Source organism: Heloderma suspectum, chromosome 4 (genome assembly GCF_057233095.1).
Source record: "Heloderma suspectum isolate Gila_16-S chromosome 4, 16-S_ref, whole genome shotgun sequence".
Taxonomy (NCBI): Eukaryota; Metazoa; Chordata; class Lepidosauria; order Squamata; family Helodermatidae; genus Heloderma; species Heloderma suspectum.
In genome coordinates, this window is record NC_139461.1 from 52,065,159 (window position 1) to 52,137,247 (window position 72,089).

The 72,089-nt window shown below is 44.2% G+C and overlaps 1 long non-coding RNA gene across 2 annotated transcripts; it reads left to right on the plus strand.

Moving 5' to 3' along the window:
* The first annotated feature begins 9,595 nt into the window (after positions 1-9,595).
* LOC146346838 (uncharacterized) lies at positions 9,596-54,028 on the plus strand. 2 transcript variants are annotated; one of them, XR_014790086.1, is made up of 5 exons: positions 9,596-9,797; positions 10,134-10,215; positions 35,453-35,658; positions 40,866-40,995; positions 46,596-54,028. It is a non-coding gene; the product is annotated as an uncharacterized LOC146346838 (long non-coding RNA). The 2 variants fall into 2 exon arrangements; XR_014790087.1 differs by having other exon boundaries at positions 35,453-36,603; positions 46,596-54,026.
* The last annotated feature ends 18,061 nt before the right edge of the window (positions 54,029-72,089 follow it).

Sequence of the window (72,089 nt, forward strand, 5' to 3'; positions counted from 1 at the left end):
TTAGCCTCTTGTTGGGCTATTAGAGCATAGAGGGCAGCAGTTTTATTAGCTGAGACATAAAACAGATTGGTTAAACAGCGCATAAGACAAGGAACGCAGAGACATAACAGAACTTTTATGAACAATACTGGTAGAATTAGGATGAACAATGCTTTCAAGCTAGCTAAGATCTGGAAGCCAAGGGGTTAACTAATTGAGCTAATTGTTTTGTTTTATTGTTTTGTAAGCTACTATATTGTGCAGCTTGTTGATTTGTTTATTTACAGCATTGCCATTATCAGTTAAGTTAAAACAACAGAGCTTTTGGTGTGTCTCACAACTTAAATGATGAAGAAGGAAGAGGTAATCTATACCAGCTCTATTTTCTAGAACTGCACCTCTTAGATCACGCAGCTTTTTATTTAACAATGACAATGCTTGTGAGGTGGCATTTATGCTTTTGGCTAAGCTGCAAGCTAACCGGTTGATTTCCAGACCATCAGCCACGGCTAAACCTGGAACCTTAACCAGTGACATTGCTAAGGCCAATTTTTCTGAGTCAAAATATAACTGCACATGACTATTACAATTTTTAGTTAGTTGGAGTGCTCGAGGCTGCCGTTGACGGATTTTCTCGGGCTACAGGGGAAGAATTGGCACCAGTTCAATTGGCGGCTGAGGCAACATGGGTGGTTATCAGACAAGTTGGCAGGAATGAATGACCAAGTGCGGGAATTACATGTCTAAAACTATCCATGAGGCAAAAGTATGTGGGCATCATTAAAAGATATGTTTTGAATTTTATTACAGTGGAAGGGGGCCAGGGATAGCTTTGTATTTTCTGGAAAAATTTTTGAGAATTAAGCATTTGTGCACACGTAGCATTTGTTTCAGCAATGATGGGGGTGCATAGAGTGAACTCTGTAGGGGGTAGGATCTTTGCAACCACGCCCCAATTAGCATTTTGGGAATAAGTTAAACTTACACCATAAACTTTTAACATGGTATCTTTTTGAATTTTCCCAGGATGTCTACAGACAGGTATTAAGCAAGAGCTAATAAGCCTGTCTGCAGGTATACCTTTTGGCAAACAAAAAATGTTTTACTCTAGTGATGTTAGCCAGGTGAAGCCAGTAATTATCAGCAAATCACTGGGACAAACTTCTTTTTCCAAGGGCAGACCCCCCTTTTTGCACCTTATTAAGGAAACACAATGCAACACTACTAACACTACAACACGCATGTTTGATCTTCTTTGGGATCTGACCGTACGCTGGGCAGCTATTCACCTGGCAAGCTGCAGTAGGGTCTAGTCCCCTTCTTCAATTCTCCAGTTGCAGGTCTGACCGTACGCAGGGGGAACAATTTCCTGGTATGTCCCCAGTAAGGTCTAGCCTGAGTCTTCTTACTGCTTTTTCAGAATGATTTTTAAAGGATTTTCAGGATTTCTGTTTACAGTCTACTCTCCCCCTCTCGCTCTCTCGACTCGTGTCCAATGTATCTAGGGTTTAACTCTAGCTGCTTTCATAGCTGCGGGGGTGGAAAGTATGACAGTTCTGAGTTCTTTCCATCTGGGAGTCAAAGGGTTATTTTTCCCTCTTTAACTCATACTTTAACTCTTAATTGGAAAGGATGAACTTCTGTGATGGGAATGGCTTATTTTCTAAGACAAAGCTACGCTGGGCTTGAAGAACTTTGTTTAGTGTTTGGACTTCTTGTTTAAGGCTAAGGTTTGCTTGCTTTTGATGCTGCTCCAGTGTCAATTATGAAGTCAATGTCACGGCCCCTCACAGTCAATGTCACGGCCCCTCTCAAGCTGTCTCCCTCTTCGCCCATTCTGGCCCCTTTGGTTTTCTCCTTTGTGTATTTGATTTATTTTATTTGGGCATTCATGCCACTAATGTCCATCTTGTCCACACTGGGCACACTGGTTCTTTTTTAAGAATCTTCTGCCTCTGCCGGGTCTTCTTTTTTTCTTTTTTCGTTTATGTCTTCTTGGGCCTCTGGGTCGAGGGGGGTGTACTGGCGATAGGCATTTGAAAGACGCTCCAAGTACGCTCTGGGGCCTCGGTGGCACCTTGCAGCACTTTAGACACTTTGGTCATATTAATTGACTTCTTCATACCTGCTTTCATGGCTTTTAACAGCAGGGTTTGATACTGGGTGAGGCGCTCTAGCCCCACGTGTTTTGGGATTCCAGCAGGGGGGGTTACTTACAAGGAGACTTTATTGGGTAACTTACAGCACACAGGCGTACTTAATGGTTGGATCAGACAGCTTCTCTGAACCACGAGCTATTGCGCTAAATGGGTTTTATACCATACATGTTACCCATAACACTAGCAAGCATTTTCAGCATAGGCTAGAAGTGTTTGGTTCTCAGGCACAGCTTCCTGTAAACAACTTCGCTTCCCAAAGTGCTTGATAACACTTTTTATTTATTAGCATGGGAAGACAAATTTTTTCTCTTTCTTTTGCTTTCTTTTTCTTTGCTGATCTGCCTGTATTGCAGATCATGTTTCAAACTTTTTATATAAAACTTTCTGCTCCATGCACCAGCCTTGTCTCTTTATTTGTCTTTTTCAAGTTAAACTTACTTAAACTTTTCTGCCTTACACTAGTCCCACTGACACACATTTGGGATAGGCTCTTCTTCTCCTTCTAGTTACATTTTCTTCATTTTAAAGAACTATTACATTATTGTGGCTACTTTACCCCAGGTAATAAGCTCCAGGCACAATCAGCTGCTTTTAATTTACCATGGGGGCAACTATGGCCACGCTTCTTTTTTTACAATTTTTTTTTTCTTTGCCTCTTGCCTTTTCTTTCTTCTTTTTTCTATCTGTCTTCTACTTTCTCTATTCCTTCTTTTCTACTTGCTTTTGTCTTTTCTCTTCGTCATCCATTGGGAACCACACTTAGTATCATTTGGAGTTGCAACTAACACTAATCTGCAAATATCACATATACTTTATGATATCTAAGAAATCATAAAATATATACAACAAACTTTTTCTGCAATTTAACACAATGAATGGAAAACACTTCTTGCATGGTAAGGCATGATGGAGCAGATCCAGCAATTATACTGCTCTTCTGGCTGAAAGCTCAGGGCTCATCAAAATCAAGGGACGGGCATACCCACACACGCAGAGTTCTAGGTCACCATTTTTGCATTGGCAACTCTATGCTGCATGAGTTCTGGCAGAAGGAAATCTAAAAGTTATAGATCAAACTCAGCCTGCTGTACACTGAGCTGACTACAAACACAGACACATGGTCCACAGCGATGAGAGTTCAAGTTTATCAAAAGCTTCACAGCACTGTCCATGGCAAGTTTGTGACAATTTAAAATTTTAGTTCATGTGCAGAGTGTCTCTAAAAAGCCCAGATGATGATGGAGGCAAACAGAGAAGGCTCTGGGCAATGAAGATGCGATGTTTCCAGCAAAGGCTCTCTACTTTTGCATCAGTTTAAAAAGGGGAAGTGTGGCCCTACACCCCTTCTGACAGACAAGGGCCTTTAACTTTTTAGCAAGGCTTCTGTTTAAACAGAGCGGCACAGCTCAGCTCTCTAGCCATGACACTTTAACTTGGGCAACTCCTCTGTAAATTTTATTTTACTTCTGTCAGGTTCTCTCACAGACATTTTAAAAATTTACTCTTTTTTTTTTCTCTTCTAACCTGGTACACGAAAGCACTGAAACACTGAGTGCCGAAACTCAGGACGCTGGGGGGTGATGGGCATCGCCTTATACTTGCATTTTTCAGGCAGCCATTAATCTTCGGGGAGGCGCTGGGGTGATTTGCAGGACTTCAAAGGCAAGCTTCTCAGTTTGTTTGTATTTGTAAATCCCAAGCTCAAAACAGGACACGATGAGGTACAGGGCCACCAAATTCTTGCTTTGGCACGGGCAACAAATAACTCGGGTTAGCTTTCTTCACTGGGGTCTCAAACAGGAAAACAGTCTTAATTTAAAGTTGTAACATCACTGACAGTGTCAGCCAGCCAGCTACACAGATCTCATTGTTTTTTAAGACAGTTGCTCCAATATCTTCTTTTCTTCTCAATCAGGTTGGGTCTCCCAGCTTACACAGTTTATTGCAGCTTTCAGGAGCATGGCAGTAGCGTGATTTTGGCTTGGCCAGGAACATGCTGTCTGGTTTCTCGGTCTCTTTAGCACACACACTTAGGCAGTGTAACACTGGACACTCAAATCAGTGAGATTTCTTCATTGCAGGGAATCCCACGGCAAAAGCTTAATGGTTACGCTCTTCAGAAATCATATAGCTGATGGTCAGTAGCTACAGGCTCTATTCAATTTTAACACAGTTCAAAGCTAAACACGGTTACCTTGACAGAGATCTTCAACATGGTCTTTCCGCTTCATTCTGCTTTGGGACAGTCTTATGGCACACTTTTCACTCGAAGAGGGGTCTAGCCTGTGCTCTGGGGGCTGATTCTTCACCTTTATTTTCTATTTTGCCTTCATCTTCTGAGTCTTCATTTTCAGTTTCCATTTCTTAGGGATTTTATCTCAATTAGGCGAGGTGATGATGTTGCACAACTCAGAACGTTGTGGGCAATTTTCCTGCCCCCCCCTCTCAGCACACTAGGCTAACAGCTACTTCTTCGGCCTTACACTCTCACGCTCCCACGCTTTGTTAAAAGCCAGACTGTCCTGCAACATTTTTCTAATTAACAGCCTCAGATCTTGTTTTTTTTTTTTTTCTCTCAGCTCGACCTTGAGCTTTTTGCTGTTTTCTCTCTCTATTCTGAATCTTTTTTAAAAAAAACCTTTTTCCTTCTTTGTTTGACATACATCTCAAGGGGGTGCAAGGTTTGCTTCCCCCACCACCCATAGCCTCCCTCCTAAATTGAAGACAGACACAATTAGGGAATGGGAATTGGTCAGTGAGTAAGGGGTCTCACTGGCCGACACAAGAGGATTTTTCACACCACGCACTTTGCTATTGGCCTGGGCACCCGGACGGTCAACGGTATGCGTCAGAAACCTCAGTAGCCACTCACACAATCATCAATCTCTCCACTACATCCATATGTCCCTGCCACCCACTTTTCCCACTTTTTACCAGAGCGGAAAACGGCTTCCCCAGCTTCCTCAGCTTCCTACTGAGTACTGGCGTGCTAGGTACTGGCGCCCACTCGGGGGTGTGATCAGGCCCCCCTTCTACCCGCAAGGAGTAGGTTCTTTTGTATACGTATACCACCAACACTGACCTTCTTCATAAGGCGGGGCCCTCTTTTTTTCTGCCCAGTGGCCTTTCTCCCTAAAGGCGGGGCCCTCTTTTTCCCATATACTTGCCTTTCTCCTGAAGGCTTCTAATGTGGGTTTCAACTCAATTGCAGCTGCGATACAGGCAGGGCTCAAGTTCCTTCCTCCGCTTCCCAAGGTTCTCTTGCTGCTCGCTGCCGTTTGGGCGATCCCGGTGCAGGCTTTCTCCCATTCACTCGACAAAAAGGTCGGTGGCGCCAAGAAAGGGAGGCATGCGCCGAGCTCGTCCTCCTGGTGCGGCGATCAAGAGCAGGCAACTGCCACCTGTCTGGCTCAGAGCCTGCCACATCCGAGTCACGGCACCATTTATGTTGCAGAACCCAGAGTCAGAGAGACCACGGAGTGAAGGAAAAAGAGATTCTTTATTTAACGCGCGGGCTTAAGGCTGGAATCGTTTCCAAAGAGCCAGAAGCCCCGATTTACATTAGCACATTGGTTTTACAGACATTGTGACACATATGAAACGGCTCCTCCTCCCCCTCCCGCATGGGGTTGCAATCCTTAACATTTCTTCTCTTAGCACTATTGTTTATAATACAAGAACTGGGTTATAGGGTAGCCATGATAAGGAGAGAACAGAAGAGAACAGCAGAGAACAAGATATACAACTGTATGACCTTTGACAAGATAAGGAATTCCTGTGTCTCGTCAGCTTACAACAATATATTCAAGGGAGAAAGAGCTCAGCAAGAACATGAAGCATGAGACTGCATGAGGCTACTTAGTCTGACCCCTGATATGGCTGCTACAGATCCATAGGAAAAGTCAGCTGGGGACCACAGCCAATAATGGGTAGAGCTGTATCCAATGGTGGGTGGGGCCAAATCTAAAATGGGCAGAGCTAAAGGTATATGGGTGGGGTTTTCAGCACTGTGGGATTGTATAGCTCTTTCTCTCTCTGTACCACCCCATCCCTTCTCTACCTCTTGCACACCTACACAAACACACAATGCAGAAGAGAAAGTGCTTCCCAGACTGGCAGTCCAGACAGCAAAAGTGGGCTCACAGCATCCAAAGAGCCAGATGACGTTGTCGGTTGCATGAAATTGGGTGAAGGGCTTGCAACGTTACGCAGGGCCCACCCTACTATTAGGCAGACAGAAGTGGTCGCCTTAGCTGGCAGATGCTGGGAGACAGCAGCAAGGTGTTGGAGGACAGAGCTGAGTGGCAAGAGGCCTGCCCTGTGCTCCCTAAGCTAACCTGTTGCCTTCAGGGGCTGTGGAGGGTGCTGTTCCATTGTCAGAGTTGAAGAAACAGTCCGATCAGCTTGTGTACATGGAACGGGAAATGGTGCCATCTTGTTCTTTGTCTCAGGCAGCAAAGTGTCTTGGGCCAACCCTGGTGTTATGTCTAGTTCTTATACAGGAGGTCAGAAAATCCTAGAAACCACTCACCAAGGACCAGGACTTGGGTTAGGTGGACCTTTGAACCTCATCTTCAGGAGTTAGGCTTGCCTGAGTTTTGTCTAGAGATGGGGCCTGGCACTTTAAGAAGCTCTGAGATGCTGAGGCAGAAGAGGTGGCTGGGCTAGTTGAAGGCAGAACAGAAAACATTACGTCATCCCCCCATCAGCCTCCATATTACCCAAAGCGAGCCCAGTTATTTTGGCAGACATTTGGGGCAGAAAATCTCACAAGTGCCCCCACTCCCCCTATGAGTAAAGACACAGCAATAAGGGTGCAATCCTATGCACGTTTAGACAGAAGCACAGCTGGCTGGGGAATGCTGGGAGTTGTAGGACTTTCTTCTGTCTAAACATGCATAGGACTGTGCTCTAAGAGTATATTAAATCGTTAACAATTTGCTGATCTTTTGTACTACCAAAAATCAGCCTTGCCAGGCAATGCTGCAGCAGGGATAAAATTTGGTGTTCCTGCACTTAGAGCGTTGTACAACTAGGTGAAGAGGGATGTAGCTATAGGCACCATGTCAATTTCAACTGTAATTAAACCCATAGTTGGGCGTTGCAAGGTTATTATTTAGCAGGGACGCAAATGGTGTCCGCTACGCTGGACGCCATTTGCGTCCACAGTACATCAGTCCAGCCAGCGATACGGCAATGGCGGCTGTATCGCTGGGGCTTCGGAGCCAGCCATCATTGCCATATTGGCTGGCGAGGATTCCAGGGGGAGGGGTGGATCGCCTCCCCCCCCATGGTCCCCCCCTTGCCAGAATGGCAGGTAAGTAATTCGTACATCCCTACTTCTAAGCCCAAAACATACACAGATGAGAGGCTTCAGTCTACAGCTTTTAATCCATTACTTCACAGGGTCATACAGATGCAAATTCTCAGTGACTCTGAGTCTACAAATGAATGCCTTCAGGGGATTCAAAAGGAAGTTACGAGAGTTGCCTGCCCTTTGAAGAGGGAGGCAGTCTGACTAGCCTAACTTAAATGGGGAGGTCCCTCTCTTCTTGTGAGACCTCTAAGCGCAGCTTTTCACGCAAGGCCAATCAGGTAGACTAAGCTCCACCCTGGCCTTCTCTCTCTTTGCTCTCCGCCTGCGTCTGGTGTCTATTAGGTCATAATCCCCAGACTACTCCTCCTCCTGTTCACTGCCTCTCATGGGGGTGGGGTGTGTGAAGAGGGATGCTCCTCCTCAGCCCGTTGGACGTTTGTAACCTGGAAGCCGGCCTACTCATATCTGGACTAGCCTGGGAAAACACCTCCCCCATGTCTGGCGGTTCTCCTTCAGAATCTGAACTGCTATCCCACTCCCTGCGCTCAGAAACAGCCCTGACACTAGGTGAAGAAGGATGTAGCTTATAGCAGCATCTTAGGCTGCCCCTCACCCCTGCAATTGTGCACCGTTGGCCAAATATTGCATGGCTCCTTAAATGAGCTTGAATGAAAAATGTATGGAAGCAACAGATATGAAGGTTATTCAAGTGCAAATTATATGAAGTCTAGGGCTTATAGCAAGGGTATTGAACCTCTTCCAGCCCAAGGGCCAAATCCAATTCCGATGAAGCTCTGGGAGGCTACATTCTAGTGGTGGGCAGGTCCAAAGGCAAAGGGACTAGGATCCAAGTTACTAAAACCACCAGCATATTTTAGCTTAAAACTCTGACCTGACTAAGCATCAGGAGAGGCATTCCAGCCTTTTAAAATGGGGAAAAATGTGCCAAAGACAGGAAACTACCAAATGATTGGTGGTCAGGGGAAATGGTATGTGGCCAGGTTAAGGGTGTGTGGCCAGCTGGGAAATCCCAGAGGATTGGATTGGAATCCCAAGTGGGCAGGATTTGGCCCATAGGGTTGTGGTTCAACACCTCTGGTTTGTAGGATGACTCATGACAGAAATAGTCCAGTTCATGGCACAACATAAGCCTGTTAGGTGTTCACCTGAATTCATGGGGGCTTTAAATGGGCAAAGGGTTGGGGCTGTGCACGCTGGCCCCTCTGTCTTCAGGTGTGCTGCCCCTCTGCCTCCCCCTCTGGCCTCAGTTCAGACCTTGCCATGTTGAATGAGCAAGATCTGAAACAGGAGTAGAACTCTCACCTTGATCTGCCTGGCCAGAGCGAGAGGCAGGTAACAACCAGGCTGCAATGGTGAAAAGGAGGAGCAAGTCCAGGGGGCTCTTGTCAATGGGCCCTTGCTGGACTGTGGGCCCTTGGCAGGTGCTCAGGTGTGCCTGCTCTTGATGCTAGCCCTACCTCCTCTACCCCATGAAATGCAGGCACAGCCTCAGCTATAGCACAGTCTTGAAACAGAGAAGTAAAAGGTCACCTGCCCCTCACCACAGGTGACTCCAGTAACAGGCCAATCACATGGATGACATCACCTAACTCCTGTTGCTGTTTTGGAATGAAGATAACTTTTTTTCTGGTAGCAGTATGGACAAAGTAAGGGCACTGACTACAAAGGGAGAGACTGAGCATGCTTCATTTTGCAGCACTGAGTGTGCGCCATTATAATTGAGCACACTCAGTAGCTTATGTTGAAGAAATCTGATGGGGCTCAGGAAGATGATGTTGCACTTGGCTCCATACAGCAGTTGGTAATGTAACATGTTCATTAGCCAGGATTATGCTCAGTTCCCTGGCAAGCCTAAAGAAGGGCTTCTCCTGGTCCAAGGGGAGAGACGGAGCAGGAGTCTAGAGGTCTGGAAGCACTGAAGGGAAGAGTGTGCGGTGAATTCACAGTGCCTGAATACACAGAATGGGTTTCTGTTGCTAGGGCTGCCAGTTTTCCTTGAGTACTAATTTTACTTGAAATCTATACCTTGCACCTCTGAAGCAGCCTTTTTTTTTTTTTTTTTTTTACAGTAAGTCTGGGAGCAGAGATAATTACAGTGTGTACACTTTCCAGTAGCTTGATTGTCAGTTCTACTTGCAGACAGTTTGCTCAGAAATATTTGCAGTGAAATATATGGTTTGACTACCAGGTTCGATGCTGCTTTCAACAGCATAGGCAAGCTTGTCACATCAGATTGCTTTTTTCTATTGCAATTAGACTCCTGATATGTATACAGAGAAGACACAAGCATATCTTACCAGTGACTGGGATACTGAGCTCAGGTATGAATTATTTCTTTGTGACTGAAGACAAGCATATTCTTGTGACATTATGTGAAAAGCTAAGGGGAAAAAGTCCCTTAGAATGGAACCGTTTTTTGTAACGCTGAATAAATTGTTGTTTTGTGTAACCAAATTGGTTCTTCTTGTCTTTTTTGTTGCACTGCTTCCATGTGAAACCATAGGCCTGATACAGAGGTTGAAATCCTGTTTCAGGAGAGGGACAAACTATATGTGAAGTTAGTCATGTATTTAATAAACAAGATGGAATGTGCTCCCAATCAAGATTGGGGCTCTGTGCCAGTTTTCAGCTGAAAGTTGCTCCCTCTGTTTTTTCAGAACCACTCACATGTACACCGTTTATTGACTGGGTCGTGTCACATACAGTGAAAGAAAATACATTGAAGACGCGGCACAGATGGTATGTTATGCCAGTAAAGCAGAACTATTTTAATTGTAATGTGCACCTAGGTGTTGGAGGTGTGGAGACGCCTGCATATGTGATGGGATTGCCCATTGGTGGAAAGGTGCTGGGTCCAGGTCTTTGCTTTCTCCAGTGAGGTCACACAAGATACAACACTATGTGCAAAACTGGGACTACTATATCTTTATATGGACTCTAATACATAAATAAGACATAAAGAATTCCAGACATTTTTCTGGACAGCAGCCAGGTTGGTCATAGCTGCCAAATGAAAATCAGCAAATGAACTTTCTCTTATCATTTGGAAACAGAAAATTTGGAACCTTGCACTAATGGAGAAACTCATTAAGCTTCTTCAGGTACAAAGAGGCCAAGTAGAAATTGACACTTTTTATGGAATATGGTATCCATTTATTGAATTTGCTGATACTGAGAAAATGCACCACAACCTCCTGAGACACACAGAACTCTATGGCATGATCTATTAGGATAAGTGATAATTTTATCAGATAATTTTGCTTGTACTAAATAGAGTTCCTGAGTGATCAGAAAGACTGTAAAGAAATTGACTCATATGTGGTGTACATAAATGTGTCACTATTAATTGTTAGTTTGAAAATTCAATTAAAAAGAAAAAAAGATAGAAGGAAAGAAAAAAAGGGCCCTGAAATAATCAAAAACAAGAAGAAGTTACTGGCCATGCAGGTCAATGCTGCCAACTTTTGAAGGTAGAGATGAACTGTTTTGTATTATTTGCTTCAGCTGTTGAGTGGATTCTTGAGTAGATAGCACCCATCAAGCCTGGTGCCCCCAGAAACTCCTGGGGTGGCCTAAATCCAGAACCTATCTTCTCAAGTGAAACGCTGAGGACATAGAGCAGCCTCTCCAACCAAGTGCCCTCCAGTTGCTTGAGGGGCTGTGGCTCAGTAGCAGAGCACATTCCTTGCATGCAAAAGGTCCCAGGTTCAATCCCCAGCATCTTCAGATAGGGATGGAAAAACTCCTGCCTGAAGCCCTGGAGAGCTGCTGCCATTCAGCGTCGACAATAGTGGGCTAGATGGACCAATGGTCTGAGTCAGTATAAGGTAGCTTCTTATGTTCCTATATTTTGGATTTCAACTCCTATCAGCCACAGCCAGCATAGCTAAAGATAAAGAATTCTGGAAGTTGTAATCTAAAACATCTGGAGGGCACCAGGTTGGTGAAGGTTGCCCTAGAAGCGCAGACGATCTGAGCTGGGAGTGAGTCCCCTGAGAACTACATCCCCAGTAGGCCTACTGCCACAGAGATAATTGTGTGATCGAAGTGAACTATATGAACTATAACCCTTATATACTGATGTGGATTTCACCATGTGAAATTTGTTTAATAGTTATCACATTGCCTAGGTAATGTATGAATTGGGCCTTGGAGCCCAGTTCAGTTAGGTAGTGGAAACACTTTCCCTGTCAATAAGATTAGCATCTGGAGAGTGCTTTGATAACTAGCTTATGAACTTTCTTTCTTTCTTTCTTGGCATGATTCTAAAAACTGTAATTTATGAGCTTATGAACACACATGCACAGTCACAGTTTATGGATAATTAATAATGAAGTTGTTTTACAAGGAGGTAGCAATGTTCATTATGAATGTTACAGTACAGAGGTGTTCTGACCTTGAACAGATAAGACGAACTAGAAGAAACTCTGAATGAAAGAGAGAGAGAAAAGTACATTTATAAAACAAAGGCTGTGAAGCTGTTGAATAATTTTATAATAAGAGTAATGGGGACTCATTTCATGTTGCATTTAAAGTGAGGGTGAATGTAGCACTCAATGATACACTGTAGTTGCAGGGGAAAATAATTTGCTGGTTGATAGATGAAATAGATAATGTAACAGGCTTGTTGAAAAAGCCTAGGAAGTATTCTGAGCATAGGAACATGCAGTTAAGGACAAAGGTATCTTTATTTTGTTCAAATTAGTGTATTTATATTGAAGTCAGCAGCACTATGGTGATATATTTGTTGTTGTTCAGTCGTTAAGTTGTGTCCGACTCTTTGTGACCCCATGGACCATAGCACGCCAGGCCTTCCTGTCCTCCGCTCTCTCCCAGAGTGTGCTCAAGTTCATATTCAGTGCATCGGTGATGCTATCTAGCCATCTCATCCTTTGCCATCCCCTTCTCCTTTTGCCTTCAATCTTTCCCAGCATCAGGGTCTTTTCCAGGGAGTTTTCTCTTCGCATTAGGTGGCCAAAATATTTGCGCTTCAGCTTCAGTATCTGTCCTTCCAATGAGCAGTCAGGGTTGATTTCCTTTAGGATTAACTGATTTGACCTCCTTGCAGTCCAGGGGACTCGTAAGAGTCTTCTCCCGCACCACAGTTCGAATGCATCAATTCTTCGGCGCTCGGCCTTCCTTACAGTCCAGCTCTCACAGCCATACGTTACTACTGGGAAAACCATAGCTTTGATTATACGAACCTTTGTTGGCAAGGTGATGTCTCTGCTTCTTACTATGCTGTCTAGGTTTGCCATAGCTTTCCTCCCAAGGAGCAAGCGTCTTTTAATTTCATGTCTACAGTCACCGTCTGCAGTGATCTTGGAGCCCCAAAAAATAAAATCTGTCACTGCTTCCATTTCTCCCCCTTCTATATGCCAGGAAGTGATGGGGCCAGATGCCATGATCTTAGTTTTTTTAATGTTGAGTTTATGGTGACATATATCAGCCATAAATGCAAATAATGTTAGTCCTATTATGATTTTACATTTGTATGCACAGAGTGCCGGGGTGGGGTGGGGTGGGGTGGGGGGATAGAAATAGATTTGTACTGTCTCATTTTATACTATTGTTACTTCACATATCTGTCTAATCATGCACATGCATCCAAATTAACATGAGCACAGCAAGACTTGGGGTATGCAGCTGAGAGGAATTTCTCAGGACATCTCTCCAGGGTTGGGGGGATTTCAGGATGGCCCATCATGGTTGGATCTTGGGAGATGAAAAGGCACACTGGGCAGAGCACCTGAGAGCATGTGGACTAGGGGAGGGTGAGCTTTCCCTCCAAAATAGACCAGGAAGCCTCCAGAGAGCATGATTTTTCTTTAAAACAAGGTGCATGCTCCTTGTGCACCTTAAAGAGAAATTGCTGCATTTTGCTGCTGTGCTGCCACATTTTGGTGGCAAATTTGGGTGCGTGGCGGTGGCAGTGGGGTCACAAAAAAGGCCACGTCGGTGGGGCACATGTGGTCTGTGGACTGCATGCTGCCCACCCCTGTGGGAGACACTTTCCTGTTGATATCTATCAACTATCTACCAGCTAAGCATTAGCCACTGTGTGGAGTAGACTGGAGTGTAGGAAGTGCAGCAGAATAGAATCAACTGAGTTGAATAGATTCAGCCAGGACTGTTGTTAATTGTCCATGAGTTCTACATAATTTTTATATGGGTCCATTTATATTTGTCTTCTTGGGTGAGAGAGGGGTGTGGAGTGTGGGTTTGCTTCCTGGGTGAGAGACAGGAAGAAGCAGAGGTTCTTGTGTTTATTGTCATAAGACAGAGTAGGAAATATATCGCCCCTGCCAGCCCCATCAGTGGTGGTGGGGAAAAAATTGGAGTTTTTCTTTAAAAGAAAAAAGAAAAAGTGGCTTTAGCATTATAGAATGCTAAAAGGGCCTAATTTAGCTGGCTCTGAAGCTAAATGTGACCCTTTTAGCATTCCAAAGCCACTATGGAGTGCTAAAAGGGTCAGAACAAATTAAATTTGACCTTTTTAGTCCACCAAAGCAGGTTGCCACAGAAATCCCCCACCCTCATCACCCATAATGTAATGGCTGCTATATTATGTTCTATCATTACATTATTACAGTCTATATTGGTTTGTAATCTGCATTTTACTATTTTACTACTTGGATTTAGGGGTGTGTGTGTGTGGGGCGGTCTGTTTCCCCATTACTGGCTGGTTTATCAAGATGGAGTCATGTTACATCAGTTCTGAAGGAACTATACTTGTTGAATTCAAGATGCTGTGGATCCTTAATATCTCAAGGAGTGTCTTATCCTATACCAACCTGCCCATGCATTATGACAATCAGAAGAGGCCCTTCACTGTGTTCTATCTATAGGAGAAGCATATTATGAATGTACAAAAGAGAAGACCTTCTCTGTGTTGGCACCCTGAGTCTGGAATGCTCTCCTAAGGGAAGCACACCTAGCACTGACAGTGTATTCCTTTTGGTACTGGGTTAAAACCTTTGCGTTTGCCTAGGTGTTTCAAATATTTTGTGTTTTGGGGTTTTCCTCTCAATTTTATGGTATTGTTTTTAAAGTTCTATGCAATTTTAACACTGTATTGAAGATCTGAATTTGGATTGGAATCCATTTCTTGGTAAAGGCATGGTTTATTGAATTTTAAAATAAATAAAGAAATAAAGAAATGAAAGCAAAGAGGCAAGTCAAAGTTCAGAATAATCGAACACACGGTTTATTACAGAAACATAAGTAATAAGTACATGTGCGGCATTTGAATGTGACCAGCAGCTATTTGGTTAATTCTGCAGTGAGGTTTGGGGATGGAGGACCGAGGGAGGCATGGAGTGCTATGCATTGGGAGGTTGTGGGAAGAGAGACTGATACTGGAGAGAAACACAAGAGGCCTAACTGGGTTGGAGACAGAGACCAAATTTTAAATAATCTGGCCTGCTGGGACACAGTTTCTAACATTAGGAAGGGGAGAGGGAGAGAGAGTGAGAGAGAGAGAGAGAGAGAGAGAGAGAGAGAGCAAGAGATTGAGAGTGAGAGCGAGAGCAGAATCTGAAAAAAAGAGAGACAATGTACTTATTCCAAAGTGAAGAGGGCAGAAGGCGCGCGCGCGGGGTGTGTGTGTGTCTTCCACAGGGATCTCCTGTAATCTGGAAGTTAATCTTGTGGACTGGAGTACTGGGTTTGCATGGATTGTTCCTTACAAGGTAATGATGGGTGAAATCACCCCAGCTCTTAGATGATGAGTTGCAATCAGTTTTCTACAAGCATTCAGAAAAGGTGGACAGAAATGCTTATGTGCCCCCATAGGTTTCCTTGAGCCTTGAATGGCACAGAAATTCTTAGGGTACAATCCTATGCAAGTTTAGACAGAAAAAAGTCCTACAACTCCCAGCATTCCTGGGATGGCTGGCTGGGGAATGTTGGGAGTTGTAGGGCTTTTTTCTGTCTTATTTATTTATTTATTTATTTATTAAATTTATTAATCGCCCATCTGACTGGTCACCCAGCCACTCTGGGCGATGTACAACCCACCACAAAACAATTTAAAACAATAAAACTTTACCATAATTTTTTTTTTTTAAATACCCTAACCCACCCCAAATGCCTGCCTGAACAACCACGTTTTGAATGCACGACGGAAGCTCATTAAAGAGGGGGCATGACGGAGTTCCCTAGGGAGGGAGTTCCACAGAGTGGGGGCCATCAAAGAAAAGACCCTCTCCCTCGTCCCCACCAGTCTAGCTGTCCTGGCTGATGGGACAGAGAGAAGGCCATCTGAGGCTGATCTTGTTAAGCGGCCTGTCTGGTGCTGCTGGAGGCGCTCCTTAAGATAGGCTGGGCCGGAACCATATAGGGTTTTAAAGGTCAAAACCAACACCTTGAATTTGGCCCGGAAAACAACTGGCAACCAGTGCAACTCCTTCAGCACTGGAGTGATGTGATCTCGCCGGCGGCTGCCTTTAATCAGGCGAGCCGCTGCATTCTGTACCAGCTGCAGCTTCCGAACCGTCTTCAAGGGTAACCCCACGTAGAGCGCATTACAGTAGTCTAAATGAGAGGAGACCAGGGCATGTACTACCGATGGGGGCAGATGGTCGGGAAGGAAGGGGCGCAGCCGCCGTATCAGATGGAGTTGATACAGTGCTGTCCGGCTCACAGCTGACACCTGAGCCTTCATGGACAGCTGGGAGTCCAAAATGACCCCCAGGCTGTGGACCTGGTCTTTCAAGGGTAGCCGTACCCCATTCAGCACCAGGTCAACATCCCCCAGCCTCCTCTTGTCTCCCACCAAAAGTACCTCGGTCTTGTCAGGGTTCAGCTTCAGCTTATTCCTCCCCATCCAGCCACTCACCGTCTCCAGACATTTGGACAGGGATTCTACGGCCAACCTTGGTGAAGATTTGAATGAGAGGTAGAGCTGCGTGTCATCCGCGTATTGATGACACTGCACCCCAAACCTCCTGATGATAGCCCCCAGTGGCTTCACATAGATGTTAAATAGCATCGGGGAGAGGATGGAACCCTGTGGCACTCCACAAGTAAGTGGCCACGGGTCCGAAACCTCCTCTCCCAGTGCTACCCTCTGGTACCTGCCGGAGAGGAAGGACCGCAATACAGTGTCTCCAATGCCCAACCCCTCCAGGCGGTCCAGGAGGATACCGTGGTCAACGGTATCAAAAGCCGCTGAGAGGTCGAGGAGAACAAGGAAGGAGCATTCACCCCTATCCAGAGCCCTCCTCATATCATCCACCAAGGCGACCAAGGCCGTTTCTGTCCCATGCCCAGGCCTGAAGCCCGACTGAAATGGGTCTAGATAATCAGTTTCTTCCAAGTGTGCCTTCAACTGCACCGCCACCACCCGCTCAATCACCTTGCCCAAAAATGGCAGATTTGAGACTGGGCGAAAGTTGTTCAAAACTTGAGGATCCAAGGAGGGCTTCTTTAAGAGCGGTCTTATCACTGCCTCCTTGAGGGCTGATGGCATCACTCCCTCCTCAAGGGAGGCGTTCACCACCGCCTTGATCCCCTCACCCAGTCTCTCTCTGCAGCTCATAATGAGCCAAGATGGGCAAGGATCAAGTAAGCAGGTGGTCGGCCTTACAGATGAAAGCACCTTGTCCACTTCATCAGGAGGAAGAAGCTGGAACCGATCCCACAAAACCGGTTTGCCACAGGCCGCCTCTTGCTCACTAACTGTATCCACAGTGTGCAGAGTAACACACCTAATCTGATCAATTCTATCTGCAAAGTGCCTTGCCAAAGCCTCACAGGAGGCCTTAGAATGCTCCAGTCGTTCCGGAGCCACAGGACCGACCAGGCTCCGGACCACTTGGAACAGCCTCCTGGGGCAGCACTCTGCAGACGCGATGGAGGCAGCATAATATTCCTTTTTTGCTGCCTTCACCGCCACGTGATAGGTTGAAGATATAGCTCTAGCCCGTGTCTGATCGTCTTTGGAGCGAGAGTTCCGCCACCGGCGCTCTAGCCATCTCACCTCCTGTTTCAGAGCTCGTAACCGCGGATTGAACCATGGTGCAGTCCGAGCCCTGTTCAGGGGGAGAGGGCGTTTCGGAGCCACCCGATCTAATGCCCCAGTGATTGCGGCACTCCAGCCACCCACCAGGGTCTCGACCGAGTGGCCGTTGGCATGCCCCAGAGAATCCCCAAGCTCGTTCAGGAATCCATTTGGATCCATAAGACGCCTGGGGCGGACCATTTTAATGGGTCCTCCACCCCTGCGGAGGGGTTGTGGAACCGAGAAGTCCAACACCACCAGATAGTGATCTGACCATGACAAGGGGGTGGTGGATATACCCCCGACTTCCAGATCACTCCCCACTTCTCCAGAAACAAACACAAGGTCTAGTGCATGACCGGCTACATGGGTGGGCCCAGTTAGAATATGGTGCAGCTCCCAGGAGGCCATGGTCTCCATGAAGTCCCGAGGTGCTCCTGTGAGGATGGCCTCCGAATGTACGTTGAAGTCCCCCAACACCAGTAAGTTAGGGGACTGTACACGCATATCAGAGACCACCTCAAGCACCTCGGCCAGGGAGTCAGTCGTGCAGCGGGGTGGACGGTACACGAGCAGAATCCCCAGACTGCCCTTCGGGCCCAACCTCCAGTACATGCACTCAGCAACCTTGGTCTCCCGGAGAGGGGGTCTGGTGAAGACCAAGGACTCTCGGTAGATAACAGCCACTCCCCCTCCCCGATCCCCAGCCCTCGGCTGCTGTGCATACGAAAATCCAGCTGGACACATGGCTGCAAGGGTTGGAGCAGCAGCCTCGGCCAGCCAGGTCTCCGTAATACATGCCAGGTCTGCACCCTCATCCAGGATCATGTCATGGATGAGGGAGGTTTTCTGGGTAACAGACCTGGCATTGCAGAGCAGCAAACGAAGGCCAGAAGATGGGGTCACGCCACCCCCAGCCATCCTTTGGCTCTGGACAGGACCGGAGCAGGGGACAGATACTACACATCTCTCCCTTGTTCCCCTTACCTGGCATGGCCTGCCCCTAGCGCTCCGCCAGCTCCTGCCGCCCAGCCTCGGTATGTTCTGGCCCCCAACACTCCCCCCACTGCCTCCATCAGGTGGACACATGCCCCCTCGCTCCCGCCTATCAGGCAGGCTACCCACCCCTAAAAACACAACAAAATCCCCCCCAACAAAATAAAACAAACAAACAAAACAATTAAAATCCCCTTAAAAATGCCAGGCAGGAGTCCACAGGGAAGGCCTGGTGGTGGCGGCGGCGGCGGCAGCAGGCCCAGCAGCAGCAAGCACGCCTCTTCCCCAGTGGTGGTGGTGGTGGCTTCTCCTGCAGGCCCTGGCTGTCCCAGGCCACCTCAGCCAGCCAGCTTATGTAGCTCCTCCAGGGAGGGGCAGGTGGAGCAGCACAGCTGGCTCGTACCTGGGGGCCTGGTCCTGCAGGGACTGGCGGTCTGCCAGGCAGAAGTCCACAGGGAAGGCCTGGTGGTGGTGGCAGCGGCGGCAGCAGCAGGCCCAGCGGCGGCAGCAGCAGGCCCAGCGGCGGCAAGCACGCCTCTTCCCCGGTGGTGGTGGTGGTGGGTTCTCCTGCAGGCCCTTGAAGGTCTAAACATGCATAGGATTGCACTTTTAACCTGGTAGCAAAAAGATTATAAAGAAGGCTGCCAGCCATACCTCTTCAGAGAAGACATTCAAATAGTAGGGTGCCACCACTAAAAAAGCCCTCTGCTTTGGAAAGAGAGAAAGAGAGAGGTACTTGGAGTAGGGTCTCAGTAGAAGTTCCTACAATTAGGCTGGTATGGGGAGAGGCACTCCTTTGGGTGTTTGGGTCCCAAGCCATTTAGAGCTTTAAAGGTAAATAATACCAGCACCTTGAACTGGGCATGGAAAAAATAGGCAGCAAGTGCAATTTTTTAAGTATTGGAATGATGTGAACAGACCTAGTTGTACAGGTTAAAATTCTGGCACCCAAATCCTGCACTGATTAAAGCTTCTGAGTCATCATCAAGGGCAGGTCCATATATAACACATTACAGTAATCCAACCAGGAGTAACTGGAACATGGATCACCGTGGCCAGATTATCCTTATCCAGTAATGGCTGCTGCTGCTGAACTAGCCAAAGGTGGTAAAAAGTACATCGTACCACGGAGGCCACCTGGGCTTCCAGTGACAAGGCTGGATATAGGAGTGCCCCCCAATTCGGAACATGTTCCGGCAGCAATGCAACCCTGTCCAAAACAGGCTGGACGTCATTTCCCTGGACCAGGGAACCATCAGCCCACTATGCCTCCATCCTGTCAGGCTTCAGCTTCAGTTTATTGGCCCTTACCCGCCCCATTACCAGATCCAGGCAATGGTTCAGCATCTGTACAGCCTCACCTGACTCAGATGACGAAGAGAAACAGGACTGATGGTCATCAGCATATTGATGGTTTATCTGCTGCTTTCTTGCCCTGGCTGCCCACGCCCCAACTTGGTCCACCTTTCCAGACAAAATGAGCATTTTGGAGTTCCTATGGTTCCTTTGGATAGACATTGGTCTATCTAGCCCAGCATTGTCGATGCTGACTGGCAGCAGCTCCCCAGGCTTCAGGCAGGATTTTTTCCCTAGCCCTACCTGGAGATGCCAGGGATTGAACCTGGGACTTTCTAAATGCAAAGCATGTGCTCTGCCAGGGCCACTCCCTGAGCCAGGGCCACTCCCTTAAAGCTCTCCCTAGCAGAAATGGGGTCATGGTGCTAGGAAGATGTTCAAAATGGCAGGGAGGCTGAGCCACTTGGTGATACTATGGGCACAATCCACCCGCAGATATGGGATGTTAAGGATACAGTCCTATACACAGTAACCTGGGAGTAAGTCTCATTGAACTCAGTGGTGCTTACTTCTGAGTAGGATTGCACTGTAACTCTCTGTCAGGATTGATTCTGAGCATATGGAGATAGCAGTTCAGATTCAGAAGGGGAACAACAAGAACTGGGGGAGGCAACTTCCCCAGCTAGTTCAGATATGGTTAGGTGTGCTTCTCAGGATGCTAGCACACAGATGGCTGGGCCTGAAGGGCCCCCCCCCCACTCCGTGAGAATCCAGGAGGAGGCAGAGGAGGCGGCAGCAGAGGAGAGCATGGAATGTGGATGCTAGACTGCGGCCCAGAGCAAAGCGGGAAAAGTTAGAGGTGGAGCTCAGATGGTTGACCCGGTTGGCGATGTGTGAGGGTTGATGTAGGGGAGCATCACTGGATGGGAGGGGTTTCCCTCCCTAAGTTATTCTAGCCAGCAAGTCCCTGTTCAAACTGCTAGCAACATCGTAGTCCCCATTTGGATTCCCTGCTATTATTCCTTTGTAGCCTGAGAGTCTTTGGGGATTTACATCTGTAATGAACCTGTTGATAGTGAATTAAAGACATGAGACTGAAGTCTCTCTTCTTGTGTGTGCACATGAGGAAGGTGAGGGCCAAGGGAACATGACACTCTCCCCTTGAAATGAATAAGGCTTCAAAGTGCTTGTCTTCAGATGGATTGTGCCCACTGTGTGAAATTCTCACTAGATGTGCTGTGGTGTCCCTCAACCCAAAAGAGCCAGCAAGGACATCCTGGGCACGCAAAGGAGCAATGTGGCCTTTATAGGCAGTTAATACTTGTTTTGTTCTTTTGGTATTAGAACTGTTTTTCCAGCTATCTTTTATTTCCTTAAGTTTCTTGTTGAGGTAACTGTGACAAATCCAAAGCACCTTTTCTGCATTACCTATTCCAAAAATAAAGGCCAGTAGCTCTGTATTTAATGTTAGCTCCATTAAAGACATTTCGGTAGTGGAGTAGTTTTCTTTTGGTAGTTTTCTCTCCCCCCCCGAGTTTGTTTTTGTTTTTTCACCTCACAACTGTGTTGGCGGCCTGGCCCCCCATTTTGCAACTCCACAATACCCCATGCTAACCATGGTGTGGGGAGGGAATGCAGCCACCAAAAAAATAATGTGAAGTAAATTTGGAGAAAATTCTACAAAATGGCCTTTTATTTCTAGGGGAGAAAGAAAAGAAAAATCTAGTATTTTCTGAGAAAAATACCTTCTGAGACATTTTGGCTCAGCTCTAGTTGCCATTCTTCAGCACCTTTCCCAGGGTCTTCCAAATCTTAAATTCCTGATGGGCAATTGTGGATACATCTTGTCTCTAATGTGGATGCTCATAATAATGTTACTTTCCTGAAAGCTCTGTAGTAGGTGTGTGTGGGGGTGGGGGCAGCGTTATGTCCAGCTCCAGGGAAGAGGTGGAGCTAGTGCTGTGCCAAAATATGACCTCCAATTTCCTTAAAGTTTTCTTACCCCATGAAAGAGGCTTCCATTGTTCTTCCTCATTCTCAGGGCATTCTATAATTTATTTTGAATTTCTTTTGGTGGTGCTTTTGACCTTACCTAATCATTGTGAGGTGGCCAAGGGCACCACACGTCTTTTTCTTTCTAGTACACATCTCTACATTGCTCTGCGGTCTCCCAGGCTGCTTGCACTTTCTGATCCAAAAAAGCCCCATGGGAGGAATTACCTCATGATGTCTTCCCCACAGGCTGCTGGAAAAATACAATTTTTCTGGTATTTTGGCTTCGGCTCCACCCGCCACTGGAATGTGGCCCCTGAAAGCTGCTCCATAACTGAATTCAGCCCTTAGGCTGAAAGAGCTTCTGCACCCTTGTGTTAGAAGGCTTAGAAGGATTATGTCCTGAATGAGGGGTTTTAAAATCAAGACCTTTGTCTTGCAAAATGTAGTAAGATATCTGCAGCATTCTCAAGCTCTCAGGCCCGTTCTCTTACATATCTGCCACACTGTGCCTTAGGTATCCCAACCCACCTCTTATGCCAGGCTTTACCCAACCTGGTGCCCTCCAGATGTTTTGACTGCAACTCTTATCATTCCTTACCATTGACTATGCTGGCTGGGGCTGATGGGAGTTGGAGACCAAAACATCTGGAGGACACCAGTTTGGGAAAGGCTGTGTTATGCCAAGAAGATATAATCCTTGTCTTATCTATCAAATATAGATGATAAATCAACACAGAGCTCATATCACTTCTGTACAGTGCTTAGCAAGTCATTGGAGCTAAACATAGTAGTAGTAAAAAAAAAAAATGGTGGGAGTGCTGGTGACAGTAATAGTATAGTGCCTAGCATGTTGCTGGAGCAAAACGTGATGGTGGAATCACTGTCATCATAGCACTAATATAGTGCTACGTAAATGTCTGTGTTGTCAGGGATGAATGAATCTGTCAATTTTGGTTTCTCTCAGTTTCTCATTTTTCCAATCTTAAATTCAGTTCATCTCAAATGAGAATTTCTCCAGTCTTAAGTTTGGTTTGTCCCTAACGTTGAGAATTTTTAAAAAGTTTGCATGAAAACACATAAGAATTTTTGTTCACTTTCACCTAAAACATGCGTTTTAATGCATTTTGCTGAATATACAGATTTTTGCAAGCAATGTCCCTAATATTTATTTATTTATTTATTTATTTATTTATTTATTTCATTTCTATACCGCCCAATAGCTGAAGCTCTCTGGGCGGTTCACAAAAACTAAAACCAAACAACACACAATAAAACAATTTAAAATATGTAGAACATTAAAACCACAATATAACAATACAACCACAATAAAACCTAGCAGCAGTACAGGAGTTTAAAATACAGATTTAAAACAGCAAAGATAAAAATTTAGAAAGCTAAAATGCCTGGGAAAATAAAAAGGTCTTCACCTGGCGCCGAAAGGAGTACAATGTAGGCGCCAGGCGAACCTCACTAGGGAGCTCATTCCAGAGCCGGGGTGCCACAACAGAAAAAGCCCTCCTCCTAGTAGCCACCCGCCTCACTTCCTTTGGCAGGGGCTCACGGAGAAGGGCCGCTGATGATGATCTTAAGGTCCGGGCAGGCACATATGGGAGGAGGCGATCCTTCAGGTAACCTGGCCCCAAGCCGTTAAGGGCTTTGAATGTTAACACCAGCACTTTGAATCGGGCCCGGAAATGGACTGGCAGCCAGTGCAGCTGGAAAAGTACTGGCGTAATATGAGCTCGCAGGCCAGTCCCTGTTAACAATCTTGCTGCCCTGTTTTGGACCAGCTGAAGTTTCCGGACCGTTTTCAAAGGCAGCCCCACGTATAACGCATTGCAGTAATCCAGACGAGAAGTTACCAGAGCATGGATAACTGTAGCTAGGCTATGTCTGTCGAGATAAGGGCGTAGTTGGTATACCAGCCTAAGCTGATAAAAAGTGCTCCGTGCCACTGAGTTCACCTGTGCCTCAAGTGACAGTTCTGGATCCAAGAGCACCCCCAAACTACGAACCTGATCCTTTAGGGGGAGTGCAACCCCCTCCAGAACAGGTTGAATATCACCTAGCCGGGCAGACGAACCACCCACTAACAGTACCTCCGTCTTGTCTGGATTGAGTTTCAGTTTATTAGCCCTCATCCAGTCCATTACCGTGCCCAGGCACTGGTTCAGAACAGCCACTGCCTCACCTGGTTTTGATGAGAAAGAGAGGTAGAGCTGGGTGTCATCCGCATATTGATGGCACCTCAGCCCACACCTCCGGATAACCTCCCCCAGCGGTTTCATGTAGATGTTAAACAGCATGGGGGATAGAATAGAGCCCTGTGGAACCCCATGGCACAATTGCCATGGCACAGAGCAATAATCCCCCAGCACCACCTTCTGGAATCGGCCATCCAAGTAGGAGCGGAACCACTGTAGTGCAGTGCCTCCAGCTCCCAACCCAGACAACCTATCCAGAAGGATACCATGGTCGATGGTATTGAAAGCCGCTGAGAGGTCCAGGAGAATCAACAGGGTCGCACTCCCCCTGTCCCTCTCCCGGCAGAGGTCATCCCACAGGGCGACCAAGGCAGTTTCCGTTCCAAAACCAGGCCTGAAGCCCGATTGAAATGGATCTAGATAATCCGTTTCATTCAACAGTGCCTGGAGCTGTCCTACAACCACCCGCTCAAGCACCTTGCCCAGGAAGGGGATGTTGGCCACTGGCCTATAATTGTTAACATCCTCTGGGTCCAGGTTAGGCTTTTTCAGGAGTGGTCTAATTACTGCCTCTTTTAAAGCAGCAGGCACCACTCCCTCTCTCAAGGAGGAATTTACAACCTCCTGGACCCAGCCGGACAACCCCTCCTTGTTTGATTTAATAAGCCATGAAGGGCAAGGGTCAAGCACACAAGTGGTCGATCGGACTTGGCCAAGCACCTTGTCCGCATCCTCAGGCCTCAGTAATAATATAATGCATTTTTGAACGCTGTTTTCCTTAATGTTTTATTGCTTAAAAAAAAATTCTTTTTTGAGAACTTCATTGCAAAATTCAGAAAAGTGTAAGTTTCAAAGGATAACAGAGTTTCTGTTTGCATTGTGATTTGAAAGTGGGAAATTAGGTACTTTTGCATTAAAATGTGAACTGAATGAATTTCTCCCCCATCCCTAGATGTCAGTAATTGCCTGGATTAGGATGAACAAATTTAAGCTTAATCCAGACAAGACAGGTACTCCTTCTTATTCGAAAGTCAGATAATGGAATAGTTATTCAAACTGTGCTGGATGTAATTGCACTTGCCTTGAAGACTCAGCTTCCCAGATCGGGTGCGCTCCCGGACTCCTCCCAAAACATAGATGCCCAGGCTTTGGCAGTGACCAGAAGCATGTTTGAATAGCTGAGGCTAGTGCACCACTGCACTCATACCTGGGAATGTCTGATCTGTCCTTGGTGACACATACCTTTGTTACATCTTATTTGGACTACTGTGATAGGCTCAACATGTTGTTGTTGAAAAGTGTTTGCGAACTTCAGCTAGTATGAAAATTTCATTTTTGCTTGCAAAGCATGTAAGCATGCCCCATACAAAGCCCTGAACATGACTGTGAGCATGCGTCTGCCGAAAATGTCCACAAATCATCGAACACATGCTCGCTTTCGTCTCATTACCAATTCCAAGTTTGATTTGCGCAAATTTCCTAATTTGTGCAAATTTCCTTAGTAGACTAAATCAGTCCTGCTTGAGTCTATGGAGGAAATGTATGCAAATTTCAGGAGATTTGTGTAAATCTCCCATTCAGTCACTGTTCAGTTTGTGCAAATCTACTGTTCATGTAAAGTGAGCAGTGATTGCAAACGTGAACAGGATCTGAGCATGAGATGAGCGGTGTCCTAGCGAATTCTAAGGATCTCAAACATCACTCATTCTTCCATCCCTAGCCTAAAGTGCTGCAGCCAAACTGTTGACTGGGGCCAGTTACAGGGAGCATGTGACTCCCTTGATACAACAGCTTCACTGGCTACCAGTTTGTTTCTGGGCACTATTCAAAGTGCTGGTTATGACCTATAAAGTCCTATACAATTTGGGAGTAGGCTATCTGAAAGACTACCTCATCCCTTAAGAGCTTGCCTGGCTTTTAAGATCTTCCAGGCAGGCTTCTCTCTTGGTCCCACCACAATTGGAGGCACAGGTGGTGCAGATCTCCTTGGGGGCTGTTCCCAGGCTCTGGAATTCCCTGCCGAGGAAGGCTAGGTTGGCCTCCTCTGTTGTTCTTCCGCTGACAGGAAAATTATTTTTTTATTCAGGCAGGAATGTATTCTGGTTTGTTGCTGAAGGGGTTTTTAATGGGCTGGGCTCTGTTAATTTATTGTTGTGTGCTTATTTAGTTTCATTTTTGTTAAGTTTTCATTTTTTTGTTTTAATCTCAGTTTTATTATTGTTGCCTGTCTTGAGCACCATGTTTGGTGGGAAGGCAGGATATAATTTCAATAAATACATAAATGTAAATGAAGTGTAATAGAAGCAGTGGTGGTAGTAGTAATAGAATTTCATTCTAGTGGAAACCGTTCTGCAAAAAGCATCACCACATGTATTCGTTCTGTGTTTCCCTTAGTAAAGGAGTGGGGGTGGGAAAGGGATTTTTTTTTTTTTAACAAAGGGATTGACTATACCCAGCATTGCCCAAGCTATCTGCTTAAGATCACTTCTTCTTTTTTTTGCATTGCCAGGGCTGCAAAAAAACTCATTTACTGAAGCCAAGTGACTAGACTAACCAATAACAGTAAATAATTAATGAGGTGGAGACAAGCCTTTGAGTCAACATTTCATAAAATCTGCCAACTCTACAAGACACATTCTTCACAAGCAAAAGCTTTGAATTCCTGTAACAGGATTCTCACCACAGTGACTTCATAATGTCAGATGACAAAACTTGACTGATAGTGGCTCATGAGGACTTAAAACTCACTCAGCAGTCAGAAGATAAAGATAGGTCTAGTGTTCTCTAAGGCTGCATTCTAGGTTGAGGACCCAGAAAACTAGTAGAACAACCCTGTTTGGGCTTATGTGATAGCCAGTCCCACTGTGTCCGGTAAGTGTGTCATTAAGTGCCCCTTAGAAGTCCATTTAGGATTGTACCTTTAACTGAGGAACCGAAGCAAGCAAAGAAAATACCAAGAAATAGTTATGTATTGATGCATTATTTGAAATTACTAGAAGTTTAGATGATGTACACTATGGTTCTTAGAGATAGGCCAATTATAACTTGTCATTAGAGGCCTCTGAATGAATACACACACACACACACATACATTTCAGTGGAAAAAGCTTCCATACAGATAACTAGTTATCAGTATTATACAGCTGGCAACCACCCACACATTTGCCAATAAGAGAAAGCCTTGAAAATATTCTGGTGATAATTTAGGAGAGACCAGACTTCAGGAAACGTATTTCTTTTCTGTGGTATATCTTTCAGTGCTGTTAAGGATGACTTTAGCACCAGTTTGCTAAACGTGTTCCAGCAATGCTTGGGATGCCAAACTTCCCCAAATTCATACCACACACAAGGGTTTAAGGCTAGGTGACTCTCAATATTTATTTATTTACCCAGAAGGCAAAGCAGTTCATTAAGGACAGCGTTGGTTTGATCTTTCCCCATTGTACACACTTTGGTGATTTGTGTATGTACATAGAAAGGGCTATACGTAGGCAGCTGATTAGTCCTACTAAAGAGAGGAAGGAGCTTGTTGAAGGGTCTGTACACATAGACATAATAGGAAAGGACATCTGGACAAGTAGTTATGATAGTTGAGTCCTAGGCAGATGACAATATGACACTTCCAGAGTTGTGCATCAAGCACTTCCACAAGCTCTGAGCTCCATTATACCAGGTCAACCCATTGGTCCAGCCAGTTGAGGATTGTCTACTCTGACTGGAACCAATTCTTCAAGGTCTAGATCATTCACACCACCTGCTACCTCATAATTGGAGATACCAGGGACTGAACCTAGTCCTAATCCAACATTAAAAAACAGTAACGGTGGATGTGCTGACCCATCCTAAGTGGGTTGCAGGGAGTGAAGCCCTGGGGCAGGGAGCTGTGGGAGGGGGAAGGCTTCTTGAAAACATGCCCAGTAGCTGTGTGCATTTTGAATTCTTCCATTGAAACCAATGGAGGGATTAACTACAACAGCTCCTGATTCCGAGGCCTCTTGGGGGAGTGAGGCAGCAGAACTAAAGCTGACGTGCCCCTGGATCATCCCCATCTGGCCTCTACTCCAAGAAAGACTATTGGTGATCCTCCTACATCCACAGGGCTTTCTACAGGCCTACCAGGGGCCACCAGGGTGGGCAGGCTGTTCCACTGATGCTATCCTAGGCCAAATCTACACCTCATGTCATATCGATGCAATCCCATCATGGTGATACTATATCCCTCTTGCACATTTATACCTTGTAGCTCACACAATGACATCTGTTGCAGTACGTTGGATAATATGGAGTAAAAAGCAGGAAATAATGCTAGAAAAGCGGAATACAGAATGCATAATGTGCCCCAACAGTTATCATTGCACTTCAATCTTGCAGTATTGTAGATCTTGGCTTAATCCCCCACACCATTCTTCAGCAGGGTTTAGGATTGCCCTTTAACTCATCCACAAGACTATAGGATTGCTTTATTTAGATACCATTTTTTTTCTGTATGCCTTCAGCCACAGTACACAGCTGATCCTTTGCCAGAGGTATCTGTTTTCCCACTGGAGGAAGGAGAGGTTAAATGTCTGGAAATGTGCTATCGATGCTTCCACTCCAAAACTTAAGATAATTCATGTGAAGGGCTTTTATGTGTGGCATTTTTGTATTTTAACAATGTCCCATTAAATTATAATGGCTGGTTGCTAAAACATGTCATGCATTTCCTGCTTCTTTTATGGGGAGCTGTTCTCTAAAGGAGCAGCCTGGAATCATGCAGGAAACAACCTTCCCTGGAATTGATTGCATATCTGATAGAGAGCTATTGTGCTGTATCCCTGGAGAAGCTCTGCATGCCTTAATGGCTTATATTTCTCTTGGAGCTGCAGCATAATAATTTACCAAATGAGAGCAGAGGCTACTATAAGGATCATGTCGCTGTAAGATCCCAACAGGTCCACATCTTTTATGGGAAATCTGATCTCTGTTCATTGTATTGGGCTTTTTGAAAGATGCCCTTGCAAAAGAAAGGGACCCTCACCCAACACGCACATACACCTGGTATTAGTTTATGCTTAGACACCATGAGCCAGTCTTGTGATCTAGACATCTGGGAGTCTAAAAAGTACTTTTCAGTTTAGATAACAAGTAGTCAATTGGCTTAAAAACAATAACAGTAGCCTAAACCATATAAAAGGCTTAGCATTTGCAAGCCTGCTTTTATCTGTCACTTTAGCTAAAACCACTGTAGTAGTTGACATTATCTGTGATAATTGCTTTTTCTTTTTAAATCATGAATATAAAATAATAAGATGGTCACTTAATGCATTGTCCATTTAATGCATTGCCCACAGAAACCACACAGATGAATAAAACTGTTGCAAAGAAAATGGTTTAGGGTGCAATCCTATGCATGTTTAGACAGAAAAAGATCATACAACTCCCTATGCTGGGGCATGCTGAAAGTTGGAGGACCTTTTTCTGTATAAACATGCCTAGGATTGCACCCTTAAGGAGTAAACAAAATGCCTAGCACTGATCCACAGAAGGAAATGTATCATGTTTGTTCTTGAAGATAATCTGCCCCTCTGTTGCTATGGTTATATGTTTGAAATTTCAGCCAAGAATCAAAAGATGATGCCAAATACTAATTTGCATTGGACATCAATCATTCCTTTAATGCCATGTTTAAAAATCAATATTGCAAAACTTCCTTTGAAGGAGTACCCACTCTGTCTCATCCCCAACATAGACATAAATTAGATATGAGCGTTTTATTTTCCAGTAAGGTTGAACCACCATGGCATCAGAGTTATGGCAAAGTATAAGTAAATGTTTCATGGGAAGAGATGTTGGTGAACATAGGAAGCTGCCTTATACATGGTAAGACCATTGGTCCACCAAAGCTAGTACTGTCTACCCTGAATTGCAGCAGATTATTTCACATCATCTACTTTATGTGTTTAACTGCAAATGCCAGGAGTTGACCCTAGGGTCCTCTGCATGCAAAGCACATGCTCTATCACTGAGCTGTGGTGAATATGGAGATTTTCCAACACACGGGAAGCCTCAGGAGACTAGCATGTCACTCCTGCGTACGCCAGTGGAGTTTAAACTGTATCCCCTGGAAACATCTGTGACGATATCATTAATGATAGATGTTGCTTGAAATACCATTTGCCTGCCATTATCAATTCCCCTGCAATTTGCAAGTGCACATGCAAGTGAGTGTTGGTATGTTCTAGGGCAGGGGTGAGCAACTTGTGGGCTGCATGTACCCCCCCCCCATTTTTATGGTCCCCTGCTTCCGCTGCTGCTGAATCTGCAGTTTAGCAGAGGAGTGTGCACCTTTCCCCCAAGCATTATCATGCTCCCAGAAGAACATTTCTGCATGGAAACAAAGAGCGTACTCGTCATGCACTTCATTTCCCTGTGAAACAGGTACAATTTTTGCCACTGTGGCAAATTCAACAACAAATTTGGCAGTGGCAAATGCAGTAGTGCCAATGCAGTTCCCCAACCCCCAGAAGTTACCCACCCTTATTCTAGGGTCCATTCTCAATTCATTCCCTGAAAATTTCCCCTTAAACATGGCTCAGAATTTCCTGCAATGTGTAGGGATGCCACAGCAGACCAGTCAACGTGGAAAAGTTTGAAAGCTATTGGTGTCCACTTTGAACTGGAAATAAATTGCAGGGACTGACATCCTTATTATCCTCCCCACTGTCCAGGAAGATGCTTTCCCTAATCTCAACTACAAGGAAACTGCTAGTGAATAACTATTCCGAGAAGTGATTATTTCACAATTCCAGGACTGAGCCATGGCAATGAAACTAGGTTCTAACACTAAGCTATGATGGGCCCTGACTCAGATCAAACCCTTCTCCCTGCCATGTGATTTGGGGGAAAAAATGTTATTTCAGTTTTAGGGAAGTTATTTTATTTCTGAAAGCTTGAACAAAAAAGGAATTTAATTTTTAAAAAAAATCAGCAGCAGCAAAGGGAGGCCACCATCTGCAAGAGCAGGCCTTCAGGGGCCTGTGGTCTCCGGCATTTTCCTCACCATGCCAGGCCTGCTGCAGTTTGGCTTCCTTGCATGGTGATGTCACAAGCAAATGATGAACCTCCCAAGAGGCCAAGTGTAGCATCTGTCATATGTAACCATGAAAAGAAGTCCAACTACATGGGAATAAGTTTTTTAAAATGCTTTTAGGACTGACATTAAAGTAACCGTAGATGTGGAGGCAACTACATCACTCCAGGTACATGTCAAAGGGATGTAAGTCTGAACACATTACCTTGATTAAGTCAAGTAGCTCCCAAGAGCCTTCATTTACCCATTTGTAGCACTGGGACAGTGAAGTTGATAAATAATAAACTTTACCCTTTTTATTATTACTTGGGTACAGATAATTTTATTAGTCTGGACAAACCTTGTGCATAACAAGAATACTTTGTTACTAAGTTGTTACAATTGATATTAGAACGGGAACAGCAGGATATTTATAGAACTTTTTTTTTTTAATGAAAACCTTGCAGTGAGCTGATGAAGCTTTGAGAGGTGCACCCACAACTTGGCTATTTCAGGTTTCTGGAGCCATACATCTTCAAACTGAATGTGCCCAATGGATATAAAGTTGGGCACATGTACGTTTTCAGTGAAGTCATAAAGGCACTAGACTAGGGGTGTTTAACCTTTCTCAGCTGGAGGGTCAAACTGAATCCTGGAGAAGGGCTTGAGGGCTGAATTCTAGTGGTAGGTGGGGCCCAAGGCAAAAGTGCATGTTTACTTAGAAGTAAGCTACATAGAGAGACACCACTCTATGCGGCTGCAGACAGAAGAAATTAGTGTTTTAGAAGTGGGGTAAAAATCCAGTACACGCACACCCATGAATGTTTACTTAGAAGTAATCCACATTCGGAAGTAACCCACATTCAGAGGCACAAGTGTATGCATCTCTACTCAGAAGAAAGGCACATCCAGAGGCATAGTAGCACGTATGTTTACTTAGAAGCCAGTAACGGTCAGAGGGACCCAGCGATGGTATGCCCGTCTACTCATTACACATTTATTCTCTTTTTCTTCCTCTATTTCTTTGGCCAAACAGCAGTATTATTCATCGTTAATTCAGGAGAACACCAAGCCCCCTCAGTGGCTTTTCGCTGCTTTTAACTCTCTCTTAAAGCTTGTTTCTTCATCTCTTCCCCCCCTTTCTGCTAATGACTTTGCTTCCTTTTTTAATTCCAAAATTGAAACTATTCACTCTGATCTGGATGCTTTTGCCCCTCTTCTGTTACCAGCCCTTCAAATGCAGGTTCCCTCTGCTATTTTTTCCTATGTTTTCTCTGGTTTCATCTGATGAATTGTCTGAAGTATTGTTCTCCTCAAATCCTTCTACTCGTTCTCTTGATCCTATTCCTTCTTGTCTCTTAGTCAATGTTATTCCTGCTATCCTTCCTTCTTTGCTTTATATTATTAATCTGTCCTTGTCTTCCAGTTTGTTTCCTTCTGCTTTTAATCATGCTACACTGTCTCCCATTTTCAAAGAGTCTTCTCTTGATGCACTTTCTCCTTTTCAGTTACCGTCCTGTTTCTCTGTTGCCTTTTGTCTCAAAAGTACTGGAATGGGTGGTTTGTTCATGCTGCCTCGACCTTTTCCCCTGTAATTCTGGGAAATCTTTTTCAATCCAGATTCTATCCCTTGCATTCCTCTGACAAAAATTACTGATAATTTTCTTACTACCAAGTCCAAGTCCTCTATTCTGTTCTTATTCTTCTTGATCTTTCTGCAGCCTTTGATATGGTTGATCATGATCTTTTGCTGGATTCCCTTCCTGACCTTGGGTTCTGTGACTCTGTCTTTAATTGGTTTATTTCTTACTTGTCAGGTCGGACATTTAACGTGCTGGCTAACAGCTGCACTTCATCTTCCTTTCCCCTCTCAGGTGGGTCTCCCCAGGGTTCAGTTTGGGGCCTGTTGTTGTTTTCTCTCTCTATGCTGTCTTTGGGTATTCTAATTCGATGTCATGGCCTCCAATATCATTTGTGTGCTGGTGATACACAATTATATCTCCCATCCCTACAACTTTCTTCTGATCTTCATGATTGTGTCTTTTCTTTTCTTTTCTTTTCTTTTCTTTTCTCTTTTGTTCCTCATATTGAGGCTTTAGCAAAGTTCTCACATTTCTTCCTCTATAACATCACCAGGATTCAACCATTCTTATCTGTCTCTTCTGCTAAGACTGTTGTTCATGCTCTGGTTGTTTCTCATCTTGATGATGGCAGTCTTCTCCTGACTGGTCTTCCTTTATCTCGTATTAGTTCTTTGGTTTCTATTCAACATTCTGCTGCGAATATCATTTTCTTGGCCTGTCACTTTGATCATGTTACTCCACTTCTGAAATCTCTTCACTGGTTTCCTATTTCTTCTGGGATTCAGTATAAGCGTCTTCTTCGGACTTTTAAAGCTTGTCATAGGCTAGCTCCTCTGGGTCTTTCAGCCCTTATTTCACATTATAGCCCCGCTTGTGTTCTTCTCTCCTTGAACACTATGTTTCTTGCCTGCCCAAGGGTTTCTGCTTCCCTTGCTTGGCTCCGTCCATTCTTTGTTGTTGCTTCCTCTTCCTGGAGTTCTCTTTCAGACTATTTGTGGATGGCTGGTTCAATTACTGTTTTTGTGGATGGCTGGTTCAATTACTGTCTCAGTTAAAAACCTTTCTCTTTTCCAAAGCTTTTGGAACCTTAAATTAGATTTTAGTCATTGCTTGGTAATGTTGATTATTTATTTTTGTTGTGTTTCCTGTGCCTGTTTGGTGCATTCCCTTCCCTACCTTTTGGTTTTATATTGAGATTTTATTAGAATGTATGCCTTTGTGGCAGGAATATGTTGTTCAATTGTTTTATTCTGTACAGTGCCTGTATAGGGCGCTATATAAAATCATCTTCATCAGAAGTAAGGAATAGCAACTCAAAGCAATGCATTCAAAATGTCTCCAAATGCAGCCCCCACCCCACAAGCCACCTCAGGACAAAGCACAGGCGTAAGCCATGTCTACTCAGACATAAGCCAAATTAAAAGAGATAAGCACAGAAAGCAAAGTGGAGCACTTTAAATTCCAGGTAGTGAGCACCCCTCACAAACCTTGCTCACAATCATTCTCAGAAGCTAAGCGGCACAATTTTAACTCCCCCCCCCATTCTCCACAGCATTAGCAGTGGTTGCTATGATGGCACAGGGTTTTACTTACGATTAATTATTTGAAATCTTCCACAACAGCCTCAGCCAAAGAATAGCTGCCTAATGATCCTAGCCGTGACTTCAATGAAGTCAGAAATTGACAGGCTGCTTGGGAAAGGCTTAAAATTGGCCAGGATCACCAGCTCTCTACAACACCATCTCTTTCCCCCACCCCCCTGCTCAGGTATCCTCCAAAGTTTTCTGGAAGTGCATGAAGTTATCAGGAAGCACACCAAGTGAACAAAATAATCCAGATTGAACAGGAAAGGGCAGATCATGTTCTGATCAATCAACAACCACAGGCAAAGAAAGGGAAAAAAGGGAAACAAAGGGAAACTACCTAAAAAACGGGAACCACAGGCTGATAGGTAGTTTGTGCAGATCAAAAGAGGAAAGTAAGAGGACAGGGTGTGACATTGGGAAGGGGGCGTGTTCACCCAGGAAAGCTTAGGGGGTCAGACTGGGAACCCCAGCAGGCCAGAAGCTCAACACCCTTGCACTAGGTGACTGTAATTAATGGCACTTTGTCCTAAGTTAGGATCAAGGCTGTTTTCAACATACATTTAATGGTCATTGGACTCTATGGTCTTATAGGCGCCTTCCAACCCTACTATTCTATGATTCTGTTCTATGTTTTTAGTTATATGTTGTTTGTGCTTTTATGTAAATGGCTTTAAAACCTTTTTTATCTCTGTAAACTGTCCAGAGAGCTTTGACTATGGGGCGGTATAGAAATGTAATAAATAATAATAATTTAAATACATTTTTTTAAAAAAAAACAATCTGTGTTAGGATATCACACCAACTTGCTTTATGCTTTATTAAAGAGCTAACATTGTGTACTTTGAGACAGTTGTGTCTCAGCATTGGGAAAAAGGTGGGATATAAATATAATAATAATAATAATAAAAATTAGTTCACACTGTTCGTTTCTTTTTTAAAACAGTTTTTTCCCTATGCGACCCCATCCCTGTGATTGTATCACCTTAAAAAATGTTAACAGAAATGGCCGGAGAGTGAAAGTACATAACACCCATGTATACAACTATAGGAACCAAAGGCTAGGGATTCTGACATTTAAAAAAATTAAACGCAAAGCCCCATGCTGTATCAAAAACTCTGAAAATCCTCTTCCAGTGTAAGCTATTTATTTCCTAAGAAAAAGAAGCTAAAAAGCTCCCTTGGGCATGCAGGTCTACTTGGATCCCAGCCAACATGTTTCTCCATGTGATACAACTCATTGTTACCATTTTCTATTCATTTTATAGAGCAAACAGATTTAAGAGACTGGCCATTGCACAGTCTAGAGATCTGCTCTTGCAGAAGAAGAGAAACACAATGCATGAGAAACCTGCCTAAAGAAAATCAATCTGCATTCAGAGAAAATGTTCTACATGCCAACGTCTTTCTCGGATAGCTGATTCGGCACACAGATCATCCAGAAGCCTTTGCATCCATGCATGGAGCTACACAGGTGGCATTTTTCTTTTTGCTATGGTCCTCTGTGGTGGAGGCTGGTGTTTCCGATGTCAGTGGGGCCGTGAATCCGCTCTGGGTTTCAGTCAGAACTCTAAAGGTGTGATGCACCTTGGATAGGTCCTTTGGAGTTCTGACTGTGTCTGACTGAAACCTTGAACAGATTCACCGCCCCACTGTCATCAGAGTCACCTGCCTGCACTGGTCTTCTGGATCACATCCTCTGTGTTGTGAATAGTGAACATGGAACAGCAGTCCAGTCTATAGATAGGTCTGCTTCTGCTCTGAGTGCCTTGCAGCCTGCCTCTGCATCAATAAATGTAAACAATTAATTTGAGCATACGAATACATTCATGGAAAATGTACATTTTCTAATGCACTCATTTTTTATTGTTATACCACATGTTGGCACACCATTTTATAGCTGCAATCTGCAGTTATATAAAGTGATAAATTCTACAGACTCCTGAATATTCTGACTTTGTGGAATTAAAGCAAAGATTTTAGTAGCATATTTTGCATATAACATAGGTTATTCATAAACACATTAATTTTTCATTTTCCTCTGATGCATTCTTATTACATTTTCTTTGTGATTGTCATTATATTACTCTGAGTGTGCGTGTGTGCATGTGTGTGAGTGTGTAGCACACATTGGCTTGGATCCAGACTCCTGTACAGTGGGGCTCTACTTGTGCTGGGGAAGTGGATTTTGCTAATGATTCCTCCTTAAAAAGGGAAGGAAGCTTTCACCCCCCTTCACCCCTTAAAAATCTCCTCTGGACAGTTGGGGGACCCTCTGGAACAGTCTGGGAAGTGATACTGGGGTCTGCAGGGGCAAGAGCAAATTGGAAAAAACTGGCATGCCCTTCTTCTACTGGGGAGCCTCCACTGAGTCTTGGCTTTCTCCGTGAACAGAAGGAGCTCTTCCATTGGCAAAGAGGTGAGTCTGGATCCGATCTGTAAACCTGCACATTGAATGCAGATTCTGTTTGCATTTATCTCATTATAGTGTTCCAAAGTATAACAGCAAAAGGTTCTGTTGATCATTTGATATTCATTCATTATTAATGTACAATTTCACATGCCTCAAAGGTTTCTTCTTTGTTTATGCTTCAGCTAGAGGAACTGATAAACTCTACAGCTTAGCTGGAAATAGTCATAGGCAGCAGTTGTGGGGAAACTACTAGGAAAATGCCTCTAAGATTATTAAAATACCTTTAAGATTATTAGAACAAAATGTTTTATTTAGCACATGATCGATATATAGATTCATGGTGGAAATTAAAATCAGACCTTCGTAATATTTGCTCCCTCCCATTTAGTCCTATCTCGGTTGAATTTACATTAATGTTTAAATTTGTGAATAGAAACATCATTGAAATGGCCAGATTATATATAGTCTTATTTGGCCAGTCCACAACACTATATATTTAACAATTAAAGCCAAAAGAAACCTTCTAAAAGAAGATAATTAATATATTTGCCACATGCTTTGAAAATGGTTACTCACATAAAAACGATTCTTCAGTTTAAGTAAGTTGATTAAAACTTAGCTTATACTTCACTTTGTATGTAGAACTGTAGATGCTGAATTAATATATTTATTTAGAGTTGGATCCAGATTTGTACTAGATCAGTTGCACTGTCAGAAATTGACTTCCCTGCCTCCTCCTTCCCACTGGAGCCCTCCAGCCCTCTGAAAATGCTACATAGAGAATTAGGAGACATTAATGAATCAGGTGAGCTGTGGTGTGCCATGGAGGGGGATCCCCATTAATGAGGTGGAGGAACCTTCCACGAGCAGAGACCTTCCGCTTGCAGAAGGCAGATCCTGGATCCAACCCATGATATTTAGGGCACAATCCTATGCAAGTTTAGACAGAAAAAAGTCCTACAACCCCCAGCATTCCCCAGGCATCATGGCTGGGTGGGGAATGCTTGGAGTTCTAGGACTTTTTTCTGTCTAAACATGCATAGGATTGTTACTCTTACTTAATTTCAATTATTTCTGCCTTGGGTACACTGAAGTGTACTCAAGACAGCTCACAATCAGTCAGGCTGGGCTCAAGGTGTGAAGGGCCCTGGACAACATGCCCTTGCTGACTGCCCCAAATGGCCCTGCTGCCCGCCCCCCCAAGCTGCCCCATAGTGGAAGATGGGGGCAGAATGAGCAAAGGCAGTACAATACGCAAGGGGCCATTGTTTAATCCCTTTCCAGTGTGGCTGACATAGCATCACAGAATCATAGAGTTGGAAGGGGCCCTTTAGGCCACAGAGTCCAACCCCCTGCTCACTGCAGGAATCCAGTTTAAAACATCCCTGACAGATAGCTGTCCAGTCTCTGCTTGAATAGCTCCCGCAAGGGAGAGCCCACCACCTCCCTAGGCAGTTGGCTCCATTGTCTGACTGCTCTGACCATTTCGAAGTTTTCCCTGAAGTTCAACCGAAATCTGCCTTCCTGTAACTTAAGCCCGTTATTTAGTCTCCTACAGTCTTGAATGATAGAGAACAGGTTGTGGGCAGCCCTTTCCTGTGTGACAGCCTTTTAGATACTTGATAAGTGCTATCATATCATATCTCATCTCAGTCTTCTCTTCTCAAGGCTAAAATACCCAGTCCCTTCAATCTTTCCTCATAGGACTTAGTTTCTAGTCCCCTGATCATCTTTATTGCCCTTCTCTGAACTCATTCCAGTTCATCTGAATCCAAAACTGAATATAGTATTCGAGCTGAGACCTGACCAGTGCAGAGTAGAGTGGAACTATTCCGTCCTATGATTTAGAAACTATACATATATTGATAAACCTAAAATTGTGTTTGCGTTTTCTTGCAACCAATCACACTGCTGACACATATTCAGCGTATGGTTGACTCCAACTCCAAAATCCTCTTCACACATATTATTGCCAAGCCAGGTATCCCCCATCTTAGACCTCTGTGTTTGAACAGATGGCTCCTTTGGGTATTGCAGCCACCTGGGCTAGGCTGGGCGGGCTCTTTAAGATGCCACCCCCTTCCTGCTTGGTGTGTTGGGCCTCTAATGAAGACAGAACTACAAAGAAACTATAAAGTCATGAGTACAAAACAAAAGTGAAAGCATTATATTTATCTATAAAACATATATATTCTAGGGCTGAACGCTTTATTGTTTTAGGCTGCAAACCTAAACACACTTATTGGGGAGTATGTCCCACCGTGGGAACTTACATCCAAGTAAACGTGCATCAGATTATCAAGTAAACATGTTAAGCTGCAATTCTGTGAGAGCAGGGCAGGGTAGAGATCCACATCATTGTTGCACAGAGCAGTCTGTCCCTAGGCAGTCCCATCCCTCTAGATCAGTGGCTGTCAACCTTGTGTCTCCAGATGTTATCGGACTACAAGTCACATGTTCCCCAACCATCAACTGTGCTGGCTGGAGATGATGGGAGTTGTAGTCTACTAACATCCATAGACCCAAGGTTGGGAAAGGCTGCATTTCCCTCCATGCTTCATCTTGGGACATTCCAGACCTACTCAAGCCCCCATTTACAGTTTTGCTGTCTACTGGCAGTAGCTGCATACTGGAGACCTGGGAGACGAGTGTTGGATAACCTTAAGGGAGAGACAGAGGAGTCTCCATTTAGAGCAGCCTTCCCCAGTCTCCCACAATTCCCAGCCAGCATGGCCGCACATTTCAATCCATTTCTGTGTTTGGGGAGTATTTATATCCTGCTTTTCTTTTATTTATTTATACAGAAAAGAGCTCACATTCTGGCTAAAAACTTTATCATAAAATACAGCTATCCAAAACAAATTACTAATAAAATCTCGCAGTTAAGTTTATGGAGTGGAACTGCAACCCTATACATAGCTACCTACTGTAAGAATAAGCTTTGTTGAACTCATTGATGCTTACGTCCAACTTCATATGTTCAACTTGTAAATACATTGAACTTTAACAAAAGATTTTCACCCAGTTGAAATTCAACCTTTAGCTTTTAATGAGAAATTAAAAAAATGAAACCAAACCAATACAGAAAGGACTATATAAAAAGAGAGAGAAAAAACATTCCAGCTTTCTGTTCCCACATTTAGTGGTTTTTCAACTAGTTTTTCTCTCTATTCCTCTCCAAATAGTGGGTTTTAACTAATGGCTGTTTTAACTAATGGTTGTTATTCCAACATACTTCACATTACCTGACACAGGGGACAAAGATGAGGACAGGATTTTTTATTTATTTTATTATTAAATTTATTAATTGCCCATCTGGCTGGTCACCCAGCCACTCTGGGTGATGTACAGCATACAATAAAACAGTTTAAAACAATAAAATTCTACAATAAAAACATTTTCTAAAATACCCTAACCCACCCCAAATGCCTGCCTGAACAACCATGTTTTTAATGCACGGCGGAAGCTCATTAAAGAGGGGGCATGGTGGAGTTCCCTAGGGAGGGAGTTCCACAGAGTGGGGACCACCACAGAAAAGGCCCCCTCCCTCATCCCCACCAGTCTAGCTGTCCATGTTTTGCCTCCATGCCCTGCTTATGAGCTTCACAGAGACATTTAAGGTGCAATCCTGTGCATGTTGAGACAGAAAAAATGTCCTACAACTCCCAGCATGCCCCAGCCAGCTATGTTAGATGGGGCATGCTGGGAGTTGTAGGACTGTTTTCTGGCTGGGGAATGCTGGCTGGTGCTATGCACCCTTAACTGGACATTTGTAATTGGATAAGATGGACCTTGGCTTGATCCAGCAAAGCTGTTGTCACCACCACCACTACCATTTTCTGCTCCTTGTCATGACCCCTGGAGGTTTTTGTAATATTTGGCCCTTGTTCCCTTCCCTCACATCTCTGAGGTCACCTTCTTACTGTCCCATAGAATCAGATGTGGAGGGGACCTCTAAGGTAATCTAGCCCAACCTCTGCCAATGCAGGAAATCCACTATTATAGCATCTTTGATAGGTGGCCATCCAGCCTCTACTTAAAAAATCTCTGAAGAAGGAGAGTCCACCACCTTTTGAGGTAGTCTGTTCCATTGTCGAACAGCTTGTATTGCCAGGAGATCCTTCATAATGTATAGTCTAAACACCTATCCTTGTAGGATCCTACTCTCTAGAAGCAACAGAAAACATTTCCCCCCACCCCCATCATCTCTGTAGCAGCCCTTTACATATTTGAAAATTGCTATTATATTGTCTCTTAATTGTATCCAGGTTAAACATATCCAGCTCCTTCAACACCTTAGAACTGGTCTCCAGACCCTCACCATCTTCATCCCCATCCTCTGGACATGTTCCATCTTGGCAACATTCTTGTTAAACTGGAGAGCACGGTACTGGACAAGTACGTACTGCAAGTATGGTCTGACCAAAGCAAAATAGAGTGGAACCATTACTTCTTGTGATCTGGACATTCTACCTCTGTTGATGTAGCCTAGAATTGCATTAGCTTATTTAGGGCTCAATCCTATGGCCGCTAGTCAGTGGCTAGACAGCCATAGGATAGGTCAGTTCCCTGAGAACCGACCTCCGCCCCCTCCTGTGCTGCCTTGTCCCCCAACTTCCTGCAGCTAGACAGTCGAAATCGGCTGTCTAGCTGCAAATGCAGGGCAGATGAAGCATGGAGGGGAAGATCCCCTCTGCGCTGCTCCTGCCCTGCACTGGATAGGCGGTCACCTCCAACTTTGTAGGTGGCCGCCTATCTCAATAGGATTGCGCCCTTAGAAACCAATCCTATGGAGACTTCCGGTTGGAACCCATGTCGCTTTGGCAGCCTCCCCACGGGTTCTCCGTGGGAGCTTTCTCAAACAGCTTTTTAAAAGGTTGAAAAACCTTTTCATCTTCCCCCTGGAATTAAAAGGGGGGCAAGGCAGCTCTGGATAACATCTTGGAGAAAAGTATCCCCCACGAGATAGTGGGGGGGGGGGAGCTGGATTCCAGGATTATCTCCCCAGAGCTTTACCAACACAAAAAGCTGTACTAAGACTCCTATTTCATAGGAGAAAACAGGGCTGACGTGTTCCATAATAATATATGCTTTAAGAAATATCAACAACTTCTGAGGGATGATTTAAGAAATATTAACAATATTTGAGAACATCTGAGGATCTGTAAGATCTGTTTGAGAGAAACATGTCTGCACTGAGGAGAAGAAAGGAGCTGGCATCAACTCCCCCCGCACCCCATGTGTCAAAAGTTTTGAGAACAGAAGTTATAGGGGAATTATTTACTCTGATAAAGACTTTATCTTTGCAATTTATGGAGCAAGCCAAAAGGTTGGATTTAATCCAAAATTCCATCACCGCCTTGCAAGGAGCTGCAGATTTAATTAATGTGTCATGGCAAAAAATGGAGATGAAAATTAATGAGCTAGAAGACCGAGTGGCAGGAAATGAAACGATGACACAAATTTGTTTTAAAAATGCCTCTGATAGAATTCCTCAACTGGAGGCCTTCACGAGGAGATCCAATGTATGTATTATTGGGATTAAAAATCTGTCTAATGATTTAAAATTGCCTGTTTTTGTGGATAAACTTTTGCATGAGATACTGCCTATCCCATCTGATTATTTACTTGATATTGAGCAGGCATTTCATGTGCCAAATCCTAAAGGGACTGATTACACGATCATAGTTCAATTTGCAAAAGTCTCCACAAAGAATTATATCCTGTGTTTGGCAAGAGAGGGTGGAAGCCTTTCCTGGAAACAAGATAAAGTTATGTTATTTCCATACTACATCAAAGAGGTGGTGAATAAAAGAAGGCAATTTATCAAAGCAAAAATTATGGCAAAACAAACAATATTAATTAAAATATCCTGCTACACTTTGTATTGTGTCTGAAGGTCAGATGAAGAAGTTTATAAATCATGAAATGGCAGAGGCATGGCTGAATGTAGAAATGCATGAGAATTCTGTTACAACACCATGAACTGGAATCTTTAAACAAGCTTTGTTAACTTCTTGTGTTTAGTCTACATGATCCAGGGTAGCTCAGAAGATAAAAGATCATACATATATTCATTTACTCTCTTTCATCTTTTGTTTTTTCTTGCTTTTCTTTATATTTTTTATTTCAAAATAGATAATATATCTAGTATAAAATATATTACTGACTGTTGAAGGTTTATATTAAGTTTTATTATTATATAACACTATTAATAATAATAATAATAATAATATAGGCTTCTGGGAATGAATTGTAGACCTGTTTCTTTGATATAAGATTGATGATATGATATTGAAATGTATGGTTGTTTATTAAACTGTAAGATTGTTAAGATTATAGATATAGTTTTTAAAATAGAATGGCATCGGAGGCCGGGGGGTATTGGAGTTTAAAGTTAATTCTTTAAAGGGGAGGGAGAGGGAGAGGGAAAGGGAAAGAATCTTCTTTTTTCTTCACTTTCTTTTTTCCTCCCTTTTCCTTTTTTTCTTTTCTTTTTCCTTCTCTCTTTGTTATTGTGGTGTCCTCATCAGAATATTGCAATTGGGAAATTGCAGTATTGATCAGGTTGTTGGTAATTTTGGTATTGTTTATTTCATTTATAAAGATAAAATAAATAAAAATATATTTTAAAAAAAGAGAAACCAATCCTGTGGTTCCTTGGAGAATGTCCCAGGGACCATGGGCTTGATTGGAAAAACTCTTCTGACCTTGGAAGAGGGAGTCAGAGATCCGCCGCCCCTCCCTGCCGCCTTGCAGCTGGCATGGAAAGAACCACACTGGCTGCCCTCTGAGGTCAGAAAAGTGACCTCAGAGGAGGAAAGGGGGCATTCTGTTGGGCAAGGAAGGGAGGAGACCGGAGAGGCCAGGATAAGAGATATCCTGAGCTTCCTCCAGCCTCCTTTCCTTGCAAGACTGGCTGAAAATCCCATCTAGCAAAAATCACCAAAGGCAGAGGATGGGGAGGTGAAGATTACCTTCACCACTCCTCCCGCCCTGGTGGCTTCAGCCTGGAAGGGCATAGGGATATCAGACGCCTCCATGTTCAGAGGCTTCCGAGCAGTGAGGGTGCAGTTGATAGGGCCGTGCCCTTAGTTGCCATATTGCTCTGCTGACTCATGTTTAGCTTGTGGTCTACTAAAATCTCTAGGTCCTATTCATATGTTCTGCTATCCCATGCTTCAGTTACAAAAAAATGGAAGAATACATAAAAAGAAGTATTTATCTCCTTTTAGAACTCTGATGGAGAATTCTTCCAAATTGTAAGGTTTGTTGATTACAGGCAGTGCAATCAAAATATATATTATTTTCAGTTATGAAATTATAAATGACATACATTACCTTGCATAATGTCCCCTCCCACCCTCAGGCTCAGATTTTGTCAGATATGAACAACCCACTATAATTCAGTGATTTGCAAATCATCCAGCTAACATCAAGTGGACAATTAGCAGCTAACCTTCTCACACGGCTGCCCAGTTTCTAAATTCTCCATTAATTTCTTTTCAGTGACATTTGATCTCTGAACAGAAACACATGATTGGATTTTTCACTCTGAGTACCATGGGAAGGAAGGTCTTGGCAAGCCAGGTTGTAGTTTTCTTTGCTCTGTTTTGTGGGAAAAGACAGAAACTCTAGCCAAAAGGTACAACCTAGCTGAGTAAAAGTATTAAACAAAAATGTCAAAATAATGAATCTTGTTTCAGATGTCTGTGAGCCAACAAGTCTCTCAGTCTGCTCCCTCTGCCTGAACTGTGGCTTATACAAAGATGCTCTGATTCAGCCTGTTCTAGAACATTCTCAAAATGGCAAGTCCATGCTGCCATAAAAATCCCTGTTGTTGTTTTTTAAACAAAGCTGCCCATTGTTTCCATAGCAGGGAATGAAAGGAGAAATGGGACTTGCACATCGAGCTAGGTGAAAACAGGCTGCACCTTATCTCCATCTCCTGAAGTTTGTCATTAAGAGGGCAAGAACATGAGGGTCAAAGCAGCCAGCCTATCTGCTGCTGGCAAGGAGTTGGAACTTTCCAGTCCATCTACAGGGAAACCTGAAAGATAGGACAGCGCGTGATAGAGAATGACAGAAGTCAGGGCCAGCCTTACCATCAGGCAGAATGAGGCAGTCACCTCAGGTGGCAGATGCTGGGAGGTGGCACCAAGGAGGAGGAGGACAGAGCTTAGTGCCAAGCAGCTCGCCATGCGTCCCCTAAGCTAACCTGCTCTTTCAGGTGCAGCAGAGGCTGCTGTTCCATTGTCAGCGCTGAAGAAACAGTCTAGTCAACTTTTGTACATGGGACGAGAGGGGGTGCCATCTTGTTCTTTGTCTCAGGCAGCAAAACATCTTGGGCTGGCCCTGACAGAAGTTGATCCCCAGCCCACTTAAGTAGGTAGCCATTTTGATGGCCAAAACCTCAAGTCCTCTTAGGAAGACTCCCCACGGGGTTTTGTGGGGTGCTCCATCTACATACTTCCTTAAGTCAAGGGGTTCTTCCAGAAAGGAGGGGTCCTAAAGCTAATCATCCAAAACCATTGCACAGCTATTTTCCACAGGAAAAAAAAAGATGGAAGAAGTGCTGGGGAAACATGGGAGAGTTATGTGTGGAAGACAGCATTGATTGCACCCCCCATAAAATTCTGTGAATGAGGCTGGGCAACGGGGTGATGAAAGCCTAATCTGGAAGCACCGAAGGTCTCTGCCTTGTGTCAAAACACCAGCTTCAACAGCAAGCAAAGGAAAATGGACAACTTCTAGAAGGCTTCCCCAACCTGGTACCCTCCAGATTTTTGGACAACTCCCAGCATTTCTAACCATGGGCCATGCTGGCTGGGGCTGGTGGGAGTTGGCCCAAACATCTGGAGGGCACCAGGTTGGGGAATGCTGATGTATAGCATGAACTCATCAAGTCAAAGACATTGGGCAATATCCAATGCTGCCTATGCACCATCAGGACCCACCGCATACGCAACAGAGATTTAGCACTTTGGACAGGAACCGGAAATGAGCAGTAATGCTCATTTCTGGAACAGGTCAGATCATGGAGCTTGCATGGGGCGCCACTGATTTGTCCCAATCCAGAAACAAGCGTTTCCGCTCATTTGGGGGTTTTGCTATATGAAGCACTAAATCCCCATTGTACATGTGATGGGTCCTGCTTGTGCAACAGAATCCATGGGAGTGCAGTGCCCCCTTTGGATGCTACTCGTATCATTATGGGGAAGGCCAAAAACAATTCACCAAACATCCACCCATCCTCCCTAGGACAGTAGAGGAATGTTAAATGTTCCTTCTCACCCTCTGGTTTACATTCATAATGTCACCTCTCATGGAAAAAAGGGGGTGGTGGGAAGCTTAGTGCAGCAGACTAGAGGGAAGTGGTTTCTAACCCACCTCAGTCAACTGAGGTGGGTTAGCACCACCTCAGTTTAGCGCTTAGTGGTTAAGACGCTGAATTGCAGACTGGAAGGTCAGCAGGACAGCAGTTCGAGACCCGAGTGCTGCGTGACGGAGTGAGCTCCTGTCTTCAGTCCCAGCTTCTGCCAACCTAGCAGTTCGAAAGCAAGAAATTGCAAGTAGATAAATAGGTACCGCCTCGGTGGGAAAGGTAACAGCGTTCCGTGCACCTCGGTGTTCAGTCATGCCGGCCACATGACCACAGAAGCGTCTTCGGACAGCACTGGCTCTTCGGCTTAGAAATGGAGATGAGCACCACGCCCTAGAGTCGGACACGACTGGTTGGGGACACCTTTACCTTTTTATGGAGGGATGGGTCTACCTCAGGAGGGCAATATCTCTTCATGACTCCCCGGCTTCCTCTTTTCCCTCCTCACCATGCCACTGGAAAGAAGGTCCTTCAGGATGGTGAAGACCCAGGTGTTTTAGTGAACTGTTTAATGTGTGCATTTTTCAGGGTTTTGATGTTGGAGGGTGATTGTGGTATATTTGTCTTAGGATGCTGGTCATCTTACCTTAACCACACACATTTTTTTCCTTTTTAGTGCACTTGTTGCAGATTGAGATGCGAAATCTTGAAATGTAGGCTGTTGATGAAAGGAAGAGTGCAGCTGGAAATTGCAGCAGAGCCTCTGTAATATTAAAAAGATTCTGTGCTCCTCATGTTAACAGGGGTGTGTAAATCTTCTGTGTGACACTGCCAAGAAATACTCCTGTATAAAACATGAAGATCAATCCCTTCTGTCGCTGCTAAAATGCACTTTGAATTAAACTGGAAGATCAGTAGTCAGAAAGCATCCAGCTTCGAATGATCAGCTATTGATATATTAGCATTTGTTCAGTGGTGCAGCTAAGTAATTTTAGACCCTGGACGTAATGTTCTTATGCAGGGGCAACCTGTTCATAAAGGTGAACTAGGAGGTTGCCTAGGGCACCAAGTTAAGTGGGGGACCAAATTTGGGGGGGAAACGTACATTAAAAAAAACCCAAACAAATAAAATAACAAAGATGTCATTATTTTGATTCCTGTGAGGGTACAGAGGGGAATATGATTGAGGATGTAAAGGTGAGTGAGGGACTGACTGGGGATGGTGGGTCAAAGTCAGGCTGCCTGCCCACCTTTAGGACGCAGTCCTCCCTCAGGTGATGTGGGATGTCCTCCTGCTCTGCTGCTGCTTCCATTGGAGGCAGGGCATGAGAGGCTCTCCTGAGAGCAGTTGCTTCCTTTGCCCTTGGAGGGTGGAGCCTAGAGGCTGGTGCGGGCTTGGTAGCCATGTTGCCCTGAGGACGCAACCGCGATCCTTCTTCTAGGGACCTCCCTTGGGCGTTGTGCTTGAGACTTCTGTTCCTTCGCAGACCATGTGGCTATCCTCATCTCCTTTGTCGTTTTTATCACACCCTCCATACTGATACAGTGCTTAGTAAACAAACAAACAAACAAACACATTTTGGGTGCGTTTTAGTATAAATTATAATATCTCTGCTACTGAGGGGTGGGGGGTGGGGGTTGTCTCTTTGTTACATAGAAAACAGGGGCAAAATGTTTCCCGTTTACCAAAAACCTCAGCCTCGATCTGCCCTTGGGATTGGGGGTGGGGGCGCCAACTGCATGGTTCTCCAAGGGCACCAGTTGCTGGCAGCTAGCCTAGAGCCACCTCTGGTTTTATGGGGGCTCCTTTTAGATGTCTACATGTACCACCTCCGTTATAGAGCACACAGCTAACATTCCTTTTTCCCTGCCCACAAACACCATTCCATGCTTTACAACTACTTCTATCTTCCTGTTTTTGTTTGAGCAAAGAAGAACCAAAAAACCCCCAACCCCCAAAGTTTGCCAACTTTGGTTTAAAAAAAGATATACTCTGAGCATGTGCAGTTTTGCATTTTAAACTAATTTAAGTCATAACACCATCACGACTCTAGGAATAAAGTGTAATTTGCTTCTGCTGCCCTGAGTCTAAACACATCTGCTTGGGAATAAGCACCATGTTGTGGTAGAAAAGGATAATATGTATTTAAGGTAAAAATAATGGAAGTACAAATCCACTTCTGGGTTATTACACATCAGGGATTCTAACATCAAACCTTAATGCACAGAGAGAGCTGCACAAATGCCTGATCACAGGCAATCAAGCAGCCAGTTAATACCACCATTTTGCAGATGAGGAACACTGAGATCATCTCTACACCAGCCTGAAGTCCTGCATTTAAAATAGGGCTTTCTGCTTTGATTTTAAATGCAGGATCACAATGGACTTCCTTTACATGTGCTTCCTTTCCCCTGCCTTCTCCCCCTTCTCTGAGTCTTCCATAAGTTTCATTGATCCAGTTCCTCTTCTTTACCCTTCTCCTCTTCTCATGGAGGGAACTCAAGCAGAACACACCCGGGATAATTTGATAGCTCATTATCTGTGATCTATTTAAAAATGGAATATAGGTCATTTAGTGCGGGAGACACCCTGGAGGTTCATGACATCGTTTAGAGGGCCAGAAAACATCTGTGAGTGAGCAACCACAACAGCAGGATAAAAGCTTTGTGTGAGGAGCCCTGAGTCTGGTGTCACCAAACAACAATATTACCAGTACTTTTCTCAGTGGGAAGGAACCACTGTAACTTCCTTTAACCAGCTGTTACCATCAGTATAAAGGAGGACTGGAGAGAGGCAGGGAGCTAAGATGCCATTGCCATAACACCCATTGTTCAGGGGAAGGGGAAGGAAAGAGCCAAGAGAGTTTAGTAGGAACTGGGTGATTGTTTTCCCCCTAAGCATGTCGAAAATGGTTTCCCCTCAGCATTTGATAAGGTAACCACAACAAAGTTAGGGGACGGAGGGATAAAAGAGGAAAGACATTCATCGGAATGAAAGAAAGCAAAATTAAGGCTGTGAGTGTCTGCACATTACCTTTAATTCAGTGGGACTTACTTCTGAGTAAACATGCAGAGGCTTGGGGTCATGGGCTGCAGCATTTCAAGAGGAAAGAAAAAGTGCCAAGGAAATGGAGATTGTTTCAATACTAAGAGAAAGATGGGATGGGGTGAGGTGATGAGATACATGCATTTACTGGTGGACTCCACTTGGCTGTATTCTAACAAGGAAATGGGACAGCTGGTTTGGGAAGGGGTGGGTAGGGGGAGATTAAGAGCTGCTCCTCCTTCATTAGTCCTCTCAACAAACACTCACACCTTGGGGAAGGAAATCAGCGTTGCCCTTTCTGTTATTAACTTTGCTGTTGGCTACATACCTCCAAGCCAACACTGCTCAAATCCCTGCTCTAGTTCCTGCCTCTGGGAGGTGAACTCCAGATTTCCCTTATGTGGGAGGGGACTCCGCCATGCAAAGCCTGTGCTGGTGCTGCTGAGATCTGCATTGACAATGCAACTGAAACTGAGCAGGTTTGCAGAAACACAAAGCAAAAGTAGCGGAGGCAGAACCTCTGTTCTCAGTGAGTGAGCCAGTGAGTGAGCTCTTGCTCAGGTCAGCTGACTGGGAAGTGTCTTAAAGCGATGCTCCTGAGCATTTGGGGCCCTCCTGCTGAGCCGAAGGAACAGACTTTTGCCCCAAGGTCGGATGGTAACTGCACCACTGCATTTGGTTATGGATTGGACAGTCATGTAATTTAACTCCTTGAGTGGAATCTTTGGGTGAGGTATGTGTCAGGTTCAATCAGGTGACAGAACAAAATATTTCTTGATCACAGGAGTAGGAGATTGCCAAAGAAATGCAAGAATTGTGATTGGACATAACTGGGGATAACCTTGATACAAATACCAAGAAAGACCTGGTGACAATCCATGCTCAAGGTTGAGTATGGTTGACTGTGGGATGTTGTTGAACCATGGGTTGTTGCTGAAACATGGGTTGTGTTGTGTGAACCCAGCTGCGTTAACAAACCATGGTTTGTTAACCGTGGTATGAACAACCCACAGTTCACAACCCAACAACAAACCATGAGTTCTTTTCAGGGATTGTATGTGGTTTGTTAGCACAGCTGGGGTTCACACAACACAACATGCATTTTTCTGATGTTAAAATGCTTTAGAAATGGAGCATTCATATTTGAATGCATTCTCTTAGTGGTGTGGATTCTATTGCTAATGCTAGCCTCCTACAGTTTTTTGTTAGCTGACTTGTGAAATGAGGTATCAGAAAAGCATGCAGAGAGCTGTTTCGGAAGCACAGTCAATGAAAAACTAAATTCATACACATGTCTTCTGTATCCCAGCTAAAGAAATCATTCCGCAGGGCAATAGAGAATATAACTCATTTATTTACAGGAAATTTGCTTTTTGAGCCACATTGTGTGAATAGACATCATGATGTCAATAAATGAATATTTTTGCCCTAAACTAGCTACATTGCAACTGCAGACAATTATTATTCTATTTTTCTTCCATTGTCCCTATGAGGAAATGACAAGGTTTTGTGTAAGAGGCTGATCGACAACATTTGCTCCATCGTTCTGTTAATCATCACTTCCCAATTGCTCTGACATTGAAATATTCTATTTCCCCTTAGTGAAAGCCAATCAGAAATGAAACCACGTACATAAGAACACTATTGCAATTGTCAAATTATCAACATGAGGTGAAAGGTTAAAAAGCTTTCTTCATACACGGTTTACATTAGGGACAGCATCCCACATTTGTCCTCTGCTTCTGGGTATATTTAATTACCTGTTTGGAAGTCTCTAAATGCCGGGGCTCTCTTCGTCCATGTTACCATGACAACATCTTTGCCATGAGCACACTGTATGCTTCTGTCTACATTCAGAGGTCACTTCGAAGCCATAATATGGCTAAAACAATAAGATTTGAAAAAGCAAAAAAAGGAATGCAGAAGTTCATTGCGACTCCCCTTTATTATCTGTAGACAATGGGGGGTTGGCTGCAGGGGGCTCCCCTGCAAACGAAGCTGACAGTCAGGAGGCTTTGAACATAAATGAAGAGGGCTTTTTTTCTTTATGTGTGCAAACGTTGATGGTTGACTTGGCTGTCTTTCTGAATGATGAAACGTTCAGCTCTACGTGACTTGTTGTGTCTGTCAGGCTTGTAATGAAATGTCACACTGAGGAACAGAACAGAGAAAAATAAACCAGCAAGCCAGGTAAGTGCATTTGTCTAAATGCTGGCAGCTGAGACCACACCTGAAGCAATGTGGGCTTTCTGGATCATAGGCAGCTCTAATCCAGCCATCCAGTCATTTTAAAGAAGTGATATGAGCCAAGTCATAGCTAGAAGGCAAGAATTAGAAAATGGGATGGTGCTGCTTTAATGGGCATAGCAATCCACATGCAATCTCATCTGAGTCTTGGGGCCTAGTCCACTGTGCCAGGGACAGACAGGCAGAACTCATTCTATGTCCTAGCCAGACCCACAGGCCACCCAGTTCCTGTCCAGGAGTACCACAAACACTGCGTGTCCACTTAGCACATTTGGCTGGCCACCCATGGCCTAGTGCAGCCTTCCCCAAACTGGTGCGCTCCAGATGTTTTGGATGTCAACTCCCATCAGCCCCAGCCCGCATGGCCAATGGACAGGAATGCTGGGCATTGTAGGCCAAAACATCTGGGGGGGGTGCCCAGTTGGGGAAGGCTGGTCTAATGCACCACACTCTGCCAAATTTCATAGACCTAAGGCAGACATATGTTCCAGAGAAGGCAGCTCAGCATCTGTCATATGCAACCTCTGTTTTCCTTCAATTCAAACAGAATAGTTTCACTAAAGACACAGCCAGCAATAGGGAGGCACTAAAAGAAGCCGAAAACCAATAGCAATTGTGTGCAAGATCACACAAGTGCCAGTTTATTTAGTGCCAACTTGCCCAACATTTTGGAGATGACTTCCTTCCTCAGGGGTTCCCTATAATACCTAACATGTTACAGTTTTATACATATGATATACAGCACAAAAACAGCCACAATCTACTGTTATGTTGTTTTACATGTCTCACTTTTCTTTATGGAAATTATTTAGACATTTGGAATGAATAAAGATGATGGTGCGTTTGTACTGAAAACACACACACATCAATTGCTGACAAAATGTTGAAACAAAAAAGCACTCATATTGACTTGCATACCCATTCCAGCATTTTAAAGCAAATAAAAGCCCTTGAGTATATATTTCAGTTGGTCTGTTGTTGGTAGTAAGTATGAACTGACCTGATAATATTCCTAAAATATTAGAGCCCCCCCCTTTTAATATGAGGCCTATAAATGACAGTCACCCTGATCCAACAGAGGGAAATATGCACTTCTGTCAGACAATGCTTGAACACAAAGCATCTGGCTGTGTTGGAGGGAGGGAGAAATAGACAACTGGATTCAGTCCTTCTCTTATCTCCCTGAAGAAATGATCACTAGTATTAAGTATTTGTAAGAGTTAGTGTTCTTAGAATTCCTGTATTGGCTTTTAGCCCAACAAATCCTCAGTGCTTCCCTTTTCAGTTATGCGAACCAGAACACAATTATTCATTGGTTTTTGCACTTCTCTGAATTTTGCAATGCAGTCCTCCGATCACAAAATGTGTACCAAAATGCACACAGTAGGGAAAATAGAATACAAGAAGGCTTATATTAGGGAAATTGCTTACAAAAATGCATAGTTTACAGGAAAACACATACAAAAATGTATGCAAATTTTCATACCTAAGAAATCCGCACAAATGTGTATGAATTTTCATGTGGACTTTAAAAAACTTTCACAAACTGATGTGGAAATGTGTTGGAATGAACTTGTGCATGAAAAAAATGTTAACCAGAAACTATTGTTGTCTGAGCATAGAATCCATCCATCCATCCCTCCATCCATCCTTATTTTCTATGCTCAGATAGCAGTGGTTTCTGGCAGGCACAACTCTGATAGAAAATGTATTGACAGGAGCCATATTGCTTGGATTTTAAAGATCATTATTTTAAAGTTGTTTGCAGTGGATGCAACCTTTCTCCCCTGAATTTGAAGCTCTAACCAAGTCCCACTGCCACACCTGCCTATGCAGTGTGCAAGGTGCAGCCACAGTACAGGACAGTCAAGCAAAGAGGTGCTGGGCTGTCTGCAGCACTGGGACCCACCTGTAAGTGGGCTGAGACCTACTGGTGGGTTCTGGCCCACAGTTTGAAAAAGGTTGGTCTAGATTTTTTATACACAGCACACAAGACCTTTTAGCACCGCACTCACTTCAGTGATTTGTGCCCAGAGATATCTCTATTTTAACAGAAACGACTCCAAAGAATAGCCTGCCTGCCTTGTACATGGTTTGTTTGTGCAGACCTTAACGGCACAATCCTATGCAAGTTTAGACAGAAAAAAGACCTGCAACTCCCAGCATTCCCCAGCCAGCAGTGCTATACGTAATATAGGCTTCCCAATGTTGTTCTTTTCAAAATCCCAACATGGGGGGAGGGGGGGGGGCTTTCAGGAAGCAAACAGGTGTGCGCTGGTCCCAATCCAAATCAGGGCCACACACACTGACTCAGCTATACACTATGCAATTAATGTGTGTAGTTTGACCTTTAGTAACAAGTGTGGAAGACCTTCACAACTGTGGTGCTCAGCATCTGGCACTGGCTCAGCGAGGGTTCATGGAAGCATTGCGAATGAATGCCATTGGAACCAAAATATCAAAGATCAGGAGATAATGATTTATTTTCAGCCTCACAAAATTCTAATGACTTATTGGAATATAAAACAATGCCTTTGAAGCCTTCTAATATTGAATTGTTACAGAACAACTTTACGCTTAAAACCACATCCAGTTTTACTCCTGCCACCTTTAACACTGGGTGTTAATACCTGCTGGGGACAACAACAGGACAGATCATTCATTCATTCATTCATTTTCTATACTGCCCAATAGCCGAAGCTCTCTGGGCGGTTCACAAAAATTAAAACCAAACAGCACACAATAAAACAATTTAAAATATATAGAACATTAAAACCACAATATAACAATACAACCACAATAAAACCTAGCAGCAGTGTAGGAGTTTAAAATACAGATTTAAAACAGCAAAGCTAAAAGTTTAGAAAGCTAAAATGCTAAAATGCCTGGGAAAATAAAAAGGTCTTCACCTGGCGCCAGAAGGAATACAATGTAGGTGCCAGGCGAACCTCACTAGGGAGCTCATTCCAGAGCCGGAGTGCCACAGCAGAAAAAGCCCTCCTCCTAGTAGCCACCCGCCTCACTTCCTTTGGCAGGGGCTCACGGAGAAGGGCCGCTGATGATGATCTTAAGGTCCAGGCAGGCACATATGGGAGGAGGCGATCCTTCAGGTAACCTGGCCCCAAGCCGTTAAGGGCTTTGAATGTTAACACCAGCACTTTGAATCGGGCCCGGAAATGGACTGGCAGCCAGATCTAGTCCTTCATGCCCTGCTTGTGAGCTTCCCAGAGCATCTGGTTGGCCACTGTGTGGGATAGGACATTGGGATTAGATGGTCTGATCCAGCAGGCTTTTCTTATGTGTGCTTTTCTGACATAAATAACAGCATTTCCAGTTATGGTATTGCTTGTTCATGGAGAAGTTCCTGTTTAGACAACCAGCTTAGAAGGAAGGTGTTCTCACTGCCTTGTTCATATAGAACAAATGCAATTTGACTTCTAATAATGCCTTCAGTAGTGTCATCAATTCCCAGGTAAAGCTGACAAATCTAGGAGACATGTAATGTAACTTCTTCTTTAAGGCTTCTTCTTTAATCGAATGGACCCCGCTCTCCATTGTGTTCTGCTGCTAACGTTCATCTTAGGATCTAGGATTTAAATTTACACAAGAGGCCCTCCCTTTATGCCTGAGGCGGCTCTACCTCTTGAACTAAACACAGAAGAACTTTCCATTCTACCTTTGAGAGGTAGACTGTGCCTGTCACTACAAGGGGTGTGTACCAAAGACAAGTTTAAGGTTGGATCTCCCTCTGGTGCTTCAGAAAGCAGGTTGGTCCAGGCTCAGACCACCTTCGCCATGACTTCAGATCCGAAGCTTCATCTAAAACTCAGTTGAGATGGAACCAACTTGATCTCCCTTGGGAGGGTATTCCATGGTTAAGAGTGCTGCTACAGAACAGGCTCTGTCCTGTGTACCCACCTCTTGGCAGTGGGACATATAACACAGCCTCTGATGAGGATTGCAGACTATGGGCAGGCTCATACAGGAGGAGGCAGTCTTAAAGATATCTGAACAGTTTAAGGCTTTATAGGTCAAAATCAGCACTGAAATCAGCTCCGAAACAAATTGGAAGTCAGTGTGGCTGGTTCAAGACTGGTGAAATGATCTTAGAAGATTTTTCTGCAACCTTTCACATTCAACATGAGGAATGGGTCTGTTAGACGTCTGTTAGATGTTTGTGGAAATCTTATCAACTGGCCAACATTTACCTTGGGTGATGTGAGAGGAAAAAGCAGTACAGGAGGTATGATGTGATACAGCACTTGGAACTGAATTAGATGGCACTTCCTCCCAAGGTCCTAAAAGTTTAGGTCTATGGTGTGGAAGGTATAATATTTATAAGTCTTCTCCAAGAGTCCTGCTTCCATGTTTTCTGTTAAATTTATTGTGTCGGGTTTTGGAATAGCTCCAGCTCAGGTTTTATCCGTTGCTCCGTCTCTTTTCATAGTCTGGTCCTGGCTTGAGAGCAATGCAAGTTTCTGTACACTGTAGGAAGGGTTATTGGTTTATTCTTTCAGTATGTTTGGGGATGCAATAAAGGATATTGTATAGAAAATATTATGTACCTTGTATATCTGACTCTGAGCAGTTGGATGTTCAAAGATGTGTATTCGAATTTATATCCTTTTATTACAACCAATTTCTGTTTTGGAAAATGTTTATTTCTGTTTGTTTGTTTGTTTCTTTACAGCATCTTTCCTGTATCTGGTTAGAGGTATGATTTGCTGTTCTTTTGCCATCCTTATGACGAAAACTATACTCTCTCTGATGTTTGCTTTAATCTTCTAGAGTAAATAGTAGTGCCAAATCTGATAGAATCTCAATGCCTGGCCTATGTGTTAGTTGTTTTTTAGATAAGGAAGTAACTGATCCAGTGTTTTGTTTAGGCTTATGAATGTTGCAATGCACAAATGACTCGTGGAGTAGTCTTACTGCATCTTATTGACTACTCGTGGAGTACTTATTGTACTGCATGAGTAGTCTTATTGACTACTCGTGGAGTAGTCTTATTGTAGTCCTATGCCTGAACCTCAGAAGGAAGCCATCATCCTGAATCCTAACCCCTACATATCTTTACAATTGAGGTCTCATTCAAAAAGCCTCCAAAAGAGACACCACATGTACAAAAGCCTTTAAGTGCCTGTAGCTGCTATCAGTTCAGAGAGGTGCCCACAGCTGTAGAACACTCTCTCTGTCCCTCTTCCAACCCTGTTCTTGCCTTGCAGTCCCATTATGGTGAAAGCTGCCACTCAAGAAAAAGTGAGGCAAACCCAAAAGTGCAAGTGAAATGTGTCATCTGTCTCCTTGTTGGAACCATGGGGTTCAGAAAGGGCCAGATACTGTGGGTGCCTTGAGTACCTGAGCAGAACTGATAGATGCCACTAACACATTGAGGCTTTTGCACTTGTACTTACTACTAATACTATGATTATGAATTCATCATTATAATTATTTCCATCAATATGTATATAAGCATAATACTTTACAAAACACAAGAGGACAGGTTCCCCAACCCAAGGCACTTAAAATATAAAATATTTTATGCACGCTGCTAGGATTTTTGTTGTATGTCTGCCCAGCTTCAGCATTACAAATCAAACATGAGGGCTTTAATCTTGGTTCAGTAGTCTTTTCTTCATCTTCTTTTTTAGCTTCTCTAAAATACGCCAGATGAGTACTTATTACACAAATTCTTAGATAAGCAGTTGGCTGTTTTTATTTTTATCCATGCTTGTTATAGCTCTTTTGAGGCTATAGAAATCTTTATTTACACCAGCCAGCTGAACATGCATTCTCAGTTTGGGAACAAACAGCTAACATTTTCATCAAGACACTGTAAGGCATATTGTATGCAGTTTAAACAAAGATGCTTGGGTTGTATCCAATGGTTGTTGTCTGTTGATGGAATTTTTAGTCAATCATGTACGGAGGGCACCAGGTTGAGGGAGGCTGTCTTAGGCTGCAGTCCTATACTTGCCTACTTGGGATTAAGTCCCATTGAACTCAATGGGACTTACTCCTGCAAAGATAGTTATAGGAGTGCACTGTTAGAGACAATAAAAGGAATCTTTTGAGATCTCCAAATCTCTTCAACAGGCAAGATGTTACAAAAAAGCAGGTTGGCAGGGTGTGGTAGGGGATAGGAGGGAAGAAAAAAGTGTGAATGAAGCAAATGCATGAGGAAGGGGAGCACTCCGGCCCTCCCCTGTTCCTCATCACATTTATCTCCCACTACTCATGGGAGGCTTCAGTGTGAAGAGAAGTTCCTGTATCCATGGAGGCTCTCCACATGAGCCAGATCATGCATTGTCCATGGTTCTCACTCACATAGGGAGCCTCCATGGATACAGGAGGCTCTCCTCTTCAGGCAATTGCCCTCCACCAGTAGAGGGTGACAAATATGATGGGGTAGAGGGGCGGGGCTGAAGGGTTCCTCGTCATGTATTTGCTTCATCCACATATAGAACACCTGAACAAGGCTAGAGTCTTAAGCTGATATGGATGAGGAGGGGTTGCAGACATTCCCATGGAGACATTTTTTCAACCCACCGCATGCAGGGTGTGTGGCGGGGGTAGTGGTGTCTGGTGCCTCTGGTTCCGGAGGGGCTATGATTCCATACAGGGTTTTAGTTGTTGTTGTTGTTCAGTCATTCAGTCCTGTCCGACTCTTCGTGACCCCATGGACCACAGCACGCCAGGCCTTCCTGTCCTGCGCTCTCTCCTGGAGCGTGCTCAAGTCCATATTCATTGCATCCGTGATGCTATCTAGCCATCTCATCCTCTGCCTTCCCCTTCTCCTTTTGCCTTCAGTCTTTCCCAGCATCAGGGTCTTTTCTAGAGAGTTTTCTCTTCGCATTAGGTGGCCAAAAGATTTTAGTTTTAGTTACCACCAGGGTTTTAGTTGTTGTTCAGTCGTTCAGTCGTGTCCGACTCTTCGTGACCCCATGGACCATAGCACGCCAGGCCTTCCTGTCCTGCGCTCTCTCCCGGAGCGTGCTCAAGTTCATATTCATTGCATCCATGATGCTATCTAGCCATCTCATCCTCTGCCGTCCCCTTCTCCTTTTGCCTTCAGTCTTTCCCAGCATCAGGGTCTTTTCCAGGGAGTTTTCTCTTCGCATTAGGTGGCCAAAATATTGGAGCTTCAGCTTCATTATCTGTCCTTCCAATGAGCACTCAGGGTTGATTTCCTTTAGGATGGACTGATTTGACCTCCTTGCAGTCCAGGGGACTCGTAAGAGTCTTCTCCAGCACCACAGTTCGAAAGCATCAATTCTTCGGCGCTCAGCCTTCCTTATAGTCCAGCTCTCACAGCCATACATTACTACTGGGAAAACCATAGCTTTGATTAGACGGACCTTTGTCGGCAAGGTGATGTCTCTGCTTCTTACTATGCTGTCTAGGTTTGCCATAGCTTTCCTCCCAAGGAGCAAGCGTCTTTTAATTTCATGGCTACAGTCACCATCTGCGGTGATCTTGGAGCCCAAGAAAGTAAAATCTGTCACTGCTTCCATTTCTTCCCCTTCTATATGCCAGGAAGTGATAGGGCCAGATGCCATGATCTTAGTTTTTTTAATGTTGAGTTTCAAACCAGCTTTTGCACTCTCCTCTTTCACCCTCAACAAGAGGCTCTTGAGATCCTCTACGCTTTCTGCCATTAGGGTGGTATCGTCTGCATATCGGAGGTTGTTGATAATTCTCCCGGCAATCTTAATTCCGACCTCTGATTCATCCAGCCCGGCATTTCTCATGATGTACTCTGCATATAAGTTAAATAAGCAGGGTGACAATATGCAGCCTTGTCGTACTCCTTTCCCAATTTTGAACCAATCGGTTGTTCCATGTCTGGTTCTTACTGTAGCTTCTTGACCCTCGTACAGGTTTCTCAGGAGACAGGTAAGGTGGTCTGGTACTCCCATCACTTTAAGAATTTGCCACAGTTTGTTGTGATCCACACAATCAAAGGCTTTAGCGTAGTCAATGAAGCAGAAATAGACATTTTTCTGGAATTCTCTTGCTTTCTCCATGATCCAGCGAATGTTGGCGATTTGATCTCTAGTTCCTCTGCCTCTTCTAAACCCAGCTTGTACTTCCGGTAGTTCTCGGTTCGCATACTGCTGAAGCCTAGCTTGTAGGATTTTGAGCATCACCTTGCTGGCATGTGAAATGAGCGCAATTGTGCGGTAGTTTGAACACTCTTTGGCGTTGCCCTTCTTTGGAATTGGAATGTAAACTGACCTTTTCCAGTCTTGTGGCCACTGTTGAGTGTTCCACATTTGTTGGCATATTGAATGTAGCACTTTAACAGCATCATCTTTTAGGATTTTAAATAGCTCGGCTGGAATACTGTCATCTCCGCTAGCTTTGTTGTTACTAATGCTTCCTAAGGCCCACTTGACTTCACTCTCGAGGATGTCCGGCTCAAGTTCAGTGACCGCACTATCATGGCTATCAGGGACATTCAGATCTTTCCTGTATAGTTCTTCTGTGTATTCTTTCCACCTCTTCTTAATCTCATCTGCTTCTGTGAGGTCCCTGCCTTCTTTGTCCTTTATCATGCCCGTCTTTGCACAAAACGTTCCCTTGAGATCTCCAATTTTCTTGAAGAGATCTCTAGTCTTTCCCATTCTGTTGTTTTCCTCGATTTCTTTGCATTGTTCATTTAAGAAGGCCTTCTTGTCTCTCCTTGCTATTCTCTGGAACTCTGCATTCAGTTGGATATATCTTCCCCTTTCTCCATTGCTTTTCGTTTCCCTTCTTTCGTGAGCTACTTGTAAAGCCTCATCAGACAGCCACTTGGCTTTCTTGCATTTCTTTTTCTTTGGGACGGATTTCGTTGCTGCCTCCTGAACAATGTTACGGACCTCCGTCCATAGTTCCTCAGGCACTCTGTCTATCAGGCCTAATCCCTGAAATCTATTCCTCACCTCCACTGTATATTCATCAGGGATATGACTGAGGTCATACCTGAACGGTTTAGTGGTTTTCCCGACGTTCTTCAATTTAAGCCGAAATTTTGCAAGAAGCAGCTCATGATCTGAGCCACAGTCAGCTCCAGGTCTTGTTTTTACTGACTGTATGGAGCTTCTCCATCTTTGGCTGCAAAGGACATAATCAATCTGATTTCGATATTGACCATCTGGTGACGTCCATGTGTAGAGTCGCCTCTTGTGCTGTTGGAAAAGAGTGTTTGCTATGATCAGCATGTTCTCTTGGCAAAACTCTATTAGCTTTTGTCCTGCTTCATTTTGTACACCAAGGCCATGCCTGCCTGTTATCCCGGTGATTTCTTGACTTCCTACTTTAGCATTCCAATCCCCTATGATGAAGAGGACATCTTTTTTTGGTGTTAGTTCTAGAAGGTGTTGTAGGTCTTCATAGAACCGATCAACCTCAGCTTCTTCGGCCTCAGTGGTTGGGGCATAGACTTGAATTACTGTGATGTTGAATGGTTTGCCTTGGATTCGTACTGAGATCATTCTATCATTTTTAAGATTGTACCCCAGTACTGCTTTTCCCACCCTTTTGTTGACTATGAGTGCTACTCCATTTCTTCTAAGGGATTCTTGCCCACAATAGTAGATATGATGGTCACCTGAATTAAATTCGCCCATGCCTGTCCATTTTAGTTCGCTGATTCCCAAGATGTCGATGTTCAATCTTGCCATCTCATGTTTGACCACCTCCAGCTTACCTTGATTCATTGATCTGACATTCCAGGTTCCTAAACAATATTGTTCTTTACAGCATCGGATTTTCTTTTCACCACCAGACACATCCACAGCTGAGTGTCCTTTCGGGTTTGGCCCAGCCGCTTCACTCTTTCTGGCGCTACTTGGAAATACCCTCTGCTCTTCCCCAGTAGCATATTGGACACCTTCCGACCTGAGGGGCTCATCTTCCGGCGTCATCTCTTTTAGCCTTGTGATACGTTCCATGGGGTTTTCTTGGCAAGAATACTGGAGTGGGTTGCCATTTCCTTCTCCAGTGGACCACATTTTGTCAGAACTCTCTGCCATGACCTGTCCGTCTTGGGTGGCCCTGCACGGCATAGCTTATGGCTTCACTGAGTTACGCAAGCCCCTTCGCCACAACAAGGCAGTGATCCATGAAGGGGGGGTTTTAGTTACCACCAGCCAAAACTCTAACAGTGCTATTCAAGGGCTGGACAGGGTTTAGCACCTTGGCTAGCAACTCCCAGCACCTTGGATAGCACCATTAGAATTTGACAGATGGTAATGAAAACCCTCCAAAACTGGAGTCACCAGCCGCCACTGCATTGGTGAAATTTCAGGACAAAAACTTAAGCTTAATTCCACCCTGTTATGGAGCACCACAGTCTCAGTTCAAACTGAGACCAGGCATGCCTACACTCTGTGTGATACTCTTAAAATGATATGGAGGAAGAGGGGTTGCAGACATTCAGATTGGACCCTGCCAGGGGATGTGATGGTTTCAGGTTTCAGTGCCTTAGGATCCCACTGGGAAGAAGAAAGTAGCAGACAATTCTTGATCCTCCATTTTTGAAAATATGAAATCCAGCCGTTAACACATCCTGGGTGAACCACACAGCTTCCTTGATTTGTGGAAAACAGAAGTAGAGATCAACTAGGCAGTCTTTATATTAACAAAGCTGGGTATAAATGTATATGGTGTTCTAGGTAAAAAAGATTTCTACTTCTGCTTTCCACCAACCAAGGAACCTGGTCCTAGGGGCACTGAAACCCCAAACCATCACATCACCTGGCCGAGCCTAATCTGAATGTCTGCAAACCCTCTTCCTCCATATCATTTTAAGACTCTGTGGGCCAAACTACATGTTCTACAAATCACACTTAGTATAAGTGTGTGTGGTCCCAATTTGGATTGGAACTATGGTGCTCCAGGAAGGGGTGGGGTGGAGTTCAGCTTTCCCCCTGTTTATGTCCTAAAATGTACCCCCCACCGCTGCACGCTGTGGGATAGAAAAAGAAGAAAAGATGTCCCCATTGGATTCCAATGGATATGGTTTGTCCTTTTTTTTTTTTTTTACCTCCACCCTGCAGGGGGTGGGGTGGGGGTTGGAATTTTGGGATGAAAATGGGGGGAAACTTAATCCCTCCTCCTGGAATGCCACAGCCCTGATCTGAATTGGGGCCACATGTGCTTACACTGAGGTAATAAGCCAATCCGAAGAATGTCTAGTTTGGCCCTGACCATGCAGACATTTGGACTCCAACACTGGGTCAGCCTTTTCCCCCTCCCTCCTATCCTGCCCACCACCAACCTGCTTTTTGTAACAACATGCCTGATTAAGAGATCTGAAGATTTTAAAAGCTTGCACATTTTTTTGTGATCTTTAAGTTGGCTTAATAGAGGTATTACAGTATGGATTTTGGAATAAAAGGAAGCATTACTGCTACTCTGAAACAACAACAAAAATGAAATAGAGGAAAGAAAATTGGTGATGTGTAGTGATTGCTAAATAGCTACTGCAACTATTCAAGAGGTATTTCAGCATATATATCAGCTGTTACTTATAAAAGCAGAGAAGGAAAAAATCTGTATTTTTAGTATAATATGCATTGTTGAGTGGATGGAGGGGATTAATTTAATACTTTTGAAATCACAACAAAGCATGCATACATTTCTATCAACAGAATGTACTGCAGCAAAGATATTATGATGGGTATGTGCATGGCATGAAATGTGCCTTCTCCTTCAAATATGTGATAGATTAGGTTTCCAAGATCCCTGTGAAAGATCAGAGTTTAGGAGCTAGGTTAAAAGGTGACATAACTGAAGAGCTGTGAAGGAAGAAAATTGTTAAATGTTCCTGATGAAACAAAATCTAATTTGCCATATAATCTAATTGCAGGCATACATTTAATCACAGCCATAATACAGATATTATTCTCAGATGATTTATTTCTTTGAAAAAAAATCTATTTCTTGCTATATATAACACCAAGTACTAGTTTCGCATGCCAAAGGTAATAAGAGTCATAAAATGATAAAGGATTTTTTATAGCTGTACTGTGCCTATCTTTACCTTTATCAAATGAAATGAAAATGTGGGTGTGTTTTTTTACCCCACTGTTCAATGCATTGACTTACCTAGATGATATGAGATGATAGCTTTTAAAAAGTAAATTCCATAACCAAATATTCAAAGGTAATGGCAGTGTACCTTGGAAAATAGATTGTCTCTGAGTGAAAAGATAATATGTAAGGTAAAATTGGTGGTTATGTTTGAAATGAGTGCAATGAAATGCTGGTTAATGAAATGCTGGTTCACGTAATGGAAAAATCTTCAAATAAAGTAGTTTAAAACATGTTGAAGGAATGTTGTTGTTCAGTCATTAAGTCATGTCCGACTCTTCGTGACTCCATGGACCATAGCACGCCAGGCCTTCCTGTCCTCTGCTCTCTCCCGGAGTGTGCTCAAGTTCATGTTGAAAGAATACTCCAGAATAAATGGCATATTATAATTTGAAAAAGAAAAAAACGGTCACAGAAGGTAGTGTTTATAAACTACTGCACATTAATATTTTAGGATGTGGACTCTGTACTATTTAGTCTGGAATATTTCTGTAGACTTCAGTGGAACTCTGCAAATCTGTACAACACCTCTTTCTTTCTTTCTTTCTTTCTTTCCCTCTCAAGGATAATTTTCAAACCTGTCAGCTTTCATTGCTCTACAGATTTTTCCCCATTAAAAAAAATAGTAGAGGAGTGCTTTAGTGCATCATTTCACATCTGGTAAGTTGATCTCGCATACAGTCTTGTGTCAATTACAATTCAGAATTAGCCACTTGTATCTATGGATGCAGTTTTTCCGCATACAAAACAACAGTTCTTTGAAAATTTTTGATCTGGGCTTTAGAAGTAGCATTACTGCCAGGGCCACCATTAAGGGTAGGCATGGTCGGGAACCTGCCAAGGGCCCACACCTCAGAGGGGTCCACTAAGAAGACCCCCCTGGAGTTGCTCTTCCTCTTCATCATTGCAAGCTGCTTATTCACCTGCCTCTTGATCTGGTCCAGACAGTGGGCCTGTTCAGACATCCTGCTAAGCCATGAGGATTAGCATTTTTTAGTTAACCATGATGGCTTAGCATGATGTCTGAATGGCATTTTTCCCAAGCATAGTAGTTTATTAACCATGAACTAACCGCACTCACTAAACTCTTGCTGCAAGATGGTTAGTGGGCTCTACCATGGCTTAGTATGACATCTGAATGGCATCCGTGGTTAATGGACAGCTGCCATAGAGCTCTGTGGCAGGAGTGGCCAAAGAAGGAGTAGCCGCTCATGCCTGAGCGGCAGATCTCTATGGTCGAGATCTGCCTAGCAGCAAATGAGGCAGCTGCTGTGAGACCGCTGATATGCCACCCCCAGCAACAGCCCACTGCACACCAGCAGAGAAGTGAGCATAGAGCTGTGGCTTGTGGCCGCTTCTGCCCTGGCCTGTTGCCACTATGGGCACGGCCAGACACTGCCATGTGCGATGGTGCCTGTTACAATGTGACTGCAGAGGCAGCGTGGACTCCGGCACTGCAGCTGTAGTGGCATAAACAGTTGGCAGAAGCGACAGAAGCTGATTTCTGATAGCCACCTGTTACCATTTGCGCCACAGGGGACGCTTCAATGTGCTGTGCATAGGAGCAGTGGATTATGGCAGTGAGCAGCGATTATTGGCCTCTGGAATGGGAATGACAGAACTCAGACCATGTGAGTCCATGCTGTGGGATGTGCCCAGGGGCCGTGTGCCACAGCACAGGTTCCTGCAGAAGGGTGGGTAGTTAGAAAATGGTTAGTCTAACCACATTATGGAACATGGTTAACTGCAAATGTGGTAGTAGCACTCACATGGTTAGCAGTAACCACTATGCACCATGGTTAGCCTAACCACCCTTCCTCAATGTGAATCTGAACAGGGCCATCATTGGTGGTGAGAAAGAGGAGGAGCAAATGCCACTGCCTGCTTGCTCCCTGGCTCTATGCCTGTCAAACAAGTAAGTGGTAGCAATTATGAGAAAGGGGATGCAGAGCAAGAGCAGCTGGTAGCAATGACCCCCTGTCCCCTCAGCTTGAGGTTTCCCCCTCTCTTCTCCCAAGGAACATAGGAAGTTGCCTTATATTTTGCAAGGTGGTTCTCAGTCAACCTGGGCTAGATCTACAGTAGTGTTTTTAATTGGTATTGCACTGCAGTGATAAATGTTGGGGCACATTAGGAATTCCGCATAGTGCTTTTCTAGCCTGCTTTTTCTCCTGCTTTTTATTCTGTATTATCCAAGATTCCACAACAGATGGCATTGTGTGTGCCACGAGGTATAAATGTGCAACAGGGATATAGCGTCACCATGATGGGATTGTATTGATACGACATGAGGTGTAGATCTGGCCATGGTTACAAAACAACCAATAGAAACACAAACACCCAAAGGTTTTTTGAACCAACTTCCTGTCTGTCTCATGGCTGATAGAAAGGGTTACTAAATGAGATGTGACAAAATGATGCAATCAAACCTTTGCAATGCTTAGTACACTCCCAGGCCACACTAAGAATGTAAGAAGAGCCATGTTGGATCAGACAAAAGGCTTATCCAGTCCAAATTTGTCAGAATGTGGCAGGTCCTGGGTATTTTTCAGAAAACATTATGACCTATCTACTGTCTAGGTTTCTGGTCCAAATCTTGGTTGGATAGAGTCACCTCCATTCCTACATTAAATGCCAATCTATGTGTCCTGAACAATTTACAGGAACTTTTTGAAGACAAGTTATTTTTTTATTTTTTACTGACCCTGTTGCTGTGACCAAAATCTTGGTGGGAATCAGATAGCTTGTCTCAAAAGAAGAGAGACAAGCTGTAATATGTTCTCATTTTCACTTGTCTCTAGGTGAAAATATTTTTGGGATAGCTGAAGGTTTCAGGGAAAGACCCCTGAAATTCAGGAAATACCTTGGTAGGGGTTCATAACGATACTTCAAACATGTTTTAAACCTTAAAACATGCATCAGTTTTCTTTTCTTGGATTGATATAAAATCCAGTCCCACATCCAGTCTTAATGGTGGAACTCTCTTTGAATAATGAAACAATTGAATACGTGCTTCAAAATGGCCGCTATGGATGAAGGTGACCTGTTTGAGATTATATTATATTATATTATTGCCCAGAGTATGGGAAACAAACAGAACGAACTTGAACTCTTAATACAGGAGGGAAATTATGACTTGATAGGTATAACTGAGACTTGGTGGGATGACTCTCATGACTGGAATACAGCAGTTGAAGGATATAACTTGTTCAAAAAGAACAGGAGGAACAGAAAGGGAGGCGGGGTTGCACTGTATGTGAAAAATACATATCTCTGCACAGAAATACAGGAGGAGGAGCTTGGTAGCCCCATCGAGAGCATCTGGGTTGAAATAAATGGAGCAAAGAATAAAAGGAACCTGGTGGTCGGAGTCTACTACCGGCCACCCAATCAAGGAGAAGCCAAGGATGAAACTTTTGAAAAGCAAATAGCCAATGTTTTAAGGAAGCATGATGTAGTAGTAATGGGGGACTTCAATTTCCCCGATATTTGTTGGGAGACAAATTCTGCAAAACATGGCCCCTCCAGGAAATTCCTGACTTGTGTGGCGGATAACTTCCTCCTACAGAAAGTAGAGGAAGGAACTAGAGGATCGGCTATCCTTGACTTGATCCTAACCAACAGAGATGACTTAGTGGATAAAGTAGCAGTTACAGGAACTCTGGGGGAAAGCGACCATGTTGTACTTGAGTTCTTGGTTCTAAGGGAAGCAAAAGCCGAGTGTACTCAAACACATACCCTGGATTTTAGGAAAGCTGATTTTAATAAACTCAGAACAATGATCAGTAAGGTCCCATGGCAAACAGTGCTAGCGAGAAAAGGAGTCCAAGATGGGTGGGAACTTTTAAAAAAGGAAATTCTCAAGGCACAATCACAAACAATTCCAACAAGAAGAAAAGGTGGAAGACAACAGAAGAAGCCAATGTAGCTTCACAAAAAGCTTAGGGATGACCTGAAAACAAAAAAGGACACATATAGGAAGTGGAAAGAAGGCCAAGTAACAAAGGAAGAGTACAGGCAGGTAGCACAGAATTGCAGGGATGGCGTCAGGAAGGCTAAAGCGGAGAACGAGGTGAGGTTAGCGAGGGATGCTAAAAACAACAAAAAGGCTTTCTTCAGCTACGTGCATAGCAAAAGGCAGAGGAAAGAAATGGTTGTTCAGCTATTAAATAAGGATGGCAAAATGATAACAGATGACAAAGAAAAGGCAGAGGTGCTCAATTCCTACTTTGGCTCAGTCTTCTCCCAAAAGAGGGTCTATGACCCCACTGGCAAAGGCGAAGTACAGGCTGAAGGGGCAGGATTGCAGCTTGAGATCGACAGGCATATGGTCAAGGAACACCTCATTACTTTGAATGAGTTCAAATCTCCAGGGCCAGATGAACTGCATCCTAGAGTAATAAAGGAACTGGCAGAAGAACTCTCAGAACCGCTGTCTATTCTCTTTGAGAAATCATGGAGGACCGGGGAAGTGCCAGATGACTGGAGGAGGGCTAACGTTGTCCCTATCTTCAAAAAGGGTAAAAAGGAGGAACCTGGGAACTACAGACCAGTCAGTCTGACATCAATCCCTGGGAAAATTCTGGAGCAGATCATAAAGCAATCCATCTGGAAGCACCTTGACAACAATGCCGTGATTACTCGAAGCCAACATGGATTTGTCAAAACAAGTCCTGCCAGACAAATCTGATCTCATTTTTTGATCAAGTCACCTCCCTTGTAGACCGTGGGAATGCTGTAGACATCATATACCTCGACTTCAGCAAAGCTTTCGACAAAGTGCCCCATGATATCCTGATGAGCAAACTTGCTCCAAGTGGGCTAGATGAAACAACGATCCGGTGGATCCACAGTTGGCTACAGAATCGGACTCAAAGAGTGCTTATCAATGGGACCTTCTCAAGCTGGGGAGAGGTAACGAGTGGGGTACCGCAGGGCTCAGTCCTGGGCCCAGTGCTCTTCAACATTTTTATTAATGACTTGGAGGAGGAGGTGCAGGGAATGCTGATCAGATTTGCAGATGACACAAAATTGGGAGGGATAGCTCATACTTTGGAAGACAGAAACAAAATTCAAAGTGATCTGGATAGACTGGAGCGCTGGGCAGAAAACAACAGAATGGCATTTAATAGGGACAAATGCCAAGTTCTGCGCCTAGGAAAAAGAAACCAAATGCACAGTTACAAGATGGGGGATACGTGGCTCAACCACACTACGAGCGAGAAGGATCTTGGAATTGTCGTCGATCACAAGCTGAATATGAGCCAACAATGTGATGTGGCTGCAAAAAAGGCAAATGCTATTTTGGGCTGCATTAATAGAAGCATCGCTTCCAAATCCCGGGAAGTACTAGTTCCCCTCTACTCAGCACTGGTTAGGCCTCATCTGGAGTACTGTGTCCAGTTCTGGGCACCACACTTTAAGAAGGATGCAGACAAGCTGGAGAGGGTTCAAAGGAGGGCAACAAAGATGATCAGGGGACTGGAAACAAAGACCTATGAAGAGAGACTGAAAGAACTGGGCATGTTTAGCCTTGAGAAGAGAAGACTGAGGGGAGATATGATAGCACTCTTCAAGTACTTGAAAGGTTGTCACAGAGAAGAAGGCCAGGATCTCTTCTTGATCATCCCAGAGTGCAGGACACGGAATAATGGGCTCAAGTTACAGGAAGCCAGATTCCGGCTGAACATCAGGAAAAACTTCCTGAGTGTCAGAGCAATACGGCAATGGAACCAATTACCTGGGGAGGTGGTGGGCTCTCCCACACTGGAGGCCTTTAAGACGAGGCTGGACAGCCATTTGTCAGGGATGCTCTGACTTGGATTCCTGCATTGAGCAGGGGGTTGGACTCGATGGCCTTGTAGGCCCCTTCCAACCCTACTATTCTATGATTCTATGATTCTATGATTCTATATTCAATACTCCTGCTCCTGATGGAAGACTAAATCCCTCAGGATCAATAATAGCTTTAAAATATAGATGTCATTGTCTAACTGCCTTACAGCTCACAGGGTATAAAGCCAATACTTGCTCTATTCATTAGACTTTCATAGTAACCATGTTTTTAGTAAATGTTCCACACGAGCCCTCTGCATACAGACAGGTTGCTCAAAGTGGGCCTGCTGGCATGCAGTGCTAAGCCACCATGGGTTAATTTCCCTGTGGAGTTAGCGGAGTATGCTGGCCACCATTCTGAACATGCAAATGGCGGCAGCAGCACCCTTATAGCTTGCAATGTTGTGTGAACCTGGCAGCATGGGTTGTTTGAAAGGGTAGACAACCTTAAAAAAACCCATAGTTTGATTAACATATCTGACGGTTGTCCACTCACTCAAACAACCCATGACATGGCATACCATGGCAAGCAGGGGCTCCTGTGGGTACCACACAAAAAGGGTGCTTTTGGGCACCTGGCATGTCATGACAGCCAGATACGCAGACAATACCACCCTAATGGCAGAAAGCAAAGAGGATCTAAAGAGCCTCTTGTTGAGGGTGAAAGAGGAGAGTGCAAAAGCTGGTTTGAAACGCAACATTAAAAAAACTAAGATCATGGCATCTGGCCCCATCACTTCCTGGCATATAGAAGGGGAAGAAATGGAAGCAGTGACAGATTTTATTTTCTTGGGCTCCAAGATCACCGCAGACGGTGACTGTAGACATGAAATTAAAAGACGCTTGCTCCTTGGGAGGAAAGCTATGGCAAACCTAGACAGCATAGTAAGAAGCAGAGACATCACCTTGCCGACAAAGGTTCATATCATCAAAGCTATGGTTTTCCCAATAGCAACGTATGGCTGTGAGAGCTGGACTCTAAGGAAGGCTGAGCGCCGAAGAATCGATGCTTTCGAAGTGTAGTGCTGGAGAAGACTCTTACGAGTCCGCTGGACTGCAAGGAGGTCAAATCAGTCAATCATAAAGGAAATCAACCCTGAGTGCTCATTGGAAGGACAGATACTGAAGCTGAAGCGCAAATATTTTGGCCACCTAATGCGAAGAGAAAACTCCCTAGAAAAGACCCTGATGCTGGGAAAGATTGAAGGCCAAAGGGGAAAGGGACAGCAGAGGATGAGATGGCTAGATAGCATCACCGATGCAATGAATATGAACTTGAGCACACTCTGGGAGAGAGCGGAGGACAGGAAGGCCTGGCGTGCTATGGTCCATGGGGTCACGAAGAGTCGGACACGACTTAACGACCGAACAACGAGCTGTCATGCTGTGCAGACCAGGTCAGTGTGTTTCTGTTTGTAAGGATGACCAACCACAATGATAGCCCTCTGTGTTTTCAAAGTGATTCAGTCAATACACTGTTTAAGTGCTTTGTGCCAATCCACACATACTCTCACACACATGGTTGTGTGTTGTCTTTCAAAATGTACTTTCCGTTTTTGGTATTCTAGTTCTGATCAATTAACCAATAGGAAATATTGTTAGAGTTATATAATTGTGAGGGCGAAAAAAGGCAGTGCTAATCAATCTTAGCATTTTATTATTATTTGGAATATGCCTCTAACTGGAGTCCAGTGATTTTGAATCATAACATTAATTTAACAAAATAGAAGCTTGCTAATTAGTGCAGGGGAAAACCTGTAGTGAGCATGTCATATTGCATTGTATATAATGTTATATTATACAGAAACACACTCATTACATTCACTACACACTTGCTTTCACATGAATAGTCAATGATAGACCTACACGATAAAAGAGATTATGTGGAAAGAGAGTTTAGGATATGCTCTGATTAAACTAAGTCTTTTTCTTATTGGTGAAGTCCGTTCAATAAGGTTATTCAGTATAGTGAACTAGCTGTCAGGAGCAGCAGGGGAAATCATCCAAGTTTACTTCTTGAGGAACCCGGCCTGGATCATGCCAGGAGGTCTCTCTGTTTCCCCTTTCCCCCCTGCCTAAGTTACTAATATAAAGATACACAAACATTTGCATTCTGACTTTCTTCAGGGAATCTCCTGACCATTAAGAAAAAAAGCAAGTCTGGTAAAAAAGTCCAGCCTTGCTGACTATACACATCGGTGTGGTATCACAATTCAGTGCAGACTGTGGGGTGTAGCCCCAGAAAGTCAATGCAGGTGTGGTGTCAGCACCTGGTACCTTTGAGCAACTGACACCATCGTTGCATCTAAGAAACCATTTTAAATTTCCCACAATGCCCCGGAATGTCTAATGTAGCCGTGCTTTTTTTTTTTTTTTAATATTAGTAACAGGCAGGGGGAAAGGGGGAAACAGAGAGACCTTGTAGGCCCCTTCCAATCCTACTATTCTATGATTCTATGATAGCCTTGCTTTCAGGCATTGTGGGATATTTAAAATATTTCAACTGCCTGCCACTGTCTCCAGCTAAGCCCACAGCCAGGGAGGGCAACAGACATAGGAAGGGGCCCGCAAGGCTGTACTTTGCCAAGGGCCCCCTCAACCCTGGAGGCATCACTGAGATAATGTTAGGGCATGGAAGAGAGGAGCAGGAAGGGTAGCCACTGCTGGTGACATGGCATAAGAACAGAAGAACAAAGAGCTGGACTGGGTCAGACCAAAGGCCTAATTAGTCCAGCATTCTGTTCTCACAATGGGCAACCAAATTCCTGTGGGAAGCCTGCAAGCAAACATGCGGGCAGTAACACCCTCCTGCATGTATCCCTCAGCAACTGGTATTGAGAGGCATACTACCTCCAGTACTGGAGGAAACATATGGCCATCATTATTAGTAGCCATTGATAGCCTTATCCTAAAATTGTGTGTAAGGAATATTGATTTGAAATTGATCAGAGGTTATTCTCT